This window comes from Thunnus thynnus, chromosome 14 (assembly GCF_963924715.1).
Source record: "Thunnus thynnus chromosome 14, fThuThy2.1, whole genome shotgun sequence".
NCBI classification, from domain to species: domain Eukaryota; kingdom Metazoa; phylum Chordata; class Actinopteri; order Scombriformes; family Scombridae; genus Thunnus; species Thunnus thynnus.
In genome coordinates, this window is record NC_089530.1 from 16149264 (window position 1) to 16210211 (window position 60948).

General features: G+C 39.6%; 4 protein-coding genes and 1 long non-coding RNA gene across 8 annotated transcripts; 1 reads left to right on the forward strand and 4 right to left on the reverse strand.

The window, feature by feature from the left end:
- Positions 1–9927: 9927 nt before the first annotated feature.
- On the reverse strand, positions 9928–23001 carry LOC137197090 (uncharacterized). 2 transcript variants are annotated; one of them, XR_010931349.1, is made up of 5 exons: positions 22916–23001; positions 17645–17865; positions 15971–16074; positions 14996–15139; positions 9928–11713 (listed from the first exon to the last, which is right to left on the reverse strand). It is a non-coding gene; the product is annotated as an uncharacterized lncRNA (long non-coding RNA). The 2 variants fall into 2 exon arrangements; XR_010931348.1 differs by lacking the exon at positions 9928–11713 and having other exon boundaries at positions 14312–15139.
- On the forward strand, positions 22346–31484 carry cuedc2 (CUE domain containing 2). Of its 3 annotated transcripts, none has more exons than XM_067610217.1 (9): positions 22346–22486; positions 23207–23367; positions 23465–23608; positions 23733–23794; positions 23922–24055; positions 24217–24384; positions 24503–24567; positions 24655–24715; positions 24819–31484. In XM_067610217.1, exons 2-9 carry the CDS (start codon positions 23294–23296, stop codon positions 24963–24965), a joined length of 855 nt encoding a protein of 284 aa, XP_067466318.1. In that variant the 5' UTR covers positions 22346–22486; positions 23207–23293; the 3' UTR covers positions 24966–31484. The 3 variants fall into 3 exon arrangements, with proteins under 3 accessions (XP_067466318.1, XP_067466317.1, XP_067466319.1); XM_067610216.1 differs by having other exon boundaries at positions 23281–23367; XM_067610218.1 differs by lacking the exon at positions 22346–22486 and adding an exon at positions 22540–23140 and having other exon boundaries at positions 23281–23367.
- Positions 27251–37542, reverse strand: hif1an (hypoxia inducible factor 1 subunit alpha inhibitor). The gene is made up of 8 exons (XM_067610215.1): positions 37180–37542; positions 32425–32675; positions 31739–31887; positions 31392–31537; positions 30910–31016; positions 30010–30073; positions 29796–29906; positions 27251–29485 (listed from the first exon to the last, which is right to left on the reverse strand). Exons 1-8 carry the CDS (start codon positions 37357–37359, stop codon positions 29429–29431), a joined length of 1065 nt encoding a protein of 354 aa, XP_067466316.1. The 5' UTR covers positions 37360–37542; the 3' UTR covers positions 27251–29428.
- Positions 37543–43122: 5580 nt separating this feature from the next.
- wnt8b (wingless-type MMTV integration site family, member 8b) lies at positions 43123–49140 on the reverse strand. The gene is made up of 6 exons (XM_067611111.1): positions 49028–49140; positions 47858–47891; positions 46596–46734; positions 45988–46113; positions 45690–45832; positions 43123–44419 (listed from the first exon to the last, which is right to left on the reverse strand). Exons 1-6 carry the CDS (start codon positions 49096–49098, stop codon positions 43850–43852), a joined length of 1083 nt encoding a protein of 360 aa, XP_067467212.1. The 5' UTR covers positions 49099–49140; the 3' UTR covers positions 43123–43849.
- Positions 49141–52370: 3230 nt separating this feature from the next.
- On the reverse strand, positions 52371–60619 carry scdb (stearoyl-CoA desaturase b). Its single transcript, XM_067610222.1, has 6 exons — positions 60288–60619; positions 59785–60034; positions 58779–58909; positions 58344–58549; positions 56838–57070; positions 52371–54162 (listed from the first exon to the last, which is right to left on the reverse strand). Exons 2-6 carry the CDS (start codon positions 60017–60019, stop codon positions 53963–53965), a joined length of 1005 nt encoding a protein of 334 aa, XP_067466323.1. The 5' UTR covers positions 60020–60034; positions 60288–60619; the 3' UTR covers positions 52371–53962.
- Between the last annotated feature and the right edge of the window lie 329 nt (positions 60620–60948).

Genomic DNA, 60948 nt, shown 5'->3' on the forward strand with positions numbered 1-60948 from the left:
AAATTTCTGGGATTGCTGTGCTTTATCTGCAGAGAATTATGATTAAAAGCTGCGCAATTCCAAGCGGAGCTGTAACTTTCCTTTGTGATTCTCCACCCTGTTAGAAATTCTGCGAGTGCGGCTGTTATTTTGGCACCCTCCCAACCGTATTTGACCCATTAAATTAGTCACATTGGTTGATATGGTGCCATGCTAATGTTGAGGGTTTCTCTCCATCGGGTGCACAGACTCCTGGCACACGGTATTTCACTCTGGCTGTGCAAAAGAGGCTGTGCCACTGCTACCACACATCATAGAATATTAACCCTTTTCTGTTCTCTGGCAAACGCACCAGATGGCACAGCACAATAACAGCTGTCAATTTCAAGGCAGTGCCTCTTTGGTGGATTTTTTTCCCCCTTGCTCTTTGGGACGCTGGGAGGATTTTTTAAGACATAATAAGCGAACTGATGTGCTGTTTCAGATCGTAATGAATCAAATGTTACAGCGGAGCAAGAAGCGTGTTTCCTCCCTGGGAAACCAAAGAGGTGTTACTGAGCAAGTGCAACAGTCAACTGCAACACACAAACACACACATAAACACACAAACATACACACACAGTGATGAGGCAGTGGAAGAGATCTTGCGCACTGAAATTGTACAGCACCAGGTTGAGGTTTCCCCTCCTTCCACCCGAGCGATCGTAGCAGCCATGAGATGAGGTCCCTGGTGCCCCTTCAGCTGCCACTCTAGTTAAATTAAAACTGAGGCCTCCAAATACATTTCTCATTGTGGGCCTAAAGCGCAGGAAAGTTGTATTTGGCCCAAGTGGTGGCTGGGGAATTGTCCCCCTAACCCAGTCCTAGTCACCTTATTTACATGATAAAAGCTGGAGTCAGGAAGAGCCATAGGCCCCGGGCTGTGGTGTTTTTTTTTTTTTCTCTTCCATTTATTCATTTCTTTACCAACATCACCTCTCCTTCATCAGAGGCGAGTGACAAAATCATAGTAGCAATTTAGATTTAGTTTAACACACTCTCTGGAAAACAGGACAGGGAATTGCCTCTGCGCCTGTCACGTGTCTCCATCTACAACTCACATTCCTGAATGAGAAGAAGAGGGTGTTTTACATACCTCTGACTGGCCCATCATTTTCTGATTTAACAAAAGCAGGGCTTTCCCAGTCATGTTTTGAGGGGTGCCATTTCTCTCTTATTCTGAAGAGGACTCAACAGCCCTCAAGATTACAAGAGTATGAAAAGAGTAATATGGATTTTTACCATAGTCTTCTTTTCACTTCAATCATCTGACTTTCTTCAGCTGGAGTTATGAAAGACAGACACAAACTGTATAACTGTCACAGAGGTCATCTATCCCTCTCATACTGTGCTTTGTAACTCAATTTCCCACCTGGCTTGAGCTGAAGGCGACACACAGAAGTCAATTCCAATACCGACTCCCCAAAGTGCATGTCCAATCGAGAATTCTGCAGTTTAACCTGAACGGACTTCATCAATTGCAGAGTTGAGGTAAATCAATTTCGAATTGACCTGAGTCCCAGCGCTATCTCAGGTGACACTGCATTGTCTATACGTGCTGGCTGTCCACACCTGACTCTGTTAAATGAATCTGACTTAATGACATCACACTGGAGCGTATAACTGCCATGCTTGCCAGCTATCCTCGCTCTCATTTCTTCTTGCAGAGTCACAGGTTTCTGGCCTCGAGGCTAAGAGGAGAGAAGTGCAGTCAGCAGGAGGTAAAATCCATACACATCTCCTGAGATCTCATCACACTCATCAGTGTAAGAACTCATATAATCCTACTAATGTCTGGGTGCCTGTCAATAGCAGCTCTCACAGAGACAAAAGTGTCCTAATTAGAAAATGAAAGTGCAAACACATTTGATCTGTCTGTGTGTGTGTGTGTGTGACAGAGGAAGAGTTTGAGAGAAAAAGAGATGATGAAAAGCTAGTTAGGTGAAGAGAACCCTGGAACACACACATCATTGAATTTGCATGAGTGGATCGTCTATTTGTAATTTTCATAATTAGCAGTATACCTTTTGAATCTACAAACGCCCTCTTCATATCCCCCCTGCCATTTCTCCCGAATGGTATCCTCCCCCTTAAAGATTAATTGAAGCTGGGATAAAACAAAATGGTTCCCAGGGGGTGGCCCACTGTTTGTTATTCATGTGGGTCTGAAAACAGCAACAGTAAATCCTCTAAGTTGTTGTTAAGCTGGGGATATTACCATATGTGTGCCATTTCCATAGACTGACAGCTCCCTCTGGATCAACTGGGGACTATTGATCTTGCAGCACTCCATTTCAAGTTAATTGTGCTTGAAATGAGGTCCACACTCCCAGGCATACCTTTATTTGAAAGGTGGATATTCATTTTTATTTGGCAGGATGTTGATATCAAAGATACAGGATATATTTCATATTTAGTTTATGTTTATCCTTCAGAAGCAGTTTCTCTTGCAGTGATTGGTCAAACAGTCAAGCGCCGATAATAGGCTGAAGAACGCCAGTGTTTGACATTAGTCGCGTGTTTTTCTCAGTTATGATTGGACAGAAATAATGCTCCTCCTACACTGATCATTTAGGCAATGGAAAGAGCAGAACATCAGTTCCATTTCTGTCATTTTTTTTAGGTGTAACACAGAGAGAGTTTAAATGAAAATTACAGGGTTTTTTTAATGTTTTGAGACAAAACATACATTATTTGGAAATTATTTCTATGGTTCTAATATTTTGTACACTTTACAATAATGAAACATGAATGAGGACATGTGTATGCATGTATTTTGAGGTCAAAGACTATTTTGGGTTAATGTGAGTGCTCTCAGTTTGCTGAAATGTTATTTTATATGAATCAGGTTAATGTATTGTAGATATCTCTTTGTTTGTAAGTGTTTTTAATTCTGGCTGGGAACCTTCTTTTCATCTGTTGTATGTTTGGACTAAATGCCAGACACAGAAGGAATTAATCTCATGCAAAGAGGTTAGACTTTCCCACCAACTGGCCAATACACAAACAAACAAACACTTGAGCCAGTATTTCATCTACTCATTTGCAGTGATTATTCAAAGGAAAAGCCTGAACGGGAAAGCTACTTATGCAAGAGTACTTAAGATTTTATTTTTCTCCATTCGCCTTGTTTAGCTTTAAATCCTCATCAGGGAGAAATTGTCCACCCTGTATACTTGCGCCAAGCTCACAGAAAGGTGAACTTTGCTGCTGGAAAACATTGAAAGAACACTGAAAGTTTCACAGCTTTGTGGCTACTGTACGTACAGTATAATCCCTGTCATGATTAAGTGCAAATCGGATTAGCATATGTGACATATGTGTGTTTTTACAGCTACTTTTGACAGCCCGACAGAAACAGAGTGTGAAAGGTAGACTTCCAAGGAATGAAGCAAAGTACAACCTCATTAAGACAAAAGAGAAAACGGCGAGGTAAGCTCTGTTACGGCCCAAATACTGCCACTCTCACTGATTAAACCTCTCAGTCTCAACTGCATTGTAATCCTGCCTGGAACTCGTGCAGACGGATTCTTTAGCAGGAGAAAAAAATAACAGAGAGGATACCAAATGAGTGTCAGTCCCAATCTGAAGAACATCTTGGAATATTCCCAGTGCTCATTCCTCCGAGGAAAGGAGCACTTTGCCGGGATGAGGAAGGATGCAAATTCCATCTTCCTCAGTAATCACTCCCATAGCAGTCTGATGTCCCTGATCGTTGCTGGAGCCATATCTGTTTGCTATATCAGATCACAACAAATAAAAGGTGTGTAATGGAGGACATTAGAGGGGCCAGTGTATAGAGGCAGGATTTAATTTGCATGGCAGATAAGCCTTCTAGTCCCACTGGTAGAGCCACAGCCTTGGGGGCAAAATCACACCCTTTCCTCCATCTCTTTTATTCTTTTATTAATAGGATCTAGTCTCTTCAAATCCATTAAGTCAATTGAGCAGGCCCGTATATAATCTGATTTCAAATCCAGCATGAAAATGCTTAACCAGTGGCCCTGGCTCCATGCTGATTTTCTTCAGGCTACTGGAGGGCCTTGTGTGGAGGGAAGGAGATCAGGAGGCACACTGTGAGAACATACAAATCTCTGAGCCACTGAGCAAGATGCAAGAAAAAGAGTTACTATTGTCAGAACTTTGCATGAATATTGTGAAACTGATTAATCTTACTGAGAGTTGAAGTTTTTCCACTGGCTACTGCAGAGTCAGTAAAATGTACTGCATGTGCATTCACAAAAAGGCAAAAAAAATCCCAGAGTGTTGTATACAAAATAAATACGTTACATCTTCCGGGCTACCTATTTCCAAATCCCAGTGGAGGAGAGAGAGATTGAAAGAGAGGGAGAGAGAGAGAAAGCACGGCTGGAGGCTTTTTGGTCTCTGCCCTCTGCGCACTGGCCTGACTGGGGCCAAGTTACGCCTCAGTGCCCCGGCGAGCCTCAGCTTTACACAGGCAGACAAACACACACACACTCACAGCTGGGGTTACCAGTTATTAGACAGCAAGAGGAGAGAGCCAAGTACACACTTTCACAAAATCATGCATTCATAAATACATTTACACACCCTGAACTCTTCTCTCTACAACACATAACTGAGTGACATGAAGGCGAGCGGCTTGACAGCTTAAAATGCTGCATAAAAGGCAGCAGCGATTACAAAGAGGCCCCTATAATGAGCTGCACAGGCTTTCTGTGTCAAAATATTATTGAATATATGTATTTCCTTGAAAGAAAATGATTAGAGACAACATATTTGATCATGTTTTGCAATCTGAAACATCTAATCTAAAATCATTTTGTCATCATTTATCCCAGATGCCTCATGTGAAATCATTATCTGCATGCTTGTCTTTTGTATTGACTTTGAAAGTTTGCCTAAGGTCTGCCAAATGCACAATATTGCTTACTACAGGTGCATTAGGAATCCTGTGATGTCAACCTTGAATTACATCTGTGCACCCCCACACACCCCCAACCCCAATCCACGTCTTATTAACATAGAAGGCAACAGCAGCAGCAACAATGTTTTGCTAACAGTTCATGCATTACTACTCAGGGGAGGGTTAGCACCATGCATCCCTGCATCTCAAACACACACACATGTTCCCCAGTGTGATTCAGTGGGAAAAAAAATAACACAACACCGCTGATCAGAGCTGCTCAGCCCGCCTGCTCTGCACTCGGGGCCCCTGACAGAAGCAGTGATGTTTGAGATGCAGGGAGCCCTGAGTTTGTCCATCACTGATTAGTAAAAACTCCTTGCTCCTTCCTGCCCAGCTGCAGCTGATATGCTTGTCTGTGGATCCTGACACCAGCTGTGAGCGAGTTTATTTTTACAATGAGACATAAGTGGACACGCGCAAAAGCACATGTAAACAAAGACACACAAACACACATGCATGAAATGCGTGCACACACAGACAAATGCTCTGCAGTGTGCAAGAGCTGTTTTTTAATTTGTAAAACACTGCTCGGCAAAGCTGGAGCAAAGCAGGCAATTAGAGGCTCTTCTTCCTGAGCACTTGACTGTATTCCTTTAACCTTTACACAATGATTTATGTCAAAGGATTTGTCACCTTCGCAGTGGGGCCTTCACACACAGCTTTTCAAAACACACAATAGGGGAAAAGGAGGGGAGAAAACTTAAAATCCTCCTGTGAGGATTTGGGAACTTATATAACTCCCAATTATCAAAACTTCTTCTTGCAGCCTTTGCAGGCCTCCCCTCTGTTTGTAAGACTCACAAAATATCTACTGTGCCACTGAAGAGTGTATAATGCCTGTGTGCCCACATGACTGGCGAAAACACTCCTGCTCTTTCTGCCCCGCTGAGTCCTGCTGCATAATGGGGGTCTTGAAGGCTCTGGGCTCAGAGCAGGCCTGCCTAACAAAGCCTTGGTGGCTTGCAGCAGACAGGAGAGTGTGTTTGCAAGCCGGTTGCCAAAAATTAATTTTCAGGAGGTTTTCTGTGGGATGCAGTGGCAGCAGCATGACAGTGTGAGGTTTAGATATCTTGGTGAGCGGGGAGGGCTGGGGTTGAGATATGTAGGTCTTTTGTGAAGGTCCAGAGAGTTGGTTCGAGAAGGGGAAGTTCACAAATTGGTTGTTCAGAATAAATTTCAAAAGTAAGTAAGGTTTGGTGAGTTTTTTTTCTTTTCTTTGTTACTTTTTTTATTTGTTGCAATTCTTAAATTTCCACCACTCCATTAAGCAGGTTTTAGAATTAATTTCAAATTAACCACACTAAGAATTGCACTTTCAGCAGCCTGTCAACTGGCATCGTATTTATTGCACTCTCACCGTATCCATCTCTCATGAGTATTTTTATCCTCTACCCCCTTCGCTATTCACTTTCCCTCTTGCTCCACAGTAGTGTACCTGTTTACCTGTTGGGTGGTCTTGAGCTGGGCTAAACTAAAGCCCCAGTCCCTGCAGTCTAAGTGTAGAGTAGCTGCTAATCCGATTTCAGGAAACAGCCAAACCCCCACATCCCTCTCCCTCCACTCGTCCCCGGCCCCCCCACCCCTACATGCCTTTCACTGTCCCAGTTTACCCTTTCTCCTACAAGAGGGAAGAAAATAAAGAAAATTGAGTGATGGTGAAGGAATTGTGGGGAGAAGTCATGAGGGAATATTTGGATATTTGAGTATTTTTCAGCAGGCGCTTTCAGGAATACATAACCTGTGTTCTTATATGTACTGTATCTGTCCCTTTAATAAGGTGTGACACAGAGTACATATTACCTGCTCACTGACTGGTCTCTCTTCTGAGTCCACTCTGCCCTCTCTGGGACGTTACCGAGGCCAAACATAAAGCAGTGTTTCATGGTGCTGGGGCTTATCTGGCCTCTGAAAGTATGTGAGACATGCCAGGAAACAAAGGAGCGTCTCTGAGCCCACTACCAGGGTGAGCATATCCCTTTCACAGGCCACACATCTCCCTGGCTTTACTTATTTGACAGGCTCATGGTAGCTTTCAGTGGAGAAGGTCTGCACCTGGAAAGAGACTGACCAGCATGGCGCATGTACCACCACTGTTGAGAGAAGAGGCAAAAACTGGACTCATATAGTTAGTCTTATATATGTTATGAGGAAATATGTAATGTTCACACATCATATACAAAAGTATAATATAAACGGTGTGTTTGTTATGTAAGCCAATGTGCAAATTTGAAGCCAAATTTGAAGCTGCAGACATGTTTAATACTTTTTAACAAGATGTGTGTTAAAAAATGTCAAATTCCACTATCAAACATAATTTTACTCCAAATGTCCATGATAATCATTGCTAAAGTAAATATGTTAAAAGTAAAATATTAAATATAGAGTGTGCAGTTCTAGCTAAAAATGCAGCAACATTCACTTCCTATTTGTTGGAATTACTTCTACTTCTTTTTTATCCTTAACATAAAATGAACAATACAATGACAGAAATACTCAAAATCCTGCATTCAAAATTTGACTCACTATATTCTATGCTTTTATTATCGTCAACAAATCTCATGAAAAGGCCAAAACTACCAGAGCATTAGTTACTCTCAATATATGTTCTGATATCCTCAGCCTTGGCCCCAAGCTCATTGGTCCCTACTGAGGAAGTAATTCTTTAAAAAGGGCTCACAAATTTACAGTTTCGTTTTTACAGAAGGATAAATAATTTCCTATAACAGCAGGTGTATTATAGTTTTTAGCAAACTTTTCTTAAACAGGAGTAAATAAAAGTGAATTTTTAAAGGGACTATTTTCAGCAGCGGATGGCAGCATTACAGTTTATGTAGGAGGAAAAAAATTACATTTTTTAAAATAGTTTTTGGACCACAATAGAGCTCTACTACATAGAAGAATAATCTATGGCGGGCTTTGACTACACAGACAATAATATGATCAATGCATTGATGATTAATATAGAATCTCATCAGACTAATCCTTTGAGTAAATGTATAGACATATTCACAGTAAAATGTAAGTACAAGAACTTGCTCTGAAGAATGGCTCCTCATGGTTTGTTAAATTATTGATGTAAGAAGTATTTTGATGTTGTAGTTCCTGCAAAGTGTTGAGAAGTTTGTAAGTAGTACAGTAACTACAACTGCAAATATAATGGAGAAAAAATACGGGAAATGTAATGAAACACTAAAAAAAGAATCAGGATCTAAAAACTGTATACAGAACTTGAGAAAAGTGTGCGCACTTTTTAACTTGCCAACACTGTCAAAACAGTATGCTTTCTGTTGAATATGCAGATGAGGAGCTTGCTTCGTTTTACATGACCCATATACAGCTTTGTTGTGAGGAGAGAGTGCTCCAGAGCGACAGTATAGGCTGAGGCTGGAGACAGACTCTGCTCACCCTGAGGAAAGCATGGCCTCAACTGGCCAAACATGAGCAGTACAACACACAGCACCTCTCTCTTTCTAGCGAGTGTCTGTACAAAAAAATTAACCAGAGAGGACGCAGACATGTAAATTATACAAACAAAACATTCAGTTTGATGCATTTTTTTTTAACTATGATTTGAAGCAATGAAAAAAAAAACTTTAAACTGGCAGGCATGTTGCCCTGTGCATGTACACAAAAGACTGACAACTCCTAATACTGACATGAATAAATCTGCTGCAGTGTATGTGACATGATGAAATCCCACAACACACACACACTTACACACATGCAGTGGTGTTAGGACAGCATTGTGTGTGACATGAGGGGAGCGGTGTCACTGTGTCACAGCTGATCCCTGGTGTACTGTCAGACAGCAGAGACCCTCAGGGCCCTCTTTTACTGCTGAGAATACAACAGTCCATACGGCATCTGTCGTACCCGTTGAAACACAAGCAAGAGTGTGTGTGTGTGTGTGTGTGTGTGTGTGTGTGTGTGTGTGTGTGTGTGTGTGTGTGTGTGTGTATTTCACATGCATGCCTCTGTGGGCATGTTGGTGTGTCTCTGTATGCTTTTGCATGCATGTGTGTGTGTGTTAGAGTATGCATTTTGTTGTGCATTTCTGATTCTGATTACTAAATCATTTTGTTGCTTTACAGGCAGATTCTCTGATTGAAATGCAGATATTTACCAGCTCTGCTCCTCCCTCACCTGCCATTGTGGCAACCCACCTGATTAGCAACCTTCTCCAGAGTTCCTCTCGTGTTTATTTGTCCCATCACTCTGGTTGTAGCCACTGATGACCTTGGTCTAGCACTCCTGCCACAGTAGGATTGCTCCATAAATGGTCAGTAAAGACTGAGTGTCTGGGGGGTTAAAAGCCCCCACTATCACAAACAAAGGTAAGTAACAGTGACTTGGTTGTGATTGTTGTAGAGCTTCTGTTCCTTCTGGTACGACTCTGTCCTCAGGTTCCTTGTAGGGCAAGTGCGGTTTTATTGCCTGATTCAGAGTTACCCACTGCTCTAAAATCAATAATTTGCTTTCTCTACAGTATATGAACCAGAGTGAGAATTAAACACCACAGAGGCTTGAGAGAAAGAATATGTTCTCCTTGTTTGTTTTAGCAGTATTTGTTTAGTGTGGCAGCCGTGTTTTCACCATGGCTCAGTGGCACTGAGATATCTCAACAACTATTGGATGGATTGCCATGAAATCTGGTACAGCATTAATCAATTTGGTGATCCCTAAACTTTTCATCCAGCACCCTTATCAGGTCAAAATCTCACTTTGTTCAGTTGGTTGTTTGGTTTATGACTATAGGCTACTTACAAAACTAATGACATTTCCTTCAGTCTCAGTTGTACTTTTTGTTGAGTGCTAATCACAAATGTTTGAATGCTAACACGCTAAACTAAGATAGTGAACATGGTAAATAATACCGGCTATCAAAATGAAAACATGTCGTACAACTCTTCTCCAGTACACCATCCTTTATTCATCAAATGTTTTTGGCTATCTCTCCTTCTGGTGCTTGGTGTTCCATTTATTTCACAGATTCATCATGTGACCAATAAATAAAATATAAAACATCAAAATCATTTGATTCTCTAGAATTACAAAATCCAAAATTGTGAATAATCCTAAGAAAAATATTTATGCCATTAAACCGGAACATCCAATCTTTACACAATATAATCCAGAAAATGTATATTTTCATCTCAAGCCATCAATCAATAAAAAAGTTAAATGTTCATCTTCCAATTCAGGAAATTAAATTCTGTATTTAAACTTGTATTTCAAGGCACAGCCTATTTACATCATTTCCATTTTTTAACATTTATGAATAGTACCAAGCAATTACAAAGTTCATCTGTACCTTAAAGTCAAGTCATCCATCTGTGAACAGAATTTACAATTGTTTCCAAAAAAAAAACATTTATTGATTTAAAATCAAATATGACTTTAACCCTCTTGGGCTTAAAGTGCATCTCCTCATACCTCCATCTTAAGAAGCAATCTCTCCAAATTTCAATACCGGTTTAACATCAGCATGTTAGCATTATCATTGTGAACGTGTTTGTATGCTGACATTAGCCTCACTGTCACTGTAGATTCTTAAGCTTGTTAAAAAATCTGTCATGTGTTACTGCAGTACTTGACTTTTACAAAATTTCTAGGCTACAATGATAAGACCTTGGGATATGAGTTAAAGGGCATATAGTAATAAACAGAAATGATACAGTGTATAATGAATGTTGAGTGGTTCATTTATTACAGCAGCAACATTTTCATAAAGCCTTCAAACTGGATAAACAACGACTAAAAGGCTAACCACTTAGGCCTATTTGTTTAACCACTGTGTCTTCATCAGAGCTACTGAGAAAAGTGCTGATCTAACACTTCTATAGTTTCTGTGAAGAGAAACCTCTTGAAAAGGCACCAAGGAGCTCCATCCATTCCCAGACAGACCGCTCCAGGTTAACTGGTTTTCTTAATGTCTCCTCTCTGGCGAAGTTTCTTTCAGTGTGCTAAAAGGCAAACAGGGCCCCAGTGAAAGACTCATTCCCCCATTAGTGGAGGTAAATGGCTCTTCTGTGAGCAACCGGTTAAAGCAGGGTGGGATAAAGGGCCTCTCCACACACTTCTTCAGACAGATTAGAGAGGTGACTCTTGTCTCGAGGATGTAAAATGTTTATACGTGCGCAGGGGAGCACTCTACCGTAGGAGCCTCAGCAGTGTCACAATCACGTTTATCATCAGGAATTCACAAGGCTCTGGTCGTCAGCAGTGAAACAGCTCATAATGATGCATTTAAAACACAGAATCATGATGCATAAGGTAGGCGTCTTTTTAGTTGAAGCTAGAACTTTAATGCTTTAATATCAAATGTTAGAAATAATCAGTTTAAAATATTGAAAATAACTAAATACTTTTTTAATAGCTTAATTAATATAATTTTACCTTTAAAAATCCACCTGGAGTTTCAGAGAGTTGCCAAACTATTGTAATACATTTTTTTTCCATTTTATTTCTTCAACTCAAACTCTACCTTACTTCTTGAGGGGGGAAAAAAACCCTGCACCTAATCGCAGGCTCATTGCTTCCTTGCCAGCTAGCAGCCCCTGATTGCATTTCAGCCGAGAAGTAAATACTACATGCTCAGTTACCAGGCGAAATCAAGCAGGCAGATGTGTCTACAGCCTCAGTAGACACTCGCTGGACCCTGCTTCTGTCTACCTGTGCCACAGAGTTTCTAGCCAAGTCAGCTGCTCCTGATCCATGTTGCTGAGTAGGTATATATGTGTGTACCTGTGTGTGTATGAGAGGGAAAAGACAGAAAGAGCAGGAAGAATTAAGGTGACTTTTTAAGAAATAAACATAGAATATAGATCTATGGCGACGAATGCTCATGTGTAAGGCCAAAATTTTAGCTGACAAACTCCACCTCCTTTTAATCAATCAAATAATAACTCAAAGTATTACCAATAACTTCAGATTTCTACCCACACTGTGCAGAATTCATCAGACCTGTTTGTTATGAAGAGTGTACAAAGGAGGAGAGCAGCAGAGGTATGTTTGCCAGAGAAGGGGTGAGAATACAATAGCCCTCCTTCCAAGGGTCTGTAACCATAGACTCTAATAAAGTCACTGCCTGCAAATAAAGAGCCACTGCTCAGCTCGCGTTACAACAACAAGGACGGCATTATACAACCCGGCTCTCTTTTGAAGGACACCACCAAATGTTAGAGAGGAACAAACAGAGCACAATGTACATTATCTACTATTTATGATTCAGTAATATTCTGTTTTATTCTCATATGTAGAGCAGCTGATCATGAATTTATAATACAGATCTTATTGTCCGGTGTTGGATAGTTAATGTAATATTGTGTAAGGTTTCTCTTTCCAAGAGAGTGTTTTTGTGTGATTCATGCACTAAAAGCTGGTTTGCTGACCAATGACCAGTGATTGACTGTATGAACTTTTACAGCCCAAACCAAATAGCCAAAGTCACTTTTAGTTTTACTCACAAACTTTAATTGATTATTTTATGTAATTTAAAGGAAAACTAACTGAACCACTGACTATCAATACCTTCAAAATAGGCTATTAACTTTATATTATAGTATTTACATTTTTAACATATCAGTTTTTTGAAAGTAAAAAATATCTTCTTTTCCAGCAACCTGTCAGGACACTAATCACTATTCAACAATGTTGGATGGTGTTGCATTAAATGTCGCAAGTAAACAAAGTTTACAAAAGCATGTAAAACGGAATACATGTTGATAATTACCCTGCAGGATCATTAAAAAACAGCAACGTGGTGTTTTTTTTCATGGTCTACATATGACATTGCAGCAAATAGAACTGGATTCATCTAAAATTGAGTACTATCCTAAAAGAACTGTTTAAGGTAAAACGCTAAAACTTATGGTGAGATTGACTGTCTTTTTCCTTAAATGGCAACAATCCCTCATAAACACTTGTCTGTATTGTGTCAATAGTTTGCATCTAGCTAAAGTTTGAAGGAGCCTCTCTTTACAAATTTCAGGTCTCCCCGTTGCTAAAGGTTGTGACCCCGCTTTTTTATTTTTCCCGGGGCTGTTGGGTTAATGAAGTAACAACAAACTGGGCCTTCGGCTAATTTGGAGTGGCACTTCCTGGCCCCTCCTGTCTCCGCGAAGACGTATTTCATTTTCTCTTATCTCTGCTTTGGTCATGTGGCTTTCCGCATGGACGCCCATGTCTCCCCCAGTTGCACAACTAATGGAAACTTCGTTAATGTCATTAATCTGCAGACCAGGACATGAACCAAACATGTTTAACCTTTCTGGGCAGGCCTCTGCCACCGAACCTGTAGCAACTGTCCACACACTCTGTGCTTGTGGCTCAGTGTGTGACGTGCAACGATATGAGAGTCTCTTGTCCACATCAATTTCAGCCATTATAAAGTCATATGAGACTAACACGGAGCTATCATTCAACGTGGCAACTGAAGCCTTTTATAAAATAAACATTCCTTGTTGTGTCTTTTAATTAGTCCACTGATATCGCAGGAAAAATGCTCGATATTGCTTTCTGAGAACATCCCGTCATCTCTCCGTTTACACTGAATATCTATCTTTTCTAATCAGCTTCACCTGAGTGAACGGGTGTTTATAGATGACAGCACTCTCACTTCCACCCTGCACATTTAAACAATGGTAATGTCAAAAGACTGTTTAGTGACTAATAAGGTGGCTGTGATTCATGCCTCATTCAAAGCCCGTATTCACACATTCCACCAGCTCTATGAATGGACACTCTCAGCCCCATATGTCATATACTTTCATTCATAAAGAAGAAAACAGGAGAGGGGGAGCGAGGTTGAAAAAAAAAATAAAAGGAATCTCTCTGGTAGGATGGGTAACCCAGGGGACATTTTCTTTTGTGTGGCGCTCAGCTTATGGGGCCAAATGCCAGCAGGCTTACCTCCACACTGTCTGTCTGTGTGTGTCCCCCTTTCCTTTGCACACAGTAATTAGGAGGATCTTAATGGAGAGGGGGTTTATTAGTGTCTGAGGAAGGCTTTAAACGTCACTTTAATTAATGGGGATTCGGCAGACAGCTTGTGTGGCGATGTCACCCGTTTTATAAAATCCTTGTTTGGGCACAACAGGAAAATAGAAGTGGGTCTTTAAGAGGAAGGGGAAAAAAAGGCTTTCCAGAGGAAGGCCGTCTAGACCTGCGGTCAGAGACAGAATAGATAGTCTGACCCTGGCAGAGCATTAAGATGACGGTCATTATCTGCCAAGAAATTCCACATGTGTGCATGCAGGGAGCAACACCCCCTCTCAAGAAAAAATTCAGCCAAACAAACCGCCCGCCCCGCTGAAACTGTTTCATTCAAAAGATAACCTCACTGCTAAAATTTTGGGGGGGATTAATTTATTCTCAGCATATCCTATGGCCATTCATGCAGGATATAAAATCCAAGATTATTTCCTGCTTGGTTAACCCGCATCCGGCCAGTCCCTCTCACAAAGCCATTCTAATGTTGCCATTAGTTATGCTCCTCTGGTGGCCAAAAGATTGATCCCAGAGACTTGGAATCCAATAAATGTGTACATGAATGGCAGAGGGAGATAACGCGTTTCCCACAGATAGTGCGAGGGGGCCGATCAGTGCTGAAACATCAGTGGAAAAAGATGATTAATGATATCATATTTGAAAATAACCTCAACATTAAATTCAGCATTAAATTCTACAATAGGATTTTCTCAGCCTTGTCCTTTTTTGTTTTGTTATGTTATGTTTATTTTATTATTCACACTTTTCTGATTTTGTGTAAACACCATTATTAGATACTGGCTCATTTTTAAAGTCTTTAAAACTGGCTAGAGAGCTGAAATTATTATATTTCTTCAGTTGTCTCCAAGCAACTGTTCATTTAATGTATGTAGTTAGTTTTAAAAAATGGAATAAGGATTTTTTATTAGATTTTATTTGATGAAGAAAAAAAGAAAAAAAATATCAAGGCCTCTCAGTCAAAACTAAAAAAAAAGAGGAAACTACCATCCCAACGACCACAAAACAACATGTACTCACTCATAAAAGCTAGTGTTGTCACAGACATCATGGGGCTATAAAAGTAGAGTCTTCCACAATAACTGCAGCTGCTGGGAGCCTACAGAGGGGATCTGATAATGGGCCCGAGGGGAAACGACAGCGTGCTCAGGGACCAGGGATTGTCTGGAAGACAGATAAGAAGACACAAGGAACAGGTTATCAGCTAGTTTATGAGGTGTCACTCTGCTGAAACACTCACCTGTTCAGCAGGAAAATCATCGAATCACAAACAGGCATCCCATTAATTCATGCGGGGATCTTGCTGTTATGGATCATTTAAATGTAGATGTCTTTTACACCTTTTAAATCATGTCTCTTGCACAATGTTTCTGTTCTCTTACAGAGAATTTGCTCTATTGTGTTAGAAAAAATTAAATATATTTTACAAAAAAAAGCATATTTTGTTATTGTTTTGTCTGCTTTTACTTTATATACATGTGTACTTTATGTACAGAAATCAAAACTGAAACTTCTACCTACACTCAGACATATCATTGACATAACTCTAAAGTCAGTGTGTTAACACAAAATGTGAGAAAATGTCTTGCATCAACGCTAACGTAACATGATCGAATATTGATGCTGTGCTTCAGTACAGCTCAGAACAGACTCTTGGGACAGTTTTTTATTTTTTAACAATGTTATATAACACATTTTTTTCTAGTCACTTCAAGAGCCCTCAATATTATTCAACTGACAAATTCCTTTGTCAAAATCATTTCAGTTCTCTGTGACACCTTAAACCCTGATCTGTGACCTGTGACCTGAAGTACCCGTACATTTGAACAACTATTTGAAACTTGACTGTAGGTAATCAAACAAGTCATTTTGAAATACTCTCAGTCGGGATGGTTGTATGCATGCTCCCTCTTGTGTTTTGACCGGACAATACCGTTCAGTGGTGAAAAGGAGTTAGCTGAAAGAGCTACTTGACTAAGATAAATGGCAGCTGACCTGGGTGTACACAGAGGTGATGTGCCTTGTGGCACTACTGGACAGGTGCTCTGAAAACACTTCCTGCGTAGGTGGAGAACGGTGGCGTCACCGCACCCTGGGCCCTGAAAAACACACAAAGCTTGTGTTGTCATTTGTTGACAATAAATTTCAAGGACCAAGACAGCAACGTTTTGTCCTGATCAGCTCTTATGTGTGGTATTGTACTTATTTACAGCATTTGGTGTGAGTGACTTTGTATTGTATTTGTATAAACCTGCCAGGATGAAGGAGTACAGTAGGTATTTCATTCTTGATGCAAATTGCATTTCCCACAATGAAATCATTCTAAACAATATGAGACAGTGACTTCCTCCACATGTGATAACAATCACAACATCATGAATAATTACCATTTTAGGTTATCATCTTTAAGCAGCTTGTCTATAACAGTTACAGACAGGGAATGTATGCTTACTGAAATGGTTAACTGCAAAAAATCTTCCTAAAAACTTGACTTTGTCATATCACTCACAGCACATTATAGTTTACTTTTATATTAAATAACATAGTTACATGACATGCCTCAATGTGCAGGCCACTATGCTACTAAATCTGAGAGAAATGTTCCTTTCTATTAAAAAAAAAAAACACACACACACACGGCCAAACTGTAGACTGCTCAACTGCATGGGTACATCCTCCAGATTTTTTATCATTATTCTTTCACCCTCATAAATGATCAAAACAAATGACAATCTCTGTGCAAAGAAGAGACGGAGCCCACAAAAGGCAGTCTGACAGCCATTTCCACAACAGATGTTTCTACAGAGGGGTGTCTTCTCTCCGCTGAGCAGTCTCACACATGAGAGACCCCCAAAAGCTTCAGAGAAATGTCCAGAAAACCAACATGTAAATTTGTAACTGGCACATCTCAGACTAGCGGGTCCACGCTTATTTTATTTCTTTAGGAGAAAAAAAAACAAGGAAAATGAGAAATTGTTATTGTTAGACATTTCGAAATCATATCAGTATGGATGATTTAAAAAAAGGCGGAGGGATAGAATTAGAACTTCAATATCAGAAAAAGACAACAGACAACATCGTTATGTGTTATCATGAAAAGATAAGTCCCTATTGATCCAGGTTGTGGGCAAAGGCTGCACTATTGACAGGAAGACAGAATGTGTCAGAGGGGCAATATTTCATACATTTGGCCTGTTCACTCCATCACTATGAGAGGGCGTTTTTCTGGGCTGTATATAATAACACGTGTGCTCTTTATTTCCCTCAGATCAATGGTAATGCGAGGGGGGCCACACAAGATGGATGCCATGGGCAGGTTAACCTATCGACTGCTAAACAGAGACACACAGACCAAGACAAGACAGACCAACCCATTTACTGAGATGAACCTAAGCTAGTTGTATACTGAATTGCCCTACTTAATATACCCGTCTGTTCTAGATATGCCTAACAAAACTTTACTGCTGCAAAAAAGCATCTAACATTTTAATTATTTGACTTTATAAAGTAATTTACTGAAAATATATCTACTGTATATGCATCTCTGAGGTCGTGTCAGTTTTTCTTTATTAAATAAAATTATTGCTCAGTTTGATTTAGATATGAAATCCAAATATTTTGCAAGCTTCATGGTCTACATGTACTGTATAGACCTTCAATCTTGCGTACCCTGAGGCCGGTTGAGGAGGCTGAAGGGGAGAAAAAAAAAAAAAAGTGGCAAAGAGCTGCCTGGTGACCACTTCCTGGAGACAGGACGGGAGGCAGACGGGAGGGCAGGCTAGCCCACACAGGTGGCCCGGATCTGGATCAGGTCAGCCTCGCCCTCGGACAACAAGCCAGCTAATCTCACGCTCATGCTCCAAGTCCCTTCAAGTCACCAACCTGCAGCTCTTGATAAAGAAAAAAAGTGCAAAGGTAAAAAAAAATGTATTAATGACATATGCCACCTTTGATTTCACAAGCATTATTAACAGTTTACTTTTGTAAAATCTACACAATACCACTTTAAATCACCTTCAAAACCAAGTAGAGAGAGGTGAAATTATCAGTAAGTCTTAGAGTTGATTAAAGATGGATTATGATTGTGAAGGTTAGATTGTAAAAGTTTCAATTAATTAAACTGCACTGTGCTTGAATTCACTCTGTAAATGCACCTTTTGTGATGCTTTGGAACAGATACATTAAGTGTTTAAAAATTTTAACAAATTCTCTCTCCAAATAATGTGCTGATCCGATCTCTGCTGCACAGGTGATTCAACTGAAAATATCAAATAATTCTTTGCCATTCTATTGTGGATGCAATGCTACACATTCAATAAGAAAATACAATAAAATCTAAATATGAAGTCACTCTGCCTGAACTGCAAATCAAACGTTAATAGAATAATACTGCTCCGACAGACAGCTCTGAGCATTATTGTCAAAAAGTTGGGTAAAGGGTAATTAATTTGGCAGTGTTTTGGTGACTCTGATGAGAATTGTAAAATTTTTTTTTTTTTTTTTTGCACAGACATCCCCCCAGCCAACCCCCAGTCCCCATTGTCTGAATGAAAATGGAAATCTGTGCCACCAGTACAATATCCACATTATGTGCCCTGGCTCGACATTGTTGTATGACATGCTTGATTATACCCAGCCATATAGGAACAGAAATGTGTTAGCACATATTAAGGTTTGTCCTCCACTTACAGCAAAATGTAATATATGAGTTAAAGAGTTTTAAAAATTATTTCTTCCGTTTTTGAATACAAAACCTCTTAGACATTTGTGGAATAGCCTCAAATAATTAACAGGAGTGTTTGTTGCTTTGAGAGTATTGCTCTTGTGTTTATTTCAAACTTGTATTAAATACAGTTTATAGAAGAAAATGTGCAAATATATTTAAATATCTATTTTTCACACACATGCACAAAACAATGACTGCAACTAAGAATGTGTTTCCTTTAAACTTAAATATTCAACTTGTTTATGTCTCCTACTATGGAAATTTTAAATAATAAGGGTGATTGAGGCGAGAGGTGTAATGCAATATCTTCATTGTTACTATTAGAGAGATCTGTACACATGGATTTGAAATGTTTGTGTTGTGTGTGTGTGTACTATGTGTTATTATACAACAATATGTTTGTATGTTTTTCAGGATATTTTATTCTCATGTAAAACTGTTTAAGGAGGTGTGCAGCAATATTAACTCAAAGACAAATATATTATATATATGTAAACATTTATCATTAAATATTAGGGCTCTTCAAATTGATGCTGATATGATATTTGTTCTATGTTCATCTTTGTGAAATATAATCTGATATTTCCTCGCTTTTCTTGTCTAATTATGCAGAAATTTAGTTGGAATTACTGATTGGATAAGTGCAGGACTGGCTGAGGATGCTTCAGCACAGCCAGCACAACATGCATCTCTCTCTCTCCTTTCTCTCACTGACACACAAGCACACACTCTTACACCAACTGCTCAGCCCAAACATGCACAAAACTGAGAAGCTCTTGCTTATGAAGGCATATCAGAAAAATGTAAGACTTAAACAACCATATTTGAGCGCACTAATGTTGCTTCTGTACTGATGAACTCTACTCCAAACTTTTGTGTTTTTGGGTTGATGTATATCATAAAATAATTAGGCCTATTTTTAAAATGACAATAAGAGCATTTCATTTCCGTTAATCTGATATTAGCGATGAATCTGTTTTGTTGTTTTGTTTTTACTTGCACCTTTCAAGAGGAAACCATCTCTCCAGAAACTGGATAGATAAGTCTCTGTTGTCACTAATAACTCAATGCTGCCACCTTGTGTCAGAATATGTTTTGATTCAGCTCTAGTAGGTCTGTCAGCATGAGTTAATATTTACATTTATGCATTTATTATTCATTTCTCTATAAGGAAAATATAGTTTGAGCTCCAGGGTGGCTTTAAGATCATTTGTTTTTGTTCAGGGCTAAATGTGACATGACACTACGGTGAAGATTTCACTTATATAAAAGTGTAAGTAAATGTTGCCTGAAGCTTGAGATTGTATACTTTTATGTATAAATGTGACCATAAAATAACTATATAACTATATACTGTATTGAAGCCCTGAGTATGCGCATGTATTTTTTAGTGTGTTCCGCCCAGTGTCAGCCATTGATACACTGAGAAAAACTAGATGCTCTCCTTTGCTGTAGGTTTTACACGCTCTCCCCCGCCACCTCAGCCCACCTGTCTAGCCATGAGCTCAGAGTTGAAACAGAGTTCAGCCAAGTTGAGAATTGTTCTTGCTTGTTTTATCAGTAGCGTGTACCATATTTCCCGATGAAATACTACAGCCGGCAAGAGATACCGCCAGGAGAGTGAGGAAACAATTGAATGGGCATTAATGATTTACAGGTACATATCTGCTATAATACCAACACAGGCGGAGGTAACTGAGAGCAGGATCTGATGACATCATTGATGCTGCCTCAGATAACACCTTGATCATCAACTATGTATGGATCCAGCAAAAGATATAAGATAATGTCCAAGTGAGAGTAGACTATTTACTGGCCTAATGTAGGTTAGACCGACGCTGAGTCAGGAGCCAAAGATGGGTAACAGAAAGCCTCACATTTATTGAGCAGAAAGTCTTAACCACACGTTAGCTAATTAATTGCTACTAACCTATGTTTTCTTTAGGATGTGAGGAAAAAAATAAAATGTGATCTCCCATTGACAAAATGTTTTATAACAGCTGGAGCACCTGCGAAAGATTTCACATTTTTAAGAGAGTTAATATGACCTTGAACCATTTTTGAACGCCACAGATTAGATTGTGTGTGTGGTTGATGCAGACTTCCCCTTAATGAATCCATTGTGGGCTGCATGTGTGGGATAGCATATCAAATATGAAATGTTGATGATAAGATAAAAGAAACATTTGTCCAAATTCTAATTTAAGTTATTCAAATGCAGATATTATATGGTTAACCATAAAAAGGCTGCGTTGGAATAGCTCTCAGCACTTTGTCCTCTTCCCCTTTTTATTCAAAGTATTTGTGTAATGATGTCATTCCCTCCTTTTCATTTATTTTGGTATATATTGTCATGAAGACAAGGGACGGGTTGACACATGCACTGTGCTGCACTGAAAAGAGTTAAGTCCACTGAGACTGTAAAGGTAAAGACCAAAGGACTGTCTTATCAATTTAATGTGCAGAGATGTGCAAGGATAATCATCATTTTTCTCCCTTGATAATGTTTGCATGTTCCTGAGAGAAGGAGTGTGCCTTAGGAGGCCCACTCCTCTCTTTCCATCCTGGCTTAGGCCCAAATAAGGTACCATTCTGTGTCTTGGAGTAAACAGGACATGTTAAGGGGTCGGAGGCCACATATGACTTGGGGCTCTTCCTTGATTTGTGTCTTTAGGTGATGTGGCTCTTAGTTAACATACATGTGCATGTAAATGTATTTCGTGGCTGTTGTTGCCATTGGCTGTAATCGATAAATTTGTATGATTTGACCAATCAATGATCATTTCTTTGTCTCTAAAGAATATAAAAAGGTCAGTTTGGCTTTGTATAGTGAGACAGAGGAATGATTGGCTTTGTGTGAGTTCTGTCTCCTTATTGATCAATAATAATTTCATTAATCTTCAGATCAACCAGTGTCTGTGCTTGTATTTCTGTGTTTGTGTCCAATGTTTTAGCAGCAATTCCACGACAAAAGAGTCTGTTTGCATACTAACTTCCATACCAAGTACTCAAACTGTAAAGACTGACAATTATAGGTGGAAAGACAGTCAAGTTTGCCAGTGTGAACAGTGGCAATGTTTACTCTAACATCCCACTAATAATCAGAATAATAGCCCAATCAGAATAAAAATGCCACCTCAATGTAACCACCTCAATCAGAAGAGACTGGCCCAATCGTAAGGAATTTTCAATCGGGTTGAGAGGGTGGTGTAAACCTTTGATAATCCGTTCAATAGAAAACCCTAACCCTAATTGTCACGGCTCTTGTCAATCAGATTTATCTGTCTTTTTAATATATGTTTAATAACTTGTCTAGTTCTAAAAAAAAAAAATCAGGGTAAAACAAAGAACAGGGAACAGGGTAAATACATGAACCGCTTAAAAAGATTATGTATTATTATTATTATTGTAATATTTTCATTGTTGTTGTTGATGATGATGATGATATTTTGATCCATTTAGTGTTTCTATGCCTCATCGCAGTCTTGAACTGATATTGGATTGTCTTTGTGCCCATATACAATAATGGATTAAAAGAAAGTTAGCACTTATGAAAAGGAGAGAAATAATGAATGAAATCTAAAATAAATTAATTACATTCAAACATATTTGGAGTAGAAGAGCTGCAGCTGTTTACAATCAAAGGAAATGACGTGACCATGTTTTGAATCGTGCGGGTTAACGAGCAGCACGGACAGAAAGCCTGTAACCACTGCACTGACCAGCCTCCCCCTAATACATTTGGGGAAAACTTTCATCTTCATGTCCCCATAGTTTGTGTCACAGTAAGTGTGCTCCATTTAGGGTCGCTCCGATGTAAAAAAAAACAAAAAAACAATTGAGGTTTGTTTGGTGTTACGCGCTAGCCGTTAGCTAGCAGTTGTTGTTAGCTAACAAAACAACACTTAGCTAGTTAGCTAACAGCCTTCCGTTATTTCTCCTAGAGGATGAATGTTGACCTTGTTGATGAATGGACGCTGATAAAATCTTGACAGTGAGCAGAACAATAAGCTAACTATAGATGATAACACGACTGTCCTGTGGTGAATGGTTTAGCTTATGATAGCTTTTTTCTATGGCGTTGATAATTAACGCTAACATCAACCGCTGGCTGGTAACTGCTGTCCGAGTGGTCAGCTGAAATGCTAACGTTAGCAAGCCTTTTATATTGTTTCACATTAGAGTAAGGTAAACGTTAATGTCAGTTAACTTACTTTGTATAATGTAGACGTTTAGTGGCTTCCTCGATGTTTTTAATGTTTGTTATTGTTGCATTCAGGTCAGTTTTTTTGTTTGGACGAATAATAAGTTTACGGACAGAGTGAGAAATTCATGCAGTGTGAGGTCGTACATAAAAATAGTCAATCTGACCACTACTGCAGTGCCAGCAAGCTTTCACAACTGAGCTTTCGTAAGAAATGCTTTTGTAACCTCTTCATGTAAGTCTGCCCACGCTGTGCCATATTTGGTAAATGCATAACAACTGTTCTGTTGTGTTATTTGAGGTTTGCAGTCGCTGCTGCTCATCATAACTGACTTGACCATCTGCTGTCAACTCTGTATGTCATCTGCTGCACAGATAGGAGAACGCAATGGACCTCCACAAAATCATCCACAGTGCGCTGCACGAATTTATTCAGACTTATATTCCTGATGCAGATCTCAGGTAAAAAAAAAAAACACCCCAGTTTTTTGTGTGCATCCTTACATAAAGCACTTGTTTAATCAGTTTTACTTAACCTCTTTCTTACAATTCAATGCAGCACGCTGGATGATGTTCTTCTGTCTTACATCACTGGGGTCCTGGAGGACCTTGGCTCCCAGCAGAGCGTTGAAGAGAACTTTGATGTGGAGGTCTTTGCAGAGATGCTGGAAGCATACATACCTGGCTTTGCTGAAATTGACAGGTAAGCAGACAGTCATACATTATTTCTATTCTAAATGTGCCGTGTTAGTGATAACAAGACTAGACAACTGCGTTATGCTGGCATTTGTTGTTTTTACTAAGGAGTTTTTTTTTTCATTTCACAGTGTCAAAGTATGTGAAATGATGTTCAACCTGGCTTCAAAACTAGCCACAGCTCGGACCTCAGGTAGTGTTTCTAATATTATTTCTTACCTCTTCCAAGTCGGTTTCTCATTTTCATAATGTTGCCAAAGATAACATTAGCCTAACAGTTAAACTACAGTGTGTTGATGTTGATTTGTTTTTCTTTTTAGCTGAAGAAGAAAACAGTGTGCCTAAAGAAAGGACAGATGAGATTTCACTGAAACTCACCAGCCTGCCCAGTGCACCTCCACCAGGGAGAGAAACGCAGTGCCTTAAAACACAGACAGAGGGCGCCACTGCCAAGGTAATCATCTAAGCACATATCGGTGTATCATTTCCTTTTCTTTTCTTGATGCATTTAAAGTTTTGAATTGCTATGATTATATGTGGTACCCATGTGTCCTGCTGTTGATATTTTTTGCAGTAGTCTAAAACATTAAGCAATATAAATGTGTATTTTTCCAGGTGTCAGTGTCTGAGTGGGAGGCCCAGGAGCAGCACCTGCTGGAGATGTTTCCCAAGTGTAGTCTGTCCGAGGCCCGCAGTGCCCTGTCTATTGCCAAAGGAGACATGGAGGAAGCTGTGCGCCTTATTATAGAGGGTGATGTCCAACTCAGCCCCACTCCTCTTAATGTGAGTCTCTTCAATACACAGAAACACTGCCACTGTCTCTGTCTTTGTGTATGTTAGCAGTCTGATTTGATGTCGAATGTTGCCACCTGGAAATGACAAGTCTATTCTGTTTCCTCAGGTAAACCATGGGAAGAACATTTCCTCACAGGCAGACCAGAAACTTAAAGAGAGCATCCTTGAGAAGTAAGTAAGAATGCTGTTATCCTGAAAAGAGCAGAATTGACGTCACTTCTTAGCGGCCTTGTTCATGATTGTGGATCATCTCCATAGGTACATGTTGGTTGACAGGGAAGATGATAAAAAAACACACCGGCCTGTCGCCCCAAAAGATGTAAGTCCCTGTTCATAGGCCATATTCTCAATGTAGCTTATCACCACGTTCACAAATATAGCTTATCAAATTTGTTTCATGCATTCTGGCGTAATTTCTGCAGGCTCCAAAGAAGCTGGTTCGGTACCACAGCAATCAGGTGGTCACCACAAAAGGAGAGCGATATCAGCTTGTGAAGACAAACGAGACAGAGGACATGAAGAAGACGTACGTTAACCTCAAGCCTGCACGAAAGTACAGATTCCATTGATGACAAGCACACCACTATAAGAGCAGCTACTGACAATATTGTTTACGTTATTTTTAATGTATTAAGTTGATTTAGCCTGAATTTGTTAGGTATTTCCCAGCTAGAAGAAGGTATTTGTTAGTGTGTCAGTGGCTTATTTTTAAAAAAAAATGTTACCGTTATCTGCCTTGGTTAAAACATTTGTTGACAGTGTTTCAGTTATTTCTCTGTTTGATTTCTTGTGGAGCTTTTGGAATTTTGTGTGATATTTTGGTGGGAATGTTGTAACTTGTGTTTGTGTAACAGCATCTACTTTTTGCCATCTCAGCAGGTCTGATGTTGCACTGACAGTCTTTTTTTTTTTACCTTTTTAATTTTCTTTTTTTTTTTTTTTGTATATTCTTAACTTACAGTGTAGATTCATATTTATGAGAGGATGTTGTAGGGATGAATCTATTTTCATTTTTGTAAATAAGTTCTAGTGGTGCTTTAGACTTTCCTCTGGACATTACAGGTCTCAACTGCTTTTTGTATATGTACGTGTTCAATCATCGATGCCAGTCATTTAGAAAGGTTTATTTTTACATCTCGCGGGAATGCAGTGCTGTGAAAATGTTTGTTCAAGCCTTGTGTTTTTGGACAATTTGTTGAGCTGCAAAATGTTTTTTAAACAAAACTGGTTTGTCTGAGAGATAATGATAATTTATGAACATTTGTACAGTGGATGCGCACATCAGTCCTCACTAAGAGTTTAAGATGTGGCCTCTCCTGGTTGTGCTACAAAAATCATGTTTCTAGTAGTGTTTTCTCACAAAGATGAGACTAGTATGTACCGTACTGAATGTTAGGAGGCAGGTTTACTCAGTTGCTGTATCTGGATAACTTTACTGAACTGATTTTTTTTTTTTTATCAGTCCATGTTCCAGATTTCAGGGGTTTCTGGGTTTTACCTAGTAGAATTATCCAGTTATGTCTTTAATGAAGCAGGTTTGTATTCAAAGTAGTCGAGTACAGCGTTGGTTAGTCCTCATGACAAGTAAATTGGCTGCTAGCTTGGAATCCACGAGAGGAAGGGCGTAGTCCTGATCGTTTTTTGTATCATTGCAGACCTGCTTAGACAGGGCAAATGAAGGAAAGTTGTGCTATAATATGCAATGTTTTACACTATAAGAAATTATTTTGTTCAAATTTCTAAAACAAAAAACTGAAAAATACACAAAAAATTTTTAAACATGATGACCTTGGCCCAAAGCCATCCAAAAGTGAGATTTGACAACCTGTTGCTATGACTGAGACATGAGCAGCATAAGAGCAAATGTTAAATATTTGTCAGTGACACAACTAACCTCAGATTCAACAAGGGGTGCACTCATTTTTACAAACCTTAAAAAAAAGGATTTTATTACTCAACTGTAATGGAAAACGTATCAAACGTAAACTATCAAATAACTAGTAATTAATTTTCTAGCAAAACAAATTCAATTCTCAAGGCATGTACAAACTATTACAGCACTGTAAATTATTGGCATAATGGAGGACGGTGACTCCCCCTTAAATGATAACATACTGCTGGAGGACTTGATTTCGAAGTTCAAACAGCATTGTCTTTATTTTTGATATAAATGTTTAGATTTGGAACATCTCGGATCATGTGTTTATCGTGAAGAGGACTGTTGTGTGCTTTCAGGGTCTGTTTACCTCATGCTACTGAAGTGGTCCTCTATCACAGCTCCTTTAATCTCATTTGTGTTTTGTGAATTTTGCTTCACTTGTGACTGTTGGTTGTAGAATTTTTGGATTATGATTGGATTCTCATTTTAATCTTGTTAATAGTACATTAGGATAAATGGATCAGTCAGGGTTTTTGTTATACTGTTGTTTATTTGTGTTCATTTCTGCAACCATTCGAGGCAAATTATAAGCAAATGTGTTTGATTGGTGGTATAATATAATTTTCCTGAGTATAGGTGTAACAGTAGTGTTGAAAAGATGTGTTGTTACTGATCATTATCAGCAGCAATGTTGTCTTTAATTATTATGATGGCGTTACTGTAGAGCATGGAATGAATTTACTGAAGCTGTTCAGTCACAACTGAGTTTTAACCCCTCGCTTTGAGAAAACGCTGACGCACAATTTATAGTAAATAAATACTAATTTTTGTAGACTACCATTCACAGCATTTCCTTTGATTTATTCAGCTGTGTTATATAAGATACTGCTAGAAAAGTATCAAAGTAGGATATTTTAAAGTTAGGTACATGAGACATAATCACATCTTTCAGCAGTCATTCAGAACTCAGCAGCGTAAAACTTTGCAAACAAACTTTAATGAGAGAAACAAGGAGAGCACATACTCTATATTCAAAACAAAAAACAGGCATCCATCAGTGAAAACATGCCTCTATCTCTATAAACCCTTGTCAGTCTCACCTTTAAAGCTGTTTAATGCCAGAGTGAAAACATTTTGACCGTAAAATAAATTTGAAAAATCAACTTCTTGCAACATTTAGTGCGATGCTATTGTTAAGCAAGGCACATATAGTAAACAAGGTTAATCTAGCAATAGAGAGAGAGATGAAACGTCTTACATCAGGTAAATTATGTATACAGAGGAAGTAGCACTGATCCATTGTTGTGTACATTGTAATAGACAGATATGCACATGAGCAATTTAAATGCTGAACCTTAACAGACAGAACATAACTCTTGAGAACCTGTATATACCTGGTGAATTAAGTGCTTAGATATTTCTAGTTTATGGTTAAACACTTAACTGACTCATCTAATTTGACAGGCAAATAATGCTCTCTGAATATGGAGATACCCATCTACTGTTTTGTATGTTGGTTTGGCACATATCCTTTCCTTTTGTTTGATATGCATTTTTTACAACAGTCCAAGAAAGCGCTTAAAACTTGCACAGCAACGACCATCTTTCAAGTTCTCTCTCTCACTTTACAGTCTTCAAAATATGGCTGCATGAAAGTAGAAATAAGTGCATTTCTGAGGATTGTTGACCTACACTATAATCGAAGGAGCAATTGCATGTTTTCAACTGGAATTAGACCTTTATACACATTGCAGCTTAATTGTAGCTCAGTTCCACTGCATCTAATGCAGCATGTTGAATAATTGTATTGTAGCAGTATAGTGCATGAACCAGCTAGCAATATAAAGCTTAACATGCAACTTCAAACCCGACCATTACATGGTACATTATGTTGCCCTGCAATGGCTGATACATATGCAACATTGCAGTAGATTGCTCCTGCTAATTCACTCAGTTAATACCATTTTAGCATAAATCTACTACTAATGCAGTTCACCTAAACCACTCATAACAATTTAACCATCATATTTCCAAGAAAAAATAACCTTTAAATGCTCTGAGAAGTTTTGCCATTTCATACCAGTAACCTACAGTATTTTCTTTTCATTCTTAAAGTTAAGTGTATTTGCAATGAAAATTGCAGTATGTAATTTATTTTCAGGGCTCCCTCACTTATCACTGGTATGCAGAATAACACATCCAATAAAGTCCTTGAAATACAAATCAAACACGCAAGAGCATAAATAAAACAACGCAATCACTCAGCTAAAATAATTTAGCTGCAAGCAGTCACATATTCCTTGAGTTGAATATATGAGCCCAACTTTTACACCCACACATATTTTGGATCATATTTCATCAGTTTTTCATGATTGTACGTCTGTTTTATTACTCTGGCTATACTGTTTTTTTGAAACAGAAAATACTTGCTGATCACTCCCCCCAAAACTGCATTATTAGTAGAGATAATGTAGATTACAAATATTCTGAAAACACTTAAAAGACCTGTCATCTTTAGAGGTAACCAAATCAGTTGTAAAGCTGTCTTTGTGACAAAGATGGAGAACAGTGTGGTCATTCCACATTTAGTAATCAAGCTACGACTGTGTTATTACATGTAAATGACCAGTATTCAACTGTGTGTGTGTGTGTATACATACATATATATATCTATACACACACACACACACACACACACTAATACCCCTTGACCCATCCATTAGTGGTCTAAAAATTGAGGTTGCTTCCAAGGTACCTGCGGTCTCATACAACTTTTACTGACGCAAACCCAAATACCATCAGCTTGAATTATGAGAATGTTGAGCGAACACTGATTCACACAAATATATATATCTGGACTTAAGCCACATTAGGCCTTCTCTTCAAAAGACAAAAGAAAACAGACCTTTTCAAGTAGGGGAAAATTCCCACGACGTTATTGTGACGTTAGTCAAATGTTTCTTCTGTGATTGTTGTGTTTGCAATGACGATGGCACTCGGAGACGGCTGAAGCAGGATGGTTTCAAGATGGCCACTTATTGCCATGCAGTGATTCGCTCCGCTGACTGAATGCGTATCACACAAGTAGCAGTCTCACTTTCACACGCGTACAGTTTCTGAAGCAGTCTAGTGAATAGTTCTAAGGGGGGGGCTCTAACTGAGATCCTGGTCATATCGCCCCTTGATCATCGTTTTCAGTAGAGGTCCAACCTGCAGAGAAAAAAAAAAAGGATTCTAGCTTAGGAATGTCGGACATTACATTGTTTTACTCATTCTTCAAAGCTGCATATATCTTTTCTTTGTACTGAAATCAGGTAAGCCATAAATATTCACAGTAAGTGGGTTGCTGGAAGGGTCAGCATGCCCCTGGGATTTTATGCAGCGAGTGACCTAAATGTGGATCTCATTTGATGTTCTAGAAACTGGCAGTCTGACATTCATGTGCGACTTATGCCATCAGTACACTAATGAAAGGAAAGAGTCCGCATTGTGAGGAGGACATGAAAACAAGTGCTTTTACTTCATGTGGGTCTCCGAGTGCTTCTCCCAGCATCTTCTCAATATTTCTCATGATGGCCACCTTCTGATGAGCTCGGAGCGGGTATTCTATCCTCTTGGGTGTGGGGGCGCCCTAGATGGATGAGTCAAACTGGTGAGGGATTGTGGAAAAAGTGCAAACACGTGATGGCAAAAGGTTATGATAAATAAAATTCTAGTGACTCAAAAGTGCGTACTTTGTACCAGAAGTTTACAGTGATTGTCACTCCACCGTTCAACAGTGATTCAATGTGATGCCACCTGAAGAAAGAAGAAGAAAAATACACGTAATTAAATTCATCCAACTCTTGCTGACTGTCAAAGAGCAATTTTATGCAGTTCTTCTTGCCATCAACCTGCCTATTATTATTTAATGTCAACATCATAAGTGCAAGCAGGAGATTGTTGGAGAAACTACTGACAAATAGTGTGATAAGCAGCAAATAGATTCATCTCAGACATCTACTGTGTGAGAAAGAGGCAGTATAGTAACTCGGTTACACACAGATTCATAACGAAAGTCCCAAGCATGAATGCCACCTGGCCTGGGAGCAGTGACAGCTCACAGTCTAACTTTGCTTAATCCTTGAGCCTCTGTGGATCTCTGCTTGATAACTGCAATATTACCCAAAAAGACATATAATGTACCTCCTCTTCTCATAGAAGTTGGAGACCATCAGTAAACTACTTTAGATCAACACACCAGTAAATTTAGTTGCTATTTACTTTTAAATTTAAATGACCTGACACTAAATTTAAATGAACTAACACCACATTTAAATGAACTAACACTATATTTGAATGAACTAACACCACTGTGGTTTCATTCTCTGACAAGTCAGCTTTGTTACTAACAATCACAAATGCATCATAAAGTTACTTTTGACAGCAACTGTCTACTGATTCTGGGCAAGTCATGCAGACACAGCTTAGTAATTTTCAAACAGCATGTTTAGCAGATATATCAAAGAACAGAATACTGGCATGCAAAGAGCACGAAAATATATCTGCTGGCGGTGCATCCGAGAGCTCAGTGCCTAAGGGGATAAACCAGCAGAAGTAAATAAACAGACAAGCCATACAGATGTACTTCTTACCAATACATCGGGATGTAGAGCACATCTCCTGGGCCCACAACAGTCTCATAGCCAACAACATTTTTAAAATTGGGAAACTTCTCATAGTCAGGGTTGTCAAAATCAACCTATAAATAAAACATACGCATTCATTATAAAACAATAACATTACTGTATCGTATTCATTTGTATTCATAAAAGACATTTCATTCCCCCTCACTTTGTTTTTCTGACATTTGCTTTAAAACATCCTTGTGTGCTACTTAATACAGAGAAAACACAAAAGCTGACTTTAGGTTAATATAAAAAAATGTGAACTTTGTCTTTATCTTAATAAATTAATATATTTGTAAAAGCTTTCTTTACTGTGTTGAGAGCATTGTGTTATGTCTTTGAGGGGATTTCCTGTTTCTGAGACCTTTACTGTTAATTATCTCCACTGCTATAAATAAAGGCAACTGAACTGAGCAGATCAAGTGAGTTTTTAAATATCTGTAACTTACTTGACTCTGCCTGTCACAGGGGTGATGTACAGGGTATGGATAGAGACACTCAAACTGGTCTGGGGGGAAAAGGATGCATCTCTTGTGGCCTTTGATCTGCGCAAAAAAGTTCTGCTGCTCGTCGTAATGTGCTGGCGTCACATTCCCTACGGTGAGAGACAAAAAGAAAATGTGATGTGCGAAAAACTTTGAGCGCAACTGTAGGAAAAAAAGAGGCAAAAGTATTTATAATGAAAGATATGAGTTGAAACACAGGCTAGCCTTGGAGCGATATCATCCTACATTTAGAAACTGTGACACTGCAAAAAGTACATGCAGTGAGCAACAACTGTCCACAAAACCCTTACCCTCCATGCCTATGAGCAGCAGGTTGGATGTCAGCTGTCCCCAGTTCCTCTTGGCTTGCTGTTTGTTGATCCAGTTCCAGTTGAAACCAAGGAAGTCAACAACAATCTTCTTTCCTACGGTGTCATTCAGGGTCTGCTGCAAATATACCCTTAAGAAATGCAAGATGTATGAGATATTTTGTTTACACAAGTCATAATGCAGCAAAGTGAAAGAAATGTGTCAGCAGGACATAAGGTTTTTATTTGAACAAACTTCATCTCCTTTAACCACAAGAACAATATGACATTGAGGGAAGTAGACAGTGTAAATCTATGTAGATAACAGCCACTGTGAATGTCAGTGAGTCAAACAGCATGTTCACTTTAATAAGTGATCTGCCTGTGTGTGTGTGTGTGTGTGTGTGTGTGTGTGTGTGTGTGTGTGTGTGCGGCCAGGCTAAGGCAGGTCACAGGAATAAGCTTCTCCCCTGATTCTCCTGTGTAACTGCTTAGTCATTCGCTCCACTTTCCTGTACTGCATTACATTTCATGAGAAGAAAAACACTCATCACTGTCAGGCACACCTGCAGCACAGTCACATCTTGTTCGGCGTTAGCCGAAGCATGATTAATATAAACAAGGCTTACGTCATAGTCCTGTGGTGGTGCAGAAGTCAAGCTAAATTGTCCTCATATAATAAATCTTACCTCTCCTCCCCTCCCATTTCCTCCGTTTTATGCATTTTTTCGACAAATTCATGGAATTTCATTTCCATTCGCTGTGACTTGGGGACAAAGTTCTCAAAGTTGGACATTTTTTTCTCATCGTAGTAGAGGAATTTGTGGTTTTCTGCGATGTAGACAGAGAAGTCCCCGTTTCCAATGTTCTCTTGCAGGTACGCAATGTCCCATTTGAGAGCCGGATAGACCAGGTTTGTGTCTGTTAAAACCACCGGTTCCTGAAAACAGATAAAAGGACATTTCAATACAATAATATGAAAAAAAACATTTATATTGTTCATCTCAAGTGAATTAGCCTATAAACTTGCAAAAACAAGTAAGACCTCTCCACAGAATAATGCTCTAAGGAACAATCACTGTAAAACTACTAAAAGGGCGATATCACATGTTGTCCTTACTCATTTTAAAGTGGGTTGTTTTGTTTTTGTAGTTGCATAAAACTGCAGTTAATTGTTTTATTCATGCATCTGTTCCTGTTACTGTGCTTCATAGAGAGATAAAACATCTTTTATACTGTCATTTTGTTGTTTCTAGGTAAATAACTTGCACAGATGCTGCAGAAGTATTCTCTCGGTTATGTGGTGGTGTTTACTGAAACCACTGGTATTTATATTTCTGGCATGAATAACCCTTTTTTGAACAAAGAGGAACATGAGTCCCAACACACACCCGCGCAGTATACATCCACAGTGCAGTGTGTGGCTGTGGAGGCTGTATCGGACACACTGAGCTGCGAGGGCTACGTGACTAACTGAACGTAGACCGGTGAGCGCGCTCCCGCGTTGCCTCTGCACCGGATCGGTTTCACTTTTGCCTGAGGACGGGAGGAGTTAAATGATGCTGGAGGGGGAAAAACCCCCAACGCCTTCGACTAACTTTAATGTGTTGAAATGTTGGAACTTTCCTGTGTTAAAGTTGCTGCTTATGTGTCTTTCTGTTTCTCTGCAGGTGCCAGCAAACAGAAATGTCCCTCACACACGCGCGATGCTCTGCGCTTGCGTTTAGTACTGATTATAAACTCGGCTTTGTGCGACATTTTAAATCATAAAAAATGTGTTTTAACATCTTGGTTCTGCCTTGATACGACTTACAAGCACCCTGGGACTTGAATCCCCGGGGTTCAGCGCTTCTAACGTGTCTAACACAGCGACAGTATGGGCGCGCCATATTTGGTCAACGCTTCTCTTTTACACTCATCTCGGGCGCGCGCGCCTGTCACTGGCCGTTTGCCTGAATTCAGTAAAAGATACGAAGAAGACAGCTGAATGCAGGTTTTAAGGTCAAATGAAAAACTGGAAGACGACTGACCAAATGTGAGCAAATATAGGTGACTTTTGTGTAGGGTAAAGCATGAATGTGTTAATTTATTAATGTAGCTATCAGAGTCACGTAAACCAGTGGTTCCAAAAGTGGTGTCCGGGGACTTCCAGGGGTCCTTGAGAGGGCTCTAAGGGATCTTCAGCAAAAAGGGGAATCATTTATTTTCACTATAATTCCATCCAAAAATGATAATGTATGACTATTTTGGTCATGAGTGGCTTACATTTTCTGTAATAAAACATCTGAAAGCAAAAATCCTCTCAGATGGGACCCTGGGTCATCTAATTTATGTCAGTTCAAGGGTCCTTGACATGAAAAAGTTTGAGAACCACTGATGTAAACGATTTCTGGATCCTGAACAGACAACGTTAACTTGTATCCTATTTTAAATTATAATTTACAATAGTGCAAACCACGCAAGCCCAGTGCAGTGCATGAAAGGACACATGAAGCATAAATGAATAGGTGTTTATCTTTCACTATTATGTTCCTCAATAATATCAGAGCCACCAGGAAAACATTAGAATTGTACACTACAACAAACTTATTATTCCTTTACCTCTGACTGATTTGGTTGCCCATCATAACCTATTTTAGAGCTGAAAAAAATTAGTCAATTAATCTGTAAACTGATTATTTTTTTGATAATTGCTTAACTATTTGATTCATTCTTCAAGCAAAGATGTCAAACATTCTCTATTTCTAGCTGCTCCAGTGTGATGAGTTATTAGTAATACTAATCTCCATTTTATACCATTATAAATCATACAATCAATAGTATCAATAATCATTTTTTCTGCATATTCCAGCTCACACAGCAGTTTATCTCATCAGCTTCATGACTTCTTGGAATCAGACTTTAAGAACTCAACCATCATGATTTCTCAGACATTTTAGTGCAAATTAGCAATCTCAGTGTTAACTTTTTTTCCTCAGTGTTATAAAACTACATTCAATCAAATTCAGTCACATCAGCACTAGTTCACTGTATCTGAAGATAATAACAATTTTGTGTATTTGAAACAATCTGCCCATTCAAAAGTTTGCAAAAATGTCCGATGGCGCCACATTTGTTGCACACAAGTTAGTTTCACTAGATTGTTGTAGTGCTATTTTTGTAAATCATTCACTGAATCATCATAGATCAGTTTAATCACCATAAGATGAGTGGACCAGGATCAGGGAACTCAATTTTGAGAAGTATCAGAGATGACACATTTCTCTTTCTGTATACAATAATAAAGAACAAATAGATTTAATAAAGAGAAAGACTCAGTTCTGCAACTCAAGAATCTAATGTGCTATCTTAACACATCTTTTTGGTCTGTATCTGGGTGAGACACACTTAAATGAACCTTAAAGTGCATGTTTCTATTTTGTTTTATATAATCAGTAACATCAGTAAAGCATTATTCAAGAGAATCGGTTCCTTTGTCAAGACACAAACTATGTCTGTTCATTTTCTTGTTGATGAAACGGGTCTGTGCAGCACTTGTAGGCAACCCATCCTGTCCTCTGTGAAATGCAATAAGCAGATGTTTCTCCTAACCAGAAAATGCACAAAGATACTTGTAAAGCTATCAATTGATATATCGTTTTATCATCAGCTTACCATCACAGCTCCATGAAGACATCATGTTTGACTCGTGTTTGTTTTGGTTACATTAATCATGTCATATCTAAGCTTTTTGTGGTATCCAAACATATCCTGAGAAAACCAAATGTATCAGGGCTGTCATATCCGAGGCCCAGCGGAAAGTTTTTGGGTTTTTTTTTTAAACTGCACATATTACAAACTCTTGTGAGATAAGACTTACTTTGAACCTTTTAGGGTGTGGTGAGTTGGCTGTTATTTCCATTGAAATAGGCATGATAACAAATAACAACACACAGTCATTTACTTCTATGGCAACCATGTGCATAATAACTCTTTGCTATGTTGAACAGGTTCACAATTTTCCTTGAAAAAGCTACTTTTGACATCAACACTGAATAAGAATAATGAGAGATGGAATAAGATTTGTCTTCTGAAGTGGAAAAAAAATGCAATTTCGCATTTATTCCTCTTGTATGTCTGTTTAGGGAGGTCAAACAAGTTTTTTACAGGAACAAGTTCACTCCTTTCAAAGAAAAATATAGTATGTATAATATCAGAAATGTAAATATATCATCCAAGACAGGAGGCTATTAGACATACAGATGTTCCACCAATGAATGAGACATCTGTTTACACATTTATCTCAGATGGGAGGTCCACATTAAATCACACACAGTAGAAACATTTCTGCAGACTGCTCCCTCTACAGTTTTGACTCCCTCTCTTGCATGATGCATTTCTGAGTAAGCAATGACCTTTAAAAGCAAAACCACCTGATGTGACGGTACTGACTCCATAACCCTTGCACTTGAATCCAAATGGGTGTTTGCAGTTTTATTGTGCTGTTATCTCCAAAACCACCAATACTTTACTGTCACACTTTTTTTTAAAAAAAGTTGGGTTACATCTGTGAAAGCATTTCCCAAAGATGGCAGATAATGACACATGTCACTGAAAATACACGAAAACAAAGTGATATTCACTTTTACTTTCAATCCTCTCCCCATGTAATAATAAGATGTCAACTGATGGCTGTTTTTGACTTTATAACTACAGCTTCTTGAGTCAAACTAGGGCTGGGCGATACGGACAAAATCAAATATCATGATATTTTTGACCAAATACCTCAATATCAATATTGCGATAACATTGGTATTGATAAATAATCATCATTTTGACAGATATTGTGATTAAAATATCAATTTTTTTTTTCCATTTCATTTTCACTTAAAAAAAAACATATACAAATGATGATGATGTGATTTCTTGCTGGGATCTGTACCAAACAAGCACCTTTCCGTACATCTGGAGAATATGAAGCATCTCAGTAGCACCACAGAGCTTTATTCATAATGATATGCTGTGACACATTTTACCTTTATCAAAAAATTGCAGCTCTTGCAATTTGGATATAATTGCACTTGACCATATTGTGATTTTGATAATATTTAAATTAATTGTTCAGCCTTAATGGAAATAATGACTAAATTGATAAAAAACAAATAATGGCGCAGCTAGAACAGTCTGATAAGTTCAGAAAATTACATCACTTTACTGTAATGCAGCCTTTAAAACCAGATAAAGACAACACTTATGCCATATCATGATATAAATCTATCCAAAATGTAAGACGATATCTAGTCTCATATCACGATATCAATGTAATATCGATATATTGCCCAGCCCAAAGTCAAACTGTTATCAAAGCTTGTGGTGCAGATGCTCTTGATATGAAAAGCTCTGATGTCCCGTGAACTGTGGGCAAGTAAGAAGTGTTAAAAGTTTTTGCAAGCTAGTAGCTTTACCTCGTTATTTATTAGCATCTCGGCTCTGGGATCCGTGTGAGACAGTCTGGGAATGGGCTTGGTTGTGAAGGAGTATTTTCGGAGCTGAGACTCATCCCAGCCGCGGGCCTGCACGCCGGAGAAAGCGGCGCCGCCTTCGCTCGCCGCCCGATCAGCCTCCACGACAGTCGCTGCAGCCATGGTGGTCGAGAAGCCGCCTCCGTCCTCCTTACGACGAGACAACCAGGCTCTCCTTCCGGGACACTACTCTCCTTTGCTACAGAGTCAGCAGCGGTGATATTATACAAGCTTTCCCATTCACTGTTCTTGATTTAATAAAGGAAATCTGCGCGGTCCTGGCGCCTGCAGCCCTGCTCTCGGGGTCTGTTCCGTGTGGGTGTTTACACACTGTGTTGACAGCCAGAAGACAGACGACACTAACTAATACAGTCAAGGAAACACTTGGCATCATTTTTCTGCAATGAATGTCGGACAGCGACACCGGGTGCACCGGATGGCCACCTGCTCATGTTGTAAGACAGTTTCTTTACCACTAGAGAGAGCTATTGTACCTGCTTTTCTTGCAGTTTTTAATCAGGCACTGGACTTACTTGCACCTTGGAAGTAATCGTAATGTGTTCAGTAGTGGAAGAAGTACTCAGATCTTTTATTTAGGTAAAAGTAACCATACCACAATGAAAAAATACTCAATTACAAGTAAATGTCCTGCATTCAAAACTAAAGAAAAAGTAGCCTATATAAGTATTGTCAGAAAGATGTACTTAAAGTATCAAAAGTAAAAGTACTCATATGCAAAATGGCCCAATTTACAGTTATATTCAGATTCATCGATGTGTACACCTAAGTAGCATTTAAATGTTGTCAAAGCAGAGCTAATTTTAACACCTTGTACTGTTTACAAACAAACTTATCACATGTTTTACATATAAGATATTGATCTGATAAGTAACTAATAACTATAGCGGTGAAATAAATGTAGTGGAGTAGAAGAAGTAGCAGACTGAGGCTGTCTGAGGGGCAGGGCCGAAAAAGTATAGAGTGCAACTGATATATTCAGTGGGCACCCATCAGCAGAGTACAACAATGCATAGTTGGTAAAATCACCAATTAAGATAAACATTTTATAGGGTGACTCAGAATATAAGTAAAACAACACCTCTGTATTTAAAAAGGATTTACTTTTTAAATATGTATTTAGCAAACATCTCTGTAATAAAATAAAGGGAATGGGGAACATTTAAAATGTTATTTCTAACACATCTGAAGCTAAAACATGGAACTATTAACATTTTGAGAATAAGCTGTTTTAATCAGTCTTGTCAGGGAAGCGAGAAGCAAGATTGGTGAAATAAAATGAGAATTCTTTTGGCCGTGAGTTTGTAAATGTTCTGGCCTTCTCAACAGACAACAGCAGAAGATCTGAGAACCTTCCTACTCCACGTCTGTTTCTAAGCAGGGTCTTGATCAGCTTTAGTTTGGAGAATGATCACTCGACTGATGCAGTTGACACTGGAAGCTTAGACTGCACTGACCCAAAGACAAAAGGACAATCTAAAGGGGTTGTGGCTGAGCAAACTAGTGAGTAGTATTGTACCAAAATCAGCTGAATGGAATAATGTCAGCTACAACAATTACAACATGTTTTTTTTTTCATAATGGTCACCCTACATAGAGGATACATTCATTTCTACAATAATGGCCAGTTTACTCCATCGTAAGGGCATCTCACAGGGCAAAATATCTCATGTTCTTCACTGGAGGGGCACTTCACCATCTTTTTCTCCCATATAGTGCACCCTATAGGGCACTTCACCATGTTTTTATGTTAATTAAAAGTGCGCTTATCATGGCATCATGTTTTCTCACCCCTGGGGGCACCCTAGAGGGAACTTAATCCCATTTTTCATTGAAAGGGCACCCGATTCTGCTCTTAGGTTAGAGGAACCCTAAATGGCACCCCTACAGAACCTCACCCTTTTACAACGGCAACTCATAGGGCACTGCATTACATCTTGTGGGGATACGTTACAGGGCACTATCACATTTTCTTCCAGTGACAGAGCACCCATGAGGGAATTTCCAGATTAACACATGTAGTGGCCCTCTATAGGGCACTTCATCCTGATTTACCCATAACTAAGACAGTGATTACAGAACTTTGGTATGTTTTCTCCTTTGTGGGGGCACCTTAGAGGACATTTTATCATGTATGTTCCACCGTGGCGTCACCCCATGTTTATAAGTTAGAGTAGACTAAATATTAGAAACACCACTCAGTATAACCCAATACAGTTCAACAGCACAGCAAACTAGAGCCTAAATGTCCATAAAATAAATCAAAATCTCTCTAAAACAAATTTTATATATAAATCAGCAATAATAAAACAGCAAAAAGACAAAAACCCCAATTGTTTTCACCCAAAAGCAATGTTGAAATCAGTAATAAAATATTGATAAATTGAAACCTTTACAGCATGCATTCACTGCAGAGTCACAACATCTATCATGTATTATATACAATACAAAACACATATTTTTTTCTTCAGGCAGATTGACAATTTGTCCCAATCCCCCTCTATCCTCCCCCTTTCTTTCTCTGTATGAGAAGATATGGTAATGAAAGGCTGAGCAAACACTTTTGAAATCCTGAGCCAATCTTTAACTATGGTCATTGTAGCCTCAGCATTACTGTATTGATCACTGGGCGATCACTCCTCATGAGATAGCAGACAGCAGTGCACACTGTACCTTGCTCAGTGGACTGATCAGCTGATGGAGCCTGGCTCTGTTTCCTCAATGCCAGACTGTCGTTGAACTAGATGGAGCATATCTTATCAATCGCTCTGATCATTGTTACTCTGAACTTCAAAACTTTTTGAGAACACTTGTTAAAGCTGTGACTTTAGCTCAAATGAATAAAAGCATTTGCTGAAATTTCTGCAAAACTTGATGCTTGTATGTTTTCTCTTGTGTTAGGCTTTATCAGCAGATTTCCACCCCAGGGCTACTTTGGGCTCCCTGGTGGGTTCCCATGCTCTGTGTTTCCTGTGCAGATCAGTGAGCTGAGCTGATCTGATCCCTCTGATGCTCCTCTCCTCCCCATTCTTTGCAGATACCCAGGGCAAGGAGATAGACCACCCTGGTGAGCCCCAAGAAGCTTGTATCTCAATCCTGCTGATTGCAACAAACACATTCACCACTGCTGTCTTCACCACAGCAGATGGACTGCTGTCAAAACAAAGACTCTCTGAGGAGTTACTGTTACAATAAAACGGTTTCCCGATGAGTGATATCACCTGCTGTAAACATTTTTTGCCAACAAATTAACATAATGATACAATACAGGTAACTAGATTCAATTGGTTTTTGTTAACCACTTTAAGAGCACACGACGGACGTCCCACTCATCTGTCCTCATCTGTGTTGCCTTTCTCTCACATTCATACTGACCCTCGCCCCTCTAGGTGTTGCAGGTCCAAAACCCCTAAGCCATAAATCCTATTAGTCAGGGATGCTCTGAAGCATTATAAGTAGTTTTTTCCATTTTTTTACTGATTGCATTATCACTTGCTACCTGAGAGAAATCTGTCCCCTTAAGGTATTTTTGGTCTATATCATTAATAGGTCAAAAGGGGTATTTTGTAGAGCCACAAAAGTATTAATTAACACAAAAGTCAGATGAAAGGTTCCACCTTAAACCAAAACCTAGAATTTCTTGGAATTGGCTTTCATTGATGCCAGTATACAGCATGATGAAAATACTTGTAAATTTCTATCAATATCCTCCCGCATTTCTACATTAACTGATTATTCAAGCTCTGTATGAAAGCATCTGCTTAAAACCTCACTCTTCCTCTGTGGTGTCGCCTCTCTCTCCGCCACCTTGGGCTCATGCGTTATTGCAAATTCGACATGGCAGGGCCGGTCTGGGAGACGGAAGTTCAGACCCCTCGGTCGGAGGTCGTGTCACTCTCTGGGTGGGGGAAAAGGTTGTGTGTCTGAGTCATGATCAACATTATGTGCTGTTTCACACGCCATCATGAAGAGTGCACCCTTCAGTTAATCTCCCTTCCTTTTATTGCGAGTGTATGGTGGTTCATTTGAGGGAATGACATTGACAGAGATGATAAAGATGTGTCTTGTATGTTTGTGTGTGTCTGTGTTCATGTGACTACTCAGTGTAGTACATGATGTTATGAACATAAAAACGCACCCCATGATTAAATGCATATCTTTTAGGAAAAGAACAAGAGGGTAAAGGGTAGGGATTACAGTGTCAGTCTGGTGCAATATAAGCATTAATCTGCTCTTTTTTTGGAGCTTAGACCTTTTTGCTTCTCTCAGTTGCACCTGACTTTAGGTCTCCAGGTTAAGCATAGTATTATCTTCAAATGCTGAGCAGTGTCCTCTCTTTCATGTCTGCTACTGATGCGCAAATGATCTTGAAGCGAACAGTATCACAAGTATGTCAAACTGTTGAATTTTAGAACAGTCAAACATGTTTTTTGTGTGTCTTTGCCACACATGCACTGATTGCTGTGTCAGTAGGCTTTTCCTTTGTATGATTACATCTACATGTGTGTATAAATGGGCGCTTTTCTGCTGAGAGAGCCAGTGCATGACAGAAAGACACACATAATTAACCGAACAAAAATCGTTGCATTCTACACATCTAATTTAAAGTGGCTTTGTTAAGGCAAATCCAAAATTATAATTTTGCCATACCTTTAAAATATTGAGAATTTTGATGCACCTCTTTTGTACACCCAATCACAGTATACCTATTGCAGAACTTCCACAGTAGCCGCAGGGCAAAAGCTTGGTATGCTGGTTCTTTTGTTGGTGAGAAGGTTTTGCTCAATGCCAGGCAGAGCAATCCAGCCAGCCCACAGGGGTCATCAGAGGAGGGAGGAGTTTTGATTATGATCATTATTTGGTAAATAAGATGTCAACAAGGTGTTTCCTTGACACTTTATTGAGTAAAAGGAGGAAGGTGCAGAAATGAACGCCCCCTTCTCAATGGGACCTCTAATCTCCTCTTTCATGTCCCATCGCGTCTGAAGGGTTTCAGCTTCGGCTGCCATGTGCTAGTCTGCCTGGGCCTGGAACTTCTTACTTGCAGGTGGGGTGAGTATCCTGGCAAGCATGTGTTTATAAAACCCACTTGTTTGGGCACAATACTTGAACTAACTTCTTTTGAGCGAACAGTGTGAATCTGTGCAAAGCCTTTTCCCAAAGTCCTTTAGAAGGCGACAGCCCATTGAGAGTAGAGAAGAAGGGATTACCTTCCTCGACAGTGGTGCATTTCCGAGAGAGCTGATTAGCTCTGCATTCATTGTTAAATCGAGCAAAGGAAGGCCCTAGAGGAGTGAAAGGATCCAAATAGGTGGGCCCAGAAATAAAACAGCCGCAGGAAGCCCTGCACAGGCAACCCAAAATTTTCCCAACATTTCTTTCCCCCACTCCTAAGGAGGTGCGGCGTGAAAAAGGAGATTAGCATACAAAATTAGAGGCGGAATGATTTTTAAGGGCAACTTGCCTCATGCCCTCCACCCCCAAGCCCTACTCTGTCTGGACAAAGTTAATTAAACTAGTATTAAACAGTAAAGAAACTTCCAAGCGCTCGGGAGTTAGGGGGCTCTTTGAGGATTACCATGATGAGGGAGAGAACGGGAGGTATTTTGTTGAGGCGAAATTGAGAAAGGCGTGATGGAGGGAAGAGTACGCTAAGGAGTTTTCCATTCTTACTGCTTTGCCCCAAAGTATCCTAACCCTAGTGTGAACAATGTGAAGAGTACGTCTGTGTTTACCTCAGACCATCAGGTATTACTGTCACAAAGAATGTGTTAAGGAAGGATAAGCACTTTTTCCACGCTGAATTGATATTATGATGGATTTATTATTCTTTCATTACATTTTTATAGAAAATAAACCACCAAGAAAACTAACAATAAAACAAAACTACGAAATGCTGTGCAATAAATTAACAATGTACAGTACAAAGTGCTTCATTTTATATACAATTAAATACATTGAGAGGGCAGTAAAGGTCAGGGCGAGCCAACAGGTGTGAGAGCAGACTGTGCCCTAAAATGTCAAAATGTGTCTTTGTAAAATAAATTCAAAGCTTGGCACTGATAGTTCATATTTATACAGATGTCTGCTTGGCTGAACTTCTTATGATTCATGGAAATACAACCTAACGAGGTCTTAAAAATTATTCTTTTTGTAGTTAATTATGCCATAGCTCAACAGTCAAAAACTCAAATAACTGTTTCAGGTTCAGTTTTGTTTTGTTTTTTTGTCTGTATGAAAATAAATAAATCATGTTTTGGAGAGTTTTGAAGTCAGAGTCAGAGAAAAATGCCAAGTGATATTTCAAAATGTATAAAAATATATCTTAAATACATTTATACCAAAAAAAAACTACAAAGATGTAAAAACTTCCCCTTCTTGTGTTCTCTATCATGATTTTTTTTTTTTTGCACATCCCACTGTTGTTAATCTTTAATACAAAACTGACAATGAAGACAGTCTTAATTTGCATGTTTGCTAAATTGTTTTTTTTTTTAAATACACACAATCTGAACATGCACAGACAGTTTGGATGTTAACAGGAGGTGCAGTGGTACAAATATGATGACAGCACCGGGAGAATTGATGAGGATGCTCAGTGCTTCTTCCTCAGTCTGAGATTCTTCCGGCGACTGCCAGCACTCTCGTTCCTTCCCCTCTGACCTCCTTTCTTCACACAGAAGTACTTGGTCACTGTCTTTCTGCACTGCTCACACTTCACCGCGCAGCACCAGTGGAATTTACAATTACAGCTCGACACCATCTCAGCTTTGCGCTCCTCCACAGCCAGCCCACACTCTCCGCATAACCTCTTACAGCTCCGTTTCTCCCATTTGCTCAAGTTCTTGCCTTTCTTGAGGCACTCGCGGCCCTCTGTGCCCGGCAAGCCCAGAGTGCGGTTCTCTAAGCAGTAATCGGGGGAGTCTTCGAGGTGGACCAGCTCCTTGCGTGAGATGGAGCTAAAGGTCTCAGCGATGGCCCCTCGGCTGGCCGCGCTGTTCCCTGCTCCACGGAGGAGATCCACCTTCAGAGCCCTGTGGTACTTCTCCTTCAAGTAGTTCCCCACCTCCCTGAACTCTGGCAGCTGCAGCCAGCAGGTCTGTGTGGTGCAGCTCCCTGACACTCCGTGGCATTTGCATGTCCTCTGCATAGTCCCCTTCACAGCCTGGAGTTAAGACAAACAGAGAAGTGTTGAAACAGGGAAGATTCACGAGTATGAAAGTACATTTTGCTCTGAGTTTCAAATGAAAAACTGAACCAAAAACTCAATCATAATAAAGGAATTGATTCTGTGGGGGTGAGTATGCAGTCATATATATATATATATATATACATGTGTGTTTATGTAGGTATAAATGTAGGTACAAGTGTGTGTGCAAGAGACAGGATGTCCATTGTCTCTTGATTGATGTGTTGTCAAATTAACTGATTGTATTCTCAAGGTTTTCTAGTGAAGTTGAAAAAAAGGATGAATACACTGAAAGGAAGAAATGATAGCTTCAAGGTCCTTTGCTGAGTTTTTTTTTTTTTTTTTTTGTCCTGACTTTACCCGACACAAAACAGCTGTCAGTTGAAAAGGGACGTTTTCTTTCCCTGAGGAGGGGATGAACTTTCTGTTGAGGTGAGGCTGAATCAAAGTTTCACATTGAGTCCCATTGTCCCCCCAGAAGAAATAGGAGTATTTATTTAGCATGTTCATTATCAACATGTTTTCTAGTGTGAGAAGACCCAATGGAGGGTCCCATTGAGTGGAGAAATGAAAAAGGAGTTTTTCTCTCTTTCTATCCCCATTTTTTTCTGTTACAATGATGCTCCAGGTGCCATGGGGATCCTAGGGCCCAACAGGGGGGAGCAAAGGCACCGTAAACAAAGAGCACTTCAGCTGCACGCCTGTGGTCCCCTCAGACTCCCTCGGGGCTAAACAAAGACCAACATAAATGTGGGATCCTTATTGCAAGAATAAAACTAAACACTTATTTTAAAAAGCAGCATAATATAGAATGCTGTGCAATGTCTGGCTCCACAGGATCTCTAATTAAGCTTGCACCAGTGATCCTGAGATTCTTGAGTTGAGGTATTGTCATAAGGGGCATTCAGCACTGGTAAATAGGCCCTTCTGGTACACCGAACACACTGTTATTATTGGGGACGAGTGGCACCTCACTTATAGCGACGTGAAAGGGATGCTTGGGTGGCACACTCAGTGTAATTCTGAGAAGGGAAAAATGATTCAAAAGGTGCTTTACACTGTGCAATCAGTTGGAGGGCCAGGAAAGATCCCCAAAATATCAACCAAGCCGCCACCCAGTTTTTGTGGGATACAGCAGATAAATACTGTATGGTTCAGGCTTAAAGAAAACAAGCAGCCTGAAATTAAAACCAAGGTATTAACGTCACTCCAAGTGGATCGAGCGAGTTGAGGGCATCCACTGTACCTTGCGCCCAGCCTCGTTATTATGGAGATTCATGGCTGCCCGAGCGTCCTGCCCAGTCTCCAAAGCATCAACAAACTGTTTGGAAATGGCCTCGCCAAAGCCAACATTGTCGCTGCAGCCACCCCAGAGCCATCCATGACCACCTAGAAGATAAAGAGAAGGAAACTTCTTACCCTGCTTTTTGACCACTGTTTAAATGATCCGCTCACACATCAACATCTGCTGTGAGTGTCATATTTCGTTAGTAGATATTTCACACTACCTGTGCTTCATGTACAGATCTGTGTATTTGTCTTACCTCGTTGTCCGTTCCTGCTGTCATCACAGCCGCAGTTGTCAAAGTCTCCAAGACTGCAGTTCCTTGTTAAAGTGTACATAACGCCAGCGGAGCTGATGGCATGGACGAATGCTGTCTCCCGATTTGCTGGTGAGAGCAGAGAGGCTCATTTACTGACTTTTTTCATCACACAGATCATTGTATAATTATCTAGACATTATGACCTCCCATGAAACCGGTCTTGAGGTTATCTATCTTTGCCTTCTAAATAAAGCTGATCTGGAATTGCAAAATTTGTCTGGTGTCTCGTTTGTCTTGTGAAAACCAGTGTTGCTTACATAAGACACAAAGAGGCAGTGGGTGCCGTGGTTGTTGTGAATTGGATTAGTGTGTTTGTTTTGGCCCTAGCGACCATGGCCACTGTAACGATCCCAAAGCGTGGTGAATCTTCTGACTGAGCAAACATTTCAGTTTCACAAACAAAAAAGAACCCCTCCCCTGTGAGGAATGATAAAGAGTTTTGAAACGAAACAAAAGTTCACAGTTACCAAAAACTTTCCAAACTTTTTTTCAGGGGTATTTCTCATCCAGATCTATTAAGGGCGCATGGTGCCTTCATGAGGACTTACCGCTGCGCAGACTGCTGTGCGTGGACAGCTGCAGAGCTCTCTCAGGGCAGTTCCAGCGGTCCCATGCAAACTGGTATTTGCACTCTTCTATGCCACTCTGAGCTCCTGCTGCCACACTGCTGGAGTAGATCAGGTATGCCTGCAGAAGAAGAGGCAAGGAAAATGTGAAAATGATGTTCAGGCCCCCCACATATTGTAATAATGACAAGATGATTTAAGAAAGTGAGATGAAGTATCTGGTATGATTTGATACCCTGATAAATCTACCTTACGGTAGATTATGATAATCGGTTTTGGTGGTCGCATCCCACCTATTAAATCCAACCCTATTAGTGGTATGGAAACGTACATTTTAGGAGACTGGGTTGAATAAACCCAGAACACACAGCTCACACAGATAAATAGAGACAGTAGTCACAATATCCAGCAATAAAAGATTGTGGACAGCTAGCAGTTGGCTGGCTTCGACTTCGGCTGGCTGTGTAACTTGTGCAGGTGTTCAGTGAGTCCTAAGCAGATGTGACAAATCATCAGAGAAATTCTGGCATTTCTGAGCTGATTCAGGGTTCACAAAGTCAAATCATGCATGATAATAAACTAGAAACAGTGCTGTAAGCCAAGTTTAAAAATTCTCAACAATTTCAAAGTGGGTTGCATACATATGGACAAGTCTTGTTTTAGAGATTTATATAACGCACAGTGTTTGGTTAGTGACAAAAACAATAAGAATTCACTGAAATATTATTATATTTTTTAAACTGAATGGTGAATACAATGAATTCGTAAGTTCTCTTAAACCAGTACACTCTGTCCTTGGCTTTCGCCCGCTGTTCTGCTGCTTGTTCAGACTGTGTGAACGATAATATAACTAATATGTCTCAAGTGGCCTTTGGAGAAATGGAGTACCACCTCTTTCACAGGGTTCTGGCGCACTAATGATGACCACCCACTACAGCAATGCCTTGCCCTCGCCTCTCCTGCCTCTTAACACATTCACCCACAGATACACAGAGCCTCTGAATAAGGTCAAGTGTAGGGAGGGGGAAAGAAAATCACAAAGGGCCAAGAATATCACTGATATATCATTAGCGCCATTGTTGCATACAGACAGGTAACAGGGCTTGTCCATACACTTCAGTTAAGATATCACAAGGACAACAGACTTGAATTGAATACTGAAAAAAACACAGAAACCATTTTTTCTCTCCCTCTCTCTTTTGGAAAAGGGACAGGGAGAAAAGATCAAAAGAAAGTTGGCTTACCTTGGGTCCAGTCATCAAGAAATTATTCACTGACCTGGAAAAGGAGACAGCTTATTCACTCAAGGAAGCTAAGTGTCCTTCACAAATTCCTCTGCTAACATCTCTCATTAGTGCGCTTTGTAACATGCTAAACCGTGACACCAGTAGGTAACCAAACCTTAGTGAACATTACTGCTGATTTTGTTAAAACATTTCTAGAAATGGAGGAACACTGGAGGTAATGCCATGCATTCAGAACTTGATCAAGATTTTAACAAAGTGGGAAACAATTTAGAGTATAACGGAATAGTTCTTATCCCATCCAACATTCATCAATTCATGCAAGTACAGATGATGCATCGAGGGTTTAGGTGAAACTACCATTTTTAAATAAGGCACTTTTCATAAAGAGCTTATAAGTAACTAATGGCTTCATTAGTGGTTAGTAAAATAATCTACTAATGGTTTATCAGTTATGTGCCATTAATTAGGAAAAATCTGGGGTTGCCAGGTTGTAACACAGTTCTAAATGTTGGTAATCCATTTCTAAATGCTCATGGGTTTCTCGATTTCTAATAGGCCACCAAGTCTGCAGCTATAAATATTAGTAAATTATAAGAAAAAGGTTTTAAACCATTAAATCTGAGGTTGTGAGTGTTTATAAATTGTTCATGATCATCCGCCGCCCTTTTTCTAGTAATAAGCGGTCAGATGGTGTAACCAATCAAAGAGCGTTGTCACAGCTTGCCAACCCAAAAGTTGTTCTTACAACTGATCTATTAAGAACTGATTTATTAACCATTAATAAAGTCATTAGTTACAGCTCTTTATAAAGGCTGCTTAATTAGAGAGTGGTACTTGTGAAATTAATAGAATGAGTACAAGTATAATTTCTGTGGGGAAACAATCCGTTAATTTAAGCAATTTTTTTATTTCCAATTCCCAGGTTGTTCAATTAAGTGATTTTATGGGTCATGTTACGCCTTTTGAATATTATTCTAACAACTGATAAAAGAAAAAACACAAGTAATTAGGGCTTATAAACAAATTTATACTGACAAAAATAAATGTTTGTGTTGCATGTATTACCACAGCCATGAAATGTAGTTTTTGGAGATTAGCATCATCTGAACCCAAAATTAAACAGAAAAATATAAGACAAAATGCTATTTCATCATAAATACAACTTACCAGCAGCAGTATGACCTCATGTGAGCCAGGAGGATGAAAATATAATAGAAAACCTCCAAATGCATGAACATCCTGACAGGTGAGAGGGATGACGGTCACTCAGAGCCCGTCCAAAGCCTGCAGACAGTCTATCGGTGGAGAGCAAACTGAGCTCCCAGCACATGCAACTTCACCAGGGCTTCCAAGGAGATTCAAGGAGGGGGCTCTGAAATGGAGCTGCTCTCGTCCCAACAAGAGATTATCTGCTTAATTAAAGATTTTCCCCCTTCTTACTCTCCTGGCCAATCAGAAGTATTGCACCAAGGAGAAACTGCGATGATCAAAAGGGCACCCTGGGCCTTCAGGGCCGGGCAACGGGGGCTTCCCTGCCTCTATTCAAGAGCAAAGGAAGATCTGTTTAATCCTATAGGAAAAGTGTAACACTGATCCCCTGAAATTCTGACTAGAGAAAAAAGTTTATTTAAGATATCTATCTCGCAGCTGATTGTCAGGGATTAGTGGGAGATATAGTCCTCTGGATGACGAATTGTTTGATAGGACTACAAAGAAATAGGCCCATAGTGTTTGCTCTTGAGGAAGTAATTCACGGTTTAACAAAGATGTGATTGAATCAGTGTTTATCACCCTGAAACACAGAGACTGTTACTCAGGCGGAAAACGTCAGAAAATAATCGCTTTGAAACTGTCATTTGACCATTTAATTCCAGATGGGGTCAAACTCCATCATTAAAATTGCAAAAATGGCGATTTCAGAGAACAATTTACGTATTATTTTATTTAAAGGAATGAACTGCAGGTCAATGCGTAACTTTTTCTCAGTAAGGAAAGGGTATCATTCCCACTTTTACCAGATCTACGCAGTCGCAGAATTGGATCTGATGATAACTTAGTTGTTATTTGGGACATCTTCAGACACAAATCTGGCGTAATTTTCTATTGTGTGAGGTCAGTTGATACGCGAAAAATAAGAAAATCCATCTTTGCTCAAATTTGAGTCATTTAGCAGAAAGTCCAAGAGTCAGCTGTTCTTAGAGGGGATAAAAGTCACTTGTGCTCTTCTCTTTTCGAGTTTTTTTCCCCTCTACTGTTGTAATGATTGTAATATTCACGCTTTTATGAAATATTTTAGTCGTATTCATCTAAAAGTTATTATAGGATGACTTTATTTTGTTTGAGTGCCTGTGGAGAATTTAAAAGATATATTTCCCCAACAAAGTGATGATCCCCTAACAGCAAATGAAAGGTGAGGGATTGGGATATTGGATTGGGCCTATAGTCATTGATCAGATATACGACATTTGCATCACTAATCCAGACGGTCCCTACCTAACACTGGATGAAGGTTTACTCCCCAATAACCCCGTCTGACCCTTAGGTCCCTTTCCTTTAGCGCAGGCAGCCCTTTAGCAATCTTCTTGTGTGCAAATTAGGATTAGAGGGGGGAAAAAAGTCATTCGGAGGGCGAACTTCTGAGGGATGTTTTTGGATTAAGATTTAAAGAGGAATGACATGAGACAAAAGCAGGATCCGACCTGTTGTTTTAGCTTTTTTTTTCTTTTTTTAACACAGGATAGATGATTCATTAGAGAGAGCATCACCAAAATGAGTTATTGCAACAAGTCGAGCAAAATATCAGCACATTTGGCCCACATTTTGCACAAATTAAATCGCCTGTGCGAGTGTGTGTGTGTGTGTGTGTGTGTGTGTGTGTGTGTGTGTGTGTGTGTGTGTGTGTGTGTGTGTATATCAAATATCATATGTCAAATTGGACATGATGAGAATTTTTAAAACGTACATCCACAACGCATGCGTGCGTGTCAAACTTTTAGGCTATTTCATGTCTTTCTAAAGTGATGAAATCAGATTCCCCAGCATCACATGTTTCTGTTAACACGCCCTCAGTGGTGTTAAAACCGTCTGACTGTCCTCACCGAAGTGTCTGAGTTATAACTGGCAGTGTGACCACACAGAGGTGTTACATGCCGAGAAGAGGATGGCCTGACAGTCAGTAGCCAATGGACGGAGGGCTGATGTCACTGTTGGGGCAACAGAGATCAGCAGTGGTGGGACCACTTATAGTACTTTTGGACCGGACCCACTCAGTCTGGCGGCTGCAGCTCTTTGGCACATTTACCAAAAAATCATCATGTTCAACAAACAAATTTACTGCTTTTACACAGATGGAGGATGTACTGTATTGGTTGTTCATTTAACTTGTCATAGTTGTCCAGCAGAGGGAGCAAATGCACACATCCTCCATACAGTATATTTGATAATCACTGTAAAAGTCCACTTCTGAGGAAATCAAGATCAAAAAGAGCTGGCAGGGACCCAATGCTTTGCTCAAGGGCTCATCGACAAACCAGTTACATAGCTGACAGGAAATCTTGAAATCAACTCATATGGTGTCTTAACTACCTTGCTGCTCTTATCAGTGCTTGCAAAAATGACCACAGTGAGAACAGAAAGACATTTGTTCATTTTAGGTCTTGCAGAAAAAGCTGCAAAATGACATTAAGTACTGTATCCGCAGTAAGCTGTCCTTAAGGAATGTGTAGACAATATCTGCAGGTATTTTAAATATGTAAGACGTAATGGAAGTGTCACATGTGCTGTGGTCTTACAACATTGTTAGATGTAGTTGAGACAAGTAAGCCGAGCATGACCAGCAGAGGTAGATCCCCATCAGTAGGCATGCAGACAGGAGACACAGCTCTCTATTAACAAGAACAAGATGTCTATAAGCGATGCTACGGCTGGATTATGTGAGCAGCAAGACAGAGATAAGAACATTCAAGGATTCTTTCTCAACAATTAAACCAATCAAAGTTATCACTTTAACCCCTGCTGAGGAAATATAAACATGTGTTGCACAGGCAGATATTAATCAAACCCACAACTATCAGTGAAGCTTTCCATAAATACCAAATAGTATATGCCACTATACTGCAGTATGGGAGGGTGTGAAAAATAATACCCATTTGTCACATGTGAAGCTGTTCACTGGATGAATTCACATAGAGGCACGTGGGTTTTTTTTTTGGACATTTCACACGTGTTTTTTAAGCTGTGATGTCGTCACATCATTTCTGAAATACTATGCATGTCAGGGTGCAGTTTGTTAACAGGTTTCTGTGTTGTGTGTGCAGTTAGAATATAACCTGCATATTCTACTTAATAACCAAGCAAGCATGAGGTGTTCATGATTTTTGACAGTTGCCTCATGTTTTTCTTTCTACATTTGAATAGTTATTTATGGTATAGCTAATATACTGTAATAACTTCAATAATAGTAGTTCAGTAATAGTCATTATCATTGCAGTATTCAAGAATATTACAGAAATGGTATGCTCATAATTTTTTTATTCAGTATATGAATAAGGAGTATTACAGAAATCCAACAAAAACAGCAAAACATACTTTTTCACAGGTAGAAAATTTGGTTTATTTATGGTACATACAGTGGGCAAAAACATTCTTTGAAAAAATGTGCCATTTTTTAAGGCATTTAAACTTCAAGAAGTTAACACTGTAAAAATTGTTGTACTTGAAAAGAGGAAGTGTGTCAAATATTACAATATCCTGTTTAAGAGGAATCTTTTGGCTTATTCAAAGGTTAAATGAAAATAACCCATACTTTTTTACGATGTCTTTTTTTAAATGGTCCCTCTTTCTTTTTTACTATAAATAAGGGATTTCAGTTCTTCAAGAGTTCCTTACAAACAGACAGTCACAACACAGCCGTGATTAGACAGCAAATTTAAGCCCTAATTGATTTCTGAAACTTGCACTTTAAATTTTTTTAATAAGTGTGCAACTGAAAAGTACAATATATTACCCTTATAAGGCATTTGGGCAAGAGTCCTGATATTTGTTTTAATAATATCAGAGAGCACAAAAGGTTAATGCACCTCCTAAACATGCCTCATTGACCTTATCTGAGGGAGAGGGAGACCTTATATCTGGATTGACAGTAAAAGCAAACAATTCTCGCTTTTCCGATTAAGAGTGAAAACTCTGGTTGTATGCTTGTGCAGAGATGTCTCCATGACGAGGTTGGATAATGGAGTCAGAGGCAGCTTCACTACTCAACCAGAGGTATACATTGTATTAAACCAGAGAATTTAATCCCTTATAAAGACTTTCATTAAGAGCCCCTCGGACAGGAGACATTTGGTGAGAAAGTATCCCAAAGTAGATCAGATCTGAACTGAATTCACCCCGGGTTGCTCTGATATGACACACGGGGACAGTTCAAAAGTGTGTTGACTGTCTCAGTGTTGGCCTTGAACACAGCAGCTTATGGTTTAGTAAGACTACTGGCTTACCAAAAATAGAGAAAACCTTAGCTTAAAAAAGCTGAACAAATATCGAGATTACACTCCACTCCCTGCGGAATGAAACAAAGCACTACTGACAGAAGTTAGACCAAAAGACCCTTAAAAAACAGACACGACTAAACCTTGCCTGTAGAGAAACCTCACTATTAAGGATTTCAATAAAGCTCCCAAAGACTATTAATAAATAGCACATGAATAAATAAGAGATTAATTATTCTATAATCACTGCTTTGACACCGCTCACTTGTTTGGCTGTGCCAAAAGAGATTTAAATCCCAATTAGCCATTTTTTTTTCCATTCTCCTTGCACCTGTTTGATATTATGGTGAAAAAGCTGTGCTTGCACGTGTAGCCATGTCGCTGGCTGTGGCGAGGCGAGGACACTTCAAAACAACAGACCCACACAATTTATGCAAAGGTCTATGACTCTTTAAAGCCAATATTAGTCTCTGGAAGAGGTTTAACTTATAATCAGAAGCATGGTAATCACCACTCAACCACTACTGCCTCACCGAAATGCTGCTATCACTGTTGCTACGTTCTGTCTTGGTTCGACACATCGGCATCAATTGCAGAGTTTTTAAGCAAGAGTGACTCAGCCACTTTTGTTGCTGCTGTCACCCGTTCGCTGCTTGCGCGCAGCTATCATTTCCTTTGACACTATCTTACGGTCCGTGGCCAAACCCAGGAAGCACATAAGGTCTATAAAGGCAGTGGTGAGATTGAGCTTGCAGCCGAACTCACTGGTGGCGTAGTCATAGGGGAACGTGTGATGGTAGTTGTGGAAGCCTTCCCCTGAAAAAACACACAAAACAAAAGAAAAGCTTAGTGTTATGCTAAAAGTCAACAAGCTCACAGGCATGAAGACATGCACAGTTATAAGTGAACTTTATTTACACTTGTTTTCTGCTCATTTGAACACATCACAGGACAAACAGCGATTAGCAGCGTGTGACTGTTATTTGATTTGATGCTAAGTGGAGAGAGCGGAGTGGAGACTTATTTTTGGATTTGAAAATCTTTGAGGTGGACTGTGGTGAAATGCAATTTACGAGTACAAAAATCAGGAGTGCTATTTTATGGTAACAGCACAGGTTAGTCAAGTATGAGTCATATTCATATATAGTGTTGGGTGCATGAATTTCCTCAAATTGAGGTAATATTGCTGGTTAAGTTAAATGTCCTTTCAGAGCTTATAAGATCAATTTTATCATGTTTCGAGGGGTTGGATCACTTTTACAACTGTATTTTTCCTGATTGCAATGATAAAAGTGATATTTTTGTGTTTGAGGCTATGATCAAACTGCTGCTCTGGCTGCTTAGGAACATGCAAGTAACAGAAAACATGTAACCAATTAAAAATACACACAATGAGCAGGACTTAAAAGAAGGTGAAAATTGGTGCAGGTGACACATACAGTGATTGTTTCCAGGGCATTTTTCCGCTGCACTCAGTCTCTAGAGAGCATTTAGTTTGGTGCCGTGCAACAGAAGGGCTATCTTGCTTGCAAGCTTGTTAGACAAGACAGAGCAGACAGTGTTAAAGAATAAGGTCGCATTTTTTCATTTTTCTCTCAAGCCCAAATGAACATTGACACATGTTTCTCTAGCTGTAATCATTTCTCCTTTTCTGGCCATCGAGAGAATCTTTCATAATGCACTTTTAATGAAAGTGATGGGGGGACAAAGTCCACAGCCCTCCTCCCATGCAAAAATATATATAAACATTTATTTTAAGATAATATGAGGCTTCAGCTGTCCAAATTAGTTGTAACTTAATTTAGTTATTAAATTGTCTTTTTAGTGCAAAATTCCTTTTTCTTACGATCCTTCCACTGACAGCTTAACAGGAAAACACTGTCCATTGAGACACAAAGAGGGATTGTTTTACTAAAAAGACTGTAACTGTGGAAGCCTCAGATAAACTTTCAATTAAATTTTTGCTCAAAATGAGGACTGTGGATTTTGTCCCCCATCACTTACATTGTAAGTGCATTTGAAAGGGATCCTTTAATGGTCAGTATGAACAGGAGGAATGATTACAGCGAGCAAAACCTGATTCAATGTTCATTTGGGCACCTGATTGTTGTTTTAAGACAGACTTGAAAAATTGTGAACCTATCCTTTAATCCTAGTACACCTGCATGTCAGAATGGTGCATTCTTGTGCAATCATTAGTTAGTTTGTGAATTCAGAGCCGTTTTGCAGCCAACAATGCTCAGCGCTGTTTGCAGCTTCACACCCCTTCAGTGTCAGCCATCACAATGACAAACAATGATGCAGAAAATAACACCAGTGCCTAACTCAACAAGACTAGGTCAAAACATACTATATGGCTGGACTGTGTATAAAACGCTAGACAGAGAGATGCAGTAAGTGATGTTATTCAGTCTGTAATGTAGCTATAATAAAAATCCAAACTGTTATATGGCTTAGTAAAATAAAACAAAATTTAATATAGACTGATCTGTTCATTTGAATACATTTATATTCATTGAAATGTGGTGATATCTGTGCATATAGAGCCCCTGGGGCAGCGCTGTTGCTCTGTCCAGTAAAAACATGAAGCTTCACTTTACATTCAGCCAAACTAATGTGGCAGCAACAATTATTAGATTTCATCTGTGAGACCAACATTTATCTTCCAAAAGGAATTATATCATATATCAAAATGCTACGGCGACATTAGATCCAGCAGTAAATCACCAAAGAGCTGCACAGATCAGTTCATCGGATCATGTTCTCCCCAGTATGACGTTGATGGGCTGACCATCTCAGGAGATGACCAGCTGGTCTCACCCCACCAGCGGTTCCTTACATCTCCAAAAACGTCGGAGCAAATTTCAAAATAATCGTTATTTGGATAAACTGACCCCTTATTGGGAATCTAAATGTTTTTTTCTTGCCTGAAAAAATATTAAAACCTAATAAAGTTATGTAGTAACAGTCCTACAGCTAAATTATCTTTTAGCCTGGCTCAAAATATCCACCATTGCTGCCGGTTGGTGCAAAATGCATTCTGGGATACTTGGCTGTCCCAAGCTTTGGCGGCCTTCAGCTGACCAATGGCATAACTTCATCACTCAGTGACTCACTCAATCAGTCAGTGACGGGCATTTGCATTTATAGGGCTGGCCCTCATTTTTTTCACCATCCAAAATAAGTGAATAAAGACACAGCAACAGAGTTGACAACCTCTTTGTTTCACTAGCAAAAACTGGCACAACCAGGACAAACTAAACATCAGCCACTGGATTAGAAAATTGCCCCACTACACATCAGACTGAAGCTTTGACCGAGCCCCCACTGCGGTTGACCTGACAAGACAGCTTTAAGCGAGTGAGGAAAAGATCATTCAAAATCCCTCAGGCACAAAAAGACACTGAACAATGCAAAAATGTTTAGATATTCACAATAAAGCATATACACGTTATCATAGGTGATTAGTAGTAAACATGTTGTTTCTTTACCTATGGCGCTGAGAGCAACCAGTGGGTTTTCCCTCGGATTGATGGTGCGGTCATAAGGCCTGTTGCCCCACATGTGTGCAGCGCTGTTGACTAGCCAGGTGGCATTGAGCACCAGAGCGTATCTCAGGAGTCCAGGGAGGAAGTATCCCACATGGAGGGATTCACCCCAGAAGTACCAGGGGATAAACATGGGCACCAAGAAGCAAAATATCAACACAGAGAGCTTGTAGTGCCTGAAATGAAAGAAGAAAATATATATTTCACACCAGATCCATTCTCACCTGGAATGAAATAAAATAGATATGACTTTTAAAAATTATCTTTTGAGATTAAATCTTCTTTTGTTGTATTGACAAAAGTCACACAGCACACCCACAACACACTCTAAATGGTAGTGAAAGGCAAAATTGCATCTCATGTGTATAAATTGACATGATTTGATTGATAATATACAATAAAAATCTGCACCAGTGTCGGGCTACCAATTTAATTCTACATTGTTATGAGGGCAAATGTAAACATATTATCATTATTATCTCCGGACAATTTGGATATCAGTACACGGTACACAGTTCACAGAGTCTTCTAATTGGGTGGCTCTGGTCAGTGTGAATCCCTTTTGCGTGAGTGCAGCAGTGAAAATCTGGGACTGCTTCCAGAGGAGTAGAAATGTTGACAAATGACCAGCCAGTGGACACTGCTTGGGCATGCTACGATTCTGTCCCTGGTGCAAAAAGCATCCCTTATCAGTAGATCTGTCCCTAAAGTGTTATCATGGCCACTGTAACCCAGACTACAACATCCTGTGCAGTTAGGGCCAGAGGGCAAATGACTTTATCAACAAGACACAAAGCCTGCCGATACATTCATATGTAACTATTTTGCATGAGCAGCAATACAGCGATGTATTCAGCGGCAACATTCAGTACTGATGCAGGATGTAGTGTGACATTTTTATATTGCTTTGCTTAGTGAAGGTGTGGAGGTCAGGGTGATGGATGGGTGATGGTGCAGGTTCATGGTCTGACTCGCACTAGTGGGCAGTGTTGACATTTTTATTATTAAACGATGACTGTGATCTTTCTCTAAGTGTTTTTAATTTCTCAATCGCAATTTAGTTGCAATATTGAGATATTAAAATGTATTGAAATAAACGTATAAAATAGATATTTTTTGCAGATGTGTTCAATAAGAGTGTCTCATCATAATCTAGCCGTAAATAGCTTGTTGTTACCCTAGTTCAAGAATACTGGAAGTTATTGCTTTCATTTTTTTGTGCTGCTACGGTCCTAATTGAATGAAACATCAAGGGAGGAGTCCTAATATCAATGCCCCCAAATGCCCTTTAACATCCAAGAAATTAAGCGTATTTAGTGCTTATGTATGACTTCAAAGAAAAGTCCTCCGTTAGTGAGAGCTTCCTCAGTATATTTGAGCAGATCCAATCAGAAAGACAAATTTGACCTGAGCAAGCAGTAAAACCAAAGACAAACAATGTTTGCTCACCGCCTTTGGAACATGACCACTTTATCTGCCTTCAGGTCTGTGAGCTCCAGTTTTCGTCCCTTTTCAATGACGTCAGGATGCTTGCGAACCAACAACCAACCGATGTGGGCGAAGAAGAAACCCCGCATGGCATTGTGGGGGTCTGCGTCCGTCTCAGAATACTTGTGGTGGACGCGGTGGTCCCTCGCCCATTCGTATATGTCATTCTGTGCACACACAAACAGAGAGAATTACATCACATCAGGGATCAGGTGGTTACGAAAGAATAAACACATATCACTCAGATTACATAATGTTACTGAAATTATACAATATTACATGAAAACCGTCCCGTTTCCACTTTTTTGGTGGTAAATGCAGTAAATCTGATCAATAATAAGCATAAAATGACATAAATGCGAACACACGTGGAATATTTAATTTTTTCAGTTTTACCTGAAAGGCCATGGAGTTGGCGATAGCGAGGAAGACTCGCAGGGGAGAGGAGGCCTTGTAGGATCTGTGGCTCCATAATCTGTGTGCACCGGCAGTCACACCGAGAGCGCTGATGAGGAAGCACACCACAGCTGGGAGAAAGGGAGGGTGAAAAGGACAGACATTTAAGGGAAACTGTCACTACCACACTGAGATTAATTTTACACCCGTGAGAGCAGAGTTACTGGGACACCATGTTCTTTCCATTACACCCAGGCCTCACTGTCATGAGCAAAGTGTGGGGAGATGGGACGGTGGGAGCAGGCAGGTCTGCCCCTCACACTTTTGTTGTTGCAAAACTGCTGAATGTGTTTCTATGTGAAGCCTAGACAAGGCTACCCAGGATTTGAGAACCGGGGGCTTCTGGCTGGCAAAGAACATTCTGTTGTGGTGCCACGCAGTTCACAATGGGATGTCTATGGGAATGGTGATTGTGCTTTGTCTTCAGCGGTGAAATAATATGCAGCTCAGCATTGCAAAGAGAGGGGAAAATTATGCAGTGCCAGAGTGGAAACAAAGTTGAGACTGTTCAGGAATTTGAGTCATGCTGCAATAGTCTACATACTGTATATAGGGCAACAAATTCTATTTATTCTGTAAACAGTTTGGCTACTAACTCTGAAATCCACATGCTTCTAATTTTGGGACATCCATCACATTCCCACAAGCCCAAATAGTTCACAATCAGCCACAGGTTTTTAGCTCTGTAAAGAGGCCAAATATAGATTTGGAGGCTCACAAGCATGGGATGTGTATGATGGAAATTACAAGGCCTGAGTGACTCATTCTCCATTATTCCCACTGGCATGACACCCCAGGCTGTGTAGCCCTACATGTCCTGTGGTTTGCAATGATCACACAATATCAGCACATTCTGTTCTCTGGCTGTGGCCTGCAGGGAGGGAAAAAAACACACTAAAAATGTTGCAAAGTCAAGCCTGCTACTGTATTTACTGTAAATACTTACTCCAAGCAAGAGTTAACGCCGATGCGGAAGGGATGACGGTCAGTCCGTAAAGCGCACCGACATGTAAGAGGGACATAAGTATGATATTTCTCCACACTAGTATCCTCGGCGGTTTGGGACCTTCTTTTTCTTTATAGGTGTCGTCAAAAACATCCTCTACCGTCGATGTTTCTGCCATGGTATCTCCGTTCTGTTGCTTGCCATCGTGATGATTTCTGGTTTCCGTTTCGGTCATTTCGCTGAAGTGGTTCTGTAACAGCAGTGCGCAGCAGAGAGAAAAAAAGAGATGTAGCTCAGTTGGTTTCGTAAATGCGCACGGTGGGATGCAGAAACAGAGAGAGAGAGAGCGAGAGAGAGAGAGAGAGAGAGAGCGAGAGAGAGAGAGAGAGAAAGAGGAAGGTACGGCGGCTGGCCGTGTACAAGCGGCAGCTAAAAATGTGCATTCAGTTGCGTTTTATTTCAGTTTTTAAATGGCTGCTTCAGCAGGTTGCGCCTATACTCACCGTGTGCTGAAGGTACCACAGCTGCAGCGGATCCGGGAACTGAGAGATGTAGGTGCCGATGAAAATAGAAAGATGCGTAACTGGTGCGTTACGGTCCCTGGTTACTGAAGTCCTCTTCTTATTGCTTATTCCGACGTCGTTTTAAAGCAATTGGTCGATGGAAAAATTCATGCCTCCAGCTCTGAATATCCCATTGGCTGTTTGCTTATCTGATGTTGTTTACCACCATTCGTGACAATTTCCCCCGTCAGTGTTTGATCAGTCGCCCTAATACTTTGTGCAACATGCTTCGAGGGTGTTTCGAAGTCAAACATGGAACAGACAGTTATTTGTCTTCTGTGTGACTCCGAGTCATCGTGTAATCATGCTTCTGTAAGTTGCATATTGGGCAACGATTGGCTCTCAAACTTTTTTTGCGTGATGTCACAAAATTTGATTCAAAGTTGAGCACAGAGGGACGTTTCACACTCAGCAAATCAATGTGAGAAAACACCCTTCTCGTGTCAAACTATGCACAGTGAAGCTCGAACATTCAACTGACGTTATGAAAGCAAAACACATTTTTTGTGTAGAGATGTTTATTTTTCTACTTTTTCTTGTGAATAAGATAAGAATCAGACATACTTTTGTTCTGATAATGATTATATGTCTGGCAGCCAGA

Bases quoted from the DNA above. Each gene is read 5' to 3' on its own strand.
- hif1an (XM_067610215.1), bottom strand. From the start codon at position 37,359: ATGGCTGCAGCGACTGTCGTGGAGGCTGATCGGGCGGCGAGCGAAGGC. The intron at 31,538-31,738 runs GTAAGGGTTTTG...CTCTCACCGTAG, and splicing joins GCTGCTCATAGGCATGGAGG to GGAATGTGACGCCAGCACAT. The intron at 31,017-31,391 runs GTAAGTTACAGA...TTTTATTTATAG, and splicing joins CCTGTGACAGGCAGAGTCAA to GTTGATTTTGACAACCCTGA.
- wnt8b (XM_067611111.1), bottom strand. From the start codon at position 49,098: ATGTTCATGCATTTGGAGGTTTTCTATTATATTTTCATCCTCCTGGCT. The intron at 47,892-49,027 runs GTAAGTTGTATT...CTCCTTTTCCAG, and splicing joins ATGAGGTCATACTGCTGCTG to GTCAGTGAATAATTTCTTGA. The intron at 45,833-45,987 runs GTAAGACAAATA...TTTATCTTCTAG, and splicing joins CAGCAGGAACGGACAACGAG to GTGGTCATGGATGGCTCTGG.
- cuedc2 (XM_067610217.1), top strand. From the start codon at position 23,294: ATGGACCTCCACAAAATCATCCACAGTGCGCTGCACGAATTTATTCAG. The intron at 23,609-23,732 runs GTAAGCAGACAG...TTCATTTCACAG, and splicing joins GGCTTTGCTGAAATTGACAG to TGTCAAAGTATGTGAAATGA. The intron at 24,056-24,216 runs GTAATCATCTAA...GTATTTTTCCAG, and splicing joins CAGAGGGCGCCACTGCCAAG to GTGTCAGTGTCTGAGTGGGA.
- scdb (XM_067610222.1), bottom strand. From the start codon at position 60,019: ATGACCGAAACGGAAACCAGAAATCATCACGATGGCAAGCAACAGAAC. The intron at 58,910-59,784 runs GTAAGTATTTAC...CCTTTCTCCCAG, and splicing joins GGCGTTAACTCTTGCTTGGA to CTGTGGTGTGCTTCCTCATC. The intron at 54,163-56,837 runs GTAAAGAAACAA...GTGTTTTTTCAG, and splicing joins GGTTGCTCTCAGCGCCATAG to GGGAAGGCTTCCACAACTAC.